We start from the raw sequence: 57,257 nt of genomic DNA on the forward strand, positions 1-57,257 counted from the left end.
ATATTTTACTACATTACGCTGTGATAATATTATTTTAGCAGACATACAGTAGTACATATGTTTTATCATGACGAGGACAGGATGATTTTTCAGTTCACTGATCTATAAAGCTAAGGGCTGGTCCTTGTGGAATGCTGGTGACATGAGAAATGGGAGTACCAGGGCAAAGCTGGCAGCATACCAAGCAGGTCTGGGACTCTTCATTTCCTAATGGCAATATACTAAGGAATTTACCGTGTGGGAAGATCTCTAACAATTCACCATTGACATTGCAAAGACAACTCCATTTCTACCAGTTTTCATGAAACCAATTCGAACCAATCATTCTGCTCTTTAAAGCCCAGCATCAAAACTTGGTCTCTTTTTATTTGTCTTTAACTCAGAGTATATTCCCTTCACGTTGTCTTATGTCTGCCAAACCTCCCAGGAATGTTCCAACATTTCAAAGGGAACACCCAGAAACTAATGCAGAGTCCAGAATATAGAAAACCTGAATAGCCGGACTGGGCACACCTGCTCTTGCCATCTATTCCTCTTCTACTCCAAACATTCTTTTTGGATTACTTACACATCTCATGGAACGCCCTGTTTATTTTTTCCTACAGTGACAACGCAGTGCTATACACATATCTTTAATAATACTGGTTCTTTGGCAGGGTAGAGGTATAGAAAAGCCAGAGAGCAAAAAAGCTGTCAGCCAGTAATTCATTGTTATATTGTATACAAAGCCAGGCTAGGGCGGCCAGGCGCCCTAGGCAACCAGGCTGGTCCCTGTACCGGCTAGGCGTGCACATGCGTGAAATGTCGCTTGTGTCGCGCATGTGCCAATCTGCGCTCACACATGCATGCGCAAATACACGGGCATATAGAGCAGACCATCTGAGAGAAAGAGGGGACCGGACATGGGGTAGGCGACAGAGGAGGTACGTGCCTGGTGCCCCCCCAGCTTTTGAGCCCTAAGCACGTGCCTACTCTGCCTACACCGATTGTATAGAAAAATATTGTTCTGAAAAAGTCCTCTAACTGTACAGCTAAACAGTCTACATCATGTAGCAGTCAATGGCAGATGGTCCCTTTTAACAACTGGAACATGTTTTTTACCTTCAGGCTTCTCAATAGTTAGGGGCTGTTTGCGCTGGTTTTCGTTCGATAATTGAATGAATGAAGTTTTTTGCTAACTAAAAAAAAAGTCACGTTTTCGGCGCGTCAATTCGAAAAAAGTTGCACAATTTGATTGACACTCGATTTTGCACCGATTTTTTTTCGGGTTTGGGAGTTTGGTCACTTTTTTTGAAAACAGAGAAAAAGTTGAAATTTTAGTGAATAACCCCCTTAATGTTTATGGGGTAATATTAACAATAAACAGACCATAAACGCTTAAGGTGATTAAACCCTTACTTTGTCAGAAATTGCCACCAAACAGCCTGTGCATTACAAGGCAAATGTAACTCATTAAATAACATTTCTCAATGAAGTCTATTTAATCCCCCACCAGCCACTGATCAAAATGTCAATGTAAAATAACTGCCTGAGATCCTGCTCCACTGAAATGTGGATGTGGTTCCTATCTAGGAAAGAGCAGCACCACAGGATGTTAATCTAACTCGGGTATGCCGGGGAATACCTGATAATTGAACATAATTGATATAAATTGTATTCTTTCTTGTATAATTGTATATTGATATAATGAACAAACATAAAAATGCCACATCTTTATCTCTGAATTATGGATATTAATGGCATAATGACATCCATAAAGCCCAGTTCCTGAAAACCTCTTGAACTATAAGTAATCACAAGAGCCAACTAATCACCTAAAGATTTCAAATATATCTTAACTTGCTTGTGTGTTTTTCACTGATTTTTAAAATATTGCTCAGGAACCCACATACATAGTTCCATAGTTACATAGTTAAATTGGGTTGAAAAAAGACAAAGTCCATCAAGTTCAACCCCTCCAAAGGAAAACCCAGCATCCATACATACACCCCTCCCTACTTTCACATAAATTATATATACCCATACCTATACTAACTATAGAGTTTAGTATCACAATAGCCTTTGATATTATGTCTGTCCAAAAAATCATCCAAGTCATTCTTAAAGGCATTAACTGAATCAGCCATCACAACATCACCCAGTAGTGCATTCCACAACCTCACTGTCCTCACTGTGAAGAACCCCCTATGTTGCTTCAAATGAAAGTTCTTTTCTTCTAGTCTAAAGGGGTGGCCTCTGGTACGGTGGTCCACTTTATGGGTAAAAAGGTCCCCTGCTATTTGTCTATATTTGTCTATAATGTCCTCTAATGTACTTGTAAAGTGTAATCATGTCCCCCTCCAACAACCCCAACCTTGACAGTCTACCCTCATAATTTAAGTCTTCCATCCCTCTAACCAATTTAGTTGCACTTAGTCTCTGCACTCTCTCCAGCTCATTTATATTCCTCTTAAGGACTGGAGTCCAAAACTGCACTGCATATTCCAGATGAGGCCTCACCACGGACATATAAAGAAGCATAATTATGTTTTCATCCCTTGAGTTAATGCCCTGCAAGGAAAGTAACCAAAGTCAACAGAGAAAGCCCAAGAGCTATCCTCCTCCGTAACATAACCCACAGACTTCATTCACAAAGATAGAAATATTGGATTACTAAACCTTTTTTGTGCATTTCTTTATATTTTTTTCATTAATCCTTTAAATGCAGTCACATTATAGGGCCCATTGCAACCTGCCCCACTACTGGCACAGGCAACTGTTATGCCTTCATATCTTTATAGTCAGTATCGTTTATTATATTATTGCTTTAACGTCGGTTTAGAATTGGTCTAAAATTAGTTCACCTTTTGATAAACAAGAAATTTATTGTTGAACTGTTTTGCCCACTTTCCACTAAATCATAGCAGCGTTGTCGGACAGGGACAACAGGGGCCCACCCAAAAAACCTTAAGCTGGCCATAGACGTGCAGATATAATCATAAGAAACCTCGATTCTTACGATATTTGGACCGTGTGTGAAGTGTTACATTGTCACATTGATATATTTACAGTATTCCCACTGATTATGAGTGCTGTTTAAATCCTGCTGTTAATGTATGTAAATATGTGTCTAGAATGCTCGAGACCTGGAACTTTCTGGATGAGGGATCTTACAGTAATTTCAATAGCCATACCTTAAAGGAACAGTAACATCAAAAATGAAATTGTTTTAAAGTAATAAAAATATAATGAAGTGTTGCCCTGCACTAGTAAAACTGCTGTGTTTGCTTCAGAAACACTACTATTGTTTAAATAAATAAGCTGCCAATGGGGGCAAAGGAGAAAAGGCTCAAGTTACACAACAGATAAGCTCTGTAGAACATAATGTTATCTGTTATCCACTATTTAACCTGTGCCATATAGCCTTTTTTCAAATTCCGCCATTGCTACACAGCATTATAAATTATAATTATAAATTTTAACAATCTTGTTGATACTGTTATCTAATTTCTATAAATTTGATTGCCATACCCTAGAAACAAGACCAGAAGACGTGTAATCCAAGACCAGAAGGCGTTAAATTCCAAGATTTGCCAGACTGAAAAAAGCCTCTGTTCTTTCAGAAACATACTGTATTTGCCTTTCCTTTATACACTGGATGCTTAAAAAATCTATACTGCATAGGCCTTATTGCAGCATCCACCCAATTTATAGAATACATATTTTTCCTAGCAGGTGATTCCTTCCTAAAAACATGGCTAAAACTTCTGTATGGCATAACTTCATCTGACTAATGACAAATAACAAATTCTAATTACACTTTATTACCTAAGAGGACATGATAATGCAACACTTTCAAAGCCTTTAAAGGAGAATTCAACCCTTAACTAAAAAAAACCCTACTCCCCCACCTTTCATAGGCCCCCCTCCCTCTTTCCCCCCCCCCCAGCCTAACTGCTACCTCGGGGAAATGCCCCTAACTTTTTACTTACACCTTGGTGCAGATTCCCGGGGCTCCAGTAATCTGAGACTGAGACCAGCGAAGTGGCGCATGCGCAGTTGGAACAATTTCCCGGTTTGGAACAACTGTTAATGTGCCGAAATAGACGGAAATTGCTGAGGCGCCGGAAGAGGAATGAAGACCTGGAAAATGGATGCCATGAACTGTGAACCCTGAATCTGCACTGAGGGGTAAGTAAAGAGTTAGGGGCATTTCCCTGGCGTAGCAGCTAGGCTGGGGGGGGAGGAGGGGGGGTCTGCATAGGGTAGGGTGGTTAGGGTTTTTTTTACTTAAGGGTTGAATTCTCTTTTAAATTTTAGGTAGAAGAATTTCCATATTGAAAAACCACTCACCTTAATGAATTTCCTGATATTTTTCTCTTACCGGTTTAACAAGTCAAGACTCACAAGATAACCAATTGAAAACTTCCTTAAAATACATGTTAGAAATTATTGTTATGTCACAGCACCTATAACACATAATACCAACAATAAATGTTATATAACAAGGATATAGCTTATACATTTTCTAAAGTCAAACAAAGCAGATGCAGTATTTGATGTCTAATAATGAAGGAAAATATACAAGAAGACCAATTGGCAGGGACAGTGTTGGAACTAGGGGAAGGCAGAAGGGGCAGCTGCCTATGGTATAACTGTTCGGAAAAAACATAAAAAAACAGCATCATATTCTCCGCTCTGAAAGGCAAGCATGAGCTGGCAAGCAGGCATGTTGATTTTATTTGGCTGAATCACTGATTGGTTGCTCTGGGTTAAGTGAAAATTTGTCCCCAAGGGCACTGTTGCCATGAGGTAAGTTGAGAAAAAGTCACTCCTGGTAACTTTAGGAGCCAAAATTCCAATTTTTAAATCAGAATTTCAGCTCTCGCAGCTGCCTTTTCTGCCAACCCCTAGTTCCAAGTTAAGATCAGGTTCCATCATCCTCCTAGCTTCTGTACATTATGACTACATTATATTGAACATATTGAACCAGCCTAAAGGTTCAGCATCTCTGTAGTTGTAATGATCTAGGACAGTGTTGTCCAACTTCTATGGTACAGAGGGCCGGAATTTTTCTAATCTACATTGTGAAGGGCCGATAACGGAAGCCAGTGTTAGACACTCCCTGTTTTTAGACCACACCCACTTTAAACCACACCCATGTTACCACAAGACCATGTCCATATTAATAGCACACCAAAAAACCAAATGGTTGGTGCTCACTGTAGGGATCAGGGCTGGAACTAGGGGTAGGCAGAGTAGGCGGCTGTCTAGGGCGCCATCATTGAGGGGCGCACTTTTAAATTTTTTTGTTTATTTAATAATTTGTTTCAGTAATCATGGTCACCCAGTTTGGTGGAATCCATCTCCTTCACCTTCTCCATCTTACCGGCAAGTAATAGCTCCTTCTGTGCGGTGCAGCGTGACGTGCATACACGCATCAATGACATCACTGACGTGTTGGGTGACAGAGAGAGGCAGAGAGCTGGGGGGGGCTGCTTGGTGTGGCTCTCGCTGCTCTCAGCCTTGCACAGTTGCACTGAACTGAAGACATTCTTTCTATTACAGTAAAGTGTGAAGCTTCCTGCTGGCACAGCCAGGTACAGATTTGGGGCCCATATATTTGCTGTTGCTGCTGGGCTGGGCGCTGGCACAGGTACATAAATATTTGGGGGCAATATGATGTGATCAGATTTATTTTTGGCTGCTGGGTGCACAGGTAAAGATTGGGGGCAATATGATGGCTGCTGGAGGGCTGTATGATAATTGCCTGCTGAGCTTGCTGGTACAGGTACAGGCGGGGTGTATTATGCTGGGCTTGCTGGTACAGGTATGGGGAGCAGTAATATCAATGAAAAAATGTTGTACACTTTCTTGCTCTCTTTATTTAAAAACCATCATGGTAAGGAGGGAAATTGTAATGCAGGACAGGGGGCACTGATTGAAGCTCTTGCCTAGGGTGCCAAACTAGCTTGTGTCTGCCTTGGCAAGGATGTCACTCATATGTGAAAAAAGCTAAGTCATATTAAGACATTCCCATAAATCCATATGCCTCCTCCTCCCCTGTGTATAATACAGTACCCCAGCATATGATTAAACACCTTAGGGGCCACTAACAATAATTTTCAAATGCTAACAAACCCCCAGAACAAATACCAAAGTATGACACACAGGGAGCATATGGAAGGCAGAACAGAGCAGGAGACAGGAATCAGGACCAGCCTAATATGTACTACATACAGTGACACAGTGCTGGTGCCCATTAGCATTTTGAATAAGGTGTGAAATTTTACATATGGTAAACAGACACAGCAGGCAGACTTTGATGTGGAGGGCTATATAAGGGGGGGGGGTCGCGGGCCGCCAGTTCGACAGCCCTGATCTAGGACTTCAAAGTTGTCACAGGAGTTTACCATCTTGGATTTTGTTAGGAGTGACTGTGACACTCACATGCTCAGTGTACTTTGAGCATCTGTTGAGACGCTAAGCTTAGGGGTTGTCACTAATCAAGTAGAAAATGAGGTTGGCCTGTCATATAAGATGATGCTTCAGGACTTAAATTCTGATGCTAATTGTGCTACTTTCTGAGATGCCTTGTGCCAATAATTATTTACTGATCAGCCTCAGTCTTACAGTATATTGTGACATTTCTATTCTATGTGTACTGTATATTGCTAGTGGGTCCCTAAGCTCAGTAAGTGACAGCAGCACAGAGCATGTGCAGTGAATCAGCAGAAAAGAAGATGGGGAGCTACTGGGGCATCTTTGGAGACACAGATCTTTACTGCAAAAGGGCTGTGGTCCAAAACATAATGCACAACACTTTTCATTTTTAGTTAAGCTTGTTCTCCTTTAAGGGCATATGAATGGGTACAGACAATGAGGTCAAATAAGCACAACAAATGTATATAACTTTATTAGTTATATACATAGCTCCAACCCTGTGGGAGCCCAATACATGTTGTAAGTGAAGTCTACTTTAAATCTGCAGAAAAAAATCCCCTACACTTATACTGCCACATTGTAATCTAATCAAGTGGCCAAAGAAGTGGTGGAGGTGTTGTACACCATAGCAACTGAACTGGAAATTGTTCATGAATCCAGCATTTAGGAATGGTGTTCTGCTCCAATGCCACTGAAACCCTTTAGGTAAGTAGGAGCATCACATGGGAAGTCATATGTCTATAGCAGTTCCTCTTTAGTCTAGGTTTTGATACTAATGCTTAGCTTTATATTTATACAGGTAAGCCATTCTGTTTATTTCAGTGGAAGCTCTGTAAATTAAATTCAGTGTTCTTTATTTGCTCTTCACTTCAAAGCCTAGCAGCAGTAGGTGTGTATGTTAATCTCCTTGCCAAAGTGTGGCATTTCTGGCACAGTCCTTTAACTAAATGGCAATCAGCCTTCTAACTGGCCAAATGTTTAACTTGCTGCCCAGGACACAGATAGACGCTGTGGTGACATTTCTACAGATAACACAATATTCTCCTCTTACCCCAGAAAGTTCACTGTGAATTCCAAAACATTTGCATTTTTTAGCTCTGCGTATAAGAGCACACCTCTGTTTTACCTGAGTATGGAACTTGCTATTTATTGGCTCTATTCAGACTTGTAATCTGCCCATACTACGCATGAAAAGCATCAGCTGATGTTGTAAAAATACATAAAATTGTTGCATTCCTGATGTTTCTGACCATTTAGCTTATCTCCTATCAATCATTTAACATTCTGTATCCTATGTGATTTACCCTCCTAGGAGTTTGCTGTGCCTGCATTCATAATCATCTTCATCATTACTGTGACTGATACACCACAAATCACCTGCCCCTTTGTATCCAGAGGTGCCAGTCAAAGGAACAGGTTTTTTCAGTCTACGTCCCTGTAGGTGTGTCTATATGAACCCATACTTTAAACTGAACTGATTGCTACGTTTTGCACACAGACAGCCTAGAATACTGCTGAGGATTAATCTGCACCAGCTCTACAGGGAGCAAACTGCCCTAAGGAAAAATGGCCTCTCAGGAGATCCAGATGCCATCCAGCTGTGAAGTTCCAGATATTCCCTGTGGGACGAGAGTCTTCAGTACATTGCCATATGCCTTTATCTTGATAGAATTGGTAAGTGACACCTTCTGGACCTGTAGAATGTCTGAATACGAATTTGCCTTTTTTTTTTGGTTATTGTTCTTATTAATGCAGATAACATCAGTCAGATTTGCCATTATGAAAAATATATAGAGTTATTTTATGCAGCACAGACTATGGGAAAAAATATACAAAGAAAAGGAACAAATGCTTTATCCTGTATATAAATACTGTCTATTTGTATGTATAGTTTAACAATAATAGCAGAGCCATAGCAGGTTTATTTCTGCTATTTAAAGTGATAATTTCATCGTCAACATTCCCTTTCTACAATATTACATTATTCAGTTTCCATAAAATATTTTAAAACTGCAGTGGAGACGTTTACTTTGCCTTGCTACACGTCCGATCTCCTGTGGTATCCAACCAATTAGCCTGTGGGCTAAAAAGACAGATGCTGCATGAGTGGCCATACACATGTGTTCTGTTTGTTTGGGCTTCGCTTTGTTATACATCAGGTACCCACCAACAAGGTCCATCAGCAGGTGAAAACTTCAAACATGACACAACAACATTTGTTATCCAACAGGACTGCAGGATGGTCTGCTGAAAATGATACTGGACCTGGAATTCATTTCCAGAAGGTCACCCGAAATCTGGGCATGAATAACCAGTTTAACCGTTCTTATCAATCAATCAACCTGCTCATTAATCCACTTATTAACAGCGGTAGCTGCTTTTTATTGATCTCTTTAAAAATAAACTGGCTACATATCAGGCAAAGGCTATTGCAGATAGATGTGTCATTAGGATTTATTTCGAATTGCTTAGTGGAAATAGTCAGATATATTGGACTAGGAAAGCACAATTTTAGAGGGGATGGTAATATTTTAGACCCCACCAATAGCTACATTTGTTTACCTGAGGGAGGTGCTTTTTTAGTAGCTTACTTACCCTTCACAGTCATCCCTAGTGCAGACTAGTGCAGTAGAGCAACATACAAAAGTCTGCCAAAGAATGACTTTAACAGATAAGAAACATGGTGGCATGGTGCTAAACCTAAAACATAGCTGGGGGGGGCTAACAGATTGGCATTGGCATTGGTGTTTCCTTGTCCATTAATACATAATTAGCTAAACACATATGTAGTTATATGCAAAGGCAGTGTTGGACTGGCCCACTGGGATACCAGAAAAACTCCCGGTGGGCCCAGGTTTCAGTGGGCAATCCTTGCTTCTAAACATTTGGCCTATCTCATGGTCATTCCCTATTTCTTTATGGGAAAAAAATACTTAATAATGGAAAAATATAGTAAGTAAATATAAAAGACTAGGAGAATAAAGAGGTTGAGTTGAGGAGAGTAGGAATAATAGTTGGCCCACGCTCTGAAGCTGGCCATAGACGCAAAGATCTGATCGTACGAATTGAGGATTCAAAAGATTTTCGGACCGCATGTGGAGATCGGACATTTGGTGGATCGGACAGGTTAAAAGATTTCTGTCGGCTGCCGATAATATCTCTGCGTGTATTGCCGATCGTACGATTTTCAGTGGGAGACTGTCACTAGATTTTGTCAGACATAACTTTCGTACGATTGCTGTCAGGGGCAGAACATCGTCTGATCTGTTATTTTACTACTTTATTTGATCTGAATGGTTAGTGGCAGGTCGGGAGATGGGGAAATCTAGCATCCCAGTCCGACACTGTGCAAAGGCAAAGCAACAGAAATTAGATCATTTTACCCAGTCTTACATGACTGATTTCAAAAGTAGGCGTCCCCTTAAAGGGGCTGTTCACCTTTGAGTTAACTTTTAGTATGATGTAGAGAGTGATATTCTGAGACAATTGGCAATTGGTTTACATTTTTTATTATTTGCGTTTTAAGTACATTTTTATTCAGCAGATGTCTAGTTTGCAATGTCAGCAAACTGATTGCTAGGGTCCAAATTACCCTAGCAACCATGCATTGATTTGAATGAGAATATGGAATATTAATAGGGGAGGATCTGAATAGAAATATGAGTAATTAAAAGTAGCAATAACAATAAATTGGTAGCCTTACAGAACATTATTGGTAGCCTTACAGAGCATTTGTTTTTAGACCCCCATTTGAAAGCTGGAAAGAGTCAGAAGAAGAAGGCAAATAATTCAAAAACTAATAAATAATGAAGACCAAAGGAAAAGTTGATTAGAATTGACCATTCTATAACATACTAAAAGTTAACCACCCTTTTAAGGTGTATGCCTCACATGAGATTAGACTGTGATACTTATACCTGTTTAAAAACAGGCTTCATTGTTTTCTATGTTTTGAGTGTACTTGAAGTCCACTTGAAGAAGGGCTTGGTCCCTGAAATTCAGACACTCAGCAACAAGTGTATTAGGACTCTGTGTCTGCCTTCTATCCAAGTACTGTGTGCTTCAGCCTTCTATTATTTGCTTTATGATGGATTTGTGCATGGAGAGGCCCTAAGTTTTGGTGAACACTGGTTGTTTTCCTAGAAGTGAGTGTACAAGGAGACATAGTATAATTTTAAGTCAATACAAAGCTGTTCATAGTCAAAGAGCTTTGTGATAGGCTACTATGTCTATGGGGGTAAATTTATCAAAGAGTGAAGTTCCGCCACTAGAGTGAAATTCCGCAGCTCTTAATTCATTTCTATGGGATGGGATTTTGAAAGGCCTATTTATCAATGGGTGAAAGTGAAAGTTCACCCTTTGATAAATACGCCTATAAAAATCCGATAGAAATGAATGGAGAGTGGCGGAATTTCACTCTAGTGGCAGAACTTCACTATTAACTTCACTCTTTGATAAATAAACCCCTATGTGTCATGGGGAACTATTATACTATTATTATACTATTATTATTTCAGACAAGCCCTTGAGGGTAGGACTCCACAAGCAATTTTGGGTGAAGTGGCCGTCACTAGCAAAAAATTCACCAGAAATCCAATCAGCAGGGAGATCGTCGGAGATCGTCAATTTACTAAGAGGCGTAGAGGACAATTCATTAGCAAAAGAGCACATCACTAACGAAGTTTCAAACCCTTTTCACCAGTGCAAATTTTTCACAATTTCCTTCGCCGGCTTAGACCTGGCAAACTGATCAGATGAAGCTACATCCGTCTCAATCTTATGTCAGTGACATCATATCCTGTATGCCTAAAAGTTATAAAAAATATAAAAAAAAAAGATATTTTAAAGTGGGATTGTATTTAAATTTTGTAACTTCAAATTTTTTATTATAATATTTTTTTTAACCATTTGAGAGGCATCCCACATTTGTTTTAGGGCGGGCTCATGTCTAGAACAATAGAAGATCTCTTTATTTTGCTTCCTTGAACATTTGTAATAATAAGTGGCCACTTCAAGCAATTTTCCCAACATCCCTAATAAAGACATATATAGGACCTATATGTACCAGACCTATTCAAATTGACCTAAGCGTAAGTGTTCTAACAAAGTTTCACTAGGCAGAAAAGAACGCTGTTGAAAGTTCGATATTAAATGCTTGTGCTGACGAATTAACGTTAACGAAACATCATCCAACATTCAGCTGCCGTGACGCAACTTTGCATTTTAGTGAATTAGCACAGTGGTAGCAATTAACGGCTGCCAAAGTGGCGCAAAGTTTGGGGAAGCCCTTGTAGGCGAAAATTCGCCCTTTAGTGAATTTGCCCCTATCTGTGTTTTAGGAGAGGTGATTCTCAGTATTGTAGAGTAGCTGGTACGACTAGCTCTGTGTGTCTTCGATTTTTAGTATTAGCCTACCCAACTTACTGGCACTATAGAACAGTAAATTGTTCATTGCATAATCATGGAGCACTTGCAAAGTACCATGCATTGGTCACATGAGACAGTGTCGGACTGGCCCGCGGGAAACCGGGAAATAACCCGGTGGGCCCGACCCTCGTGGGCCAGACCCCCTCTGCAGTTTTTAAAAAAAATGTTTTTGCCTGTTTTCGGCAACACGCAGCCCCGCTGCTTGCGCATGCGCGCAGAGCGGCGCATTCAAACAGTCATGCTCGGCGCGTTGCAGTAGGGGCCGGGGGGCCATAGGGGGGCCCTGGAGCAGCAGTCCTGGTGGGCCCCGAGCCCCCCAGTCCGACCCTGACATGAGCCAATTAATGAACAAAGTTATGTTTTTTATTCCTGCACTTTTTCCTGTTACAGTTACAGCTGCAATATTTCTGGTCAGGTGATCTCTGAGGCAGCACAGAGAATATAATATAATGAGGGCTCAAGGGAAAAGATGTAAAAGGGCAATATTTGCTTAAATATATATTCCACTTTGGTATGATTAATAAGCCACATAATATGATCTGTTGTTTAAGTATTCAATTTGAGGCTATAGTTCTCTTTTAATTTGTCTATGCATTCCCTGATTTGGTCAGGCAGTTTGGCTGATATCTATCATACATAATAATACTATCTGAGCTATCTGACCATGCCTGTCACGTATGGCTCCCTAAATTCAGAAGCTCCCTGGTCACGGCTCAATCTTCTGCCTGTAGCAGCCACCTTTGGCCTTGGGAGGAGCCCTAAGCTACTCAGACAGCGTCAGGTCTTAACTTAAGAAGAGCAAAGCAGATGTTCTGAAAGCTGCATGTGCGTTTCCAAGGTTTTGGACGGGAGGCAACAGGTAAGGGAATAGACGAAAAGCATAGTCAGGCAGGCAGGTCGGGTTCGGAACAGGCGGAGTTCAAGCACGAACAATCAGGCCAGGGGCAATACCGGCAGTGTTCAAAGAGTAGTCATGCAGGCATGGGTCAATACTGGTAGAGTTCAGAATCGTCAGGGTCAGAATTAGCAGAGTTCAGAATAGTCAGGCAGGCAGGGATCAAAACAGGAATCAAACAGATTCTTTCGAAATCAAGGATGGGAAAGTCCAAATATTAATAACATCTCAAACACTTTTTGAGGTATTACATAATTGAGCTTTTGTTCCATGCTTAGCTATATTCTATATGTGCAAAACTGTATTGCTGCCACACAGGTATACATTAAGTCACCATGTGGCTTTAGTTACTTCAGAAACTTGGTTTAATATCGTTTTTGTTAAGCACATGGTCTGGCGTGCTTCCCAGGGCACAGTTACCAGCACACTGCTCCAGTCCGGAGCAAGTTACACCCACAGCCACCTACCTCTGTGCCTTGATGTGTGGGCATCCATGCTGTATAAATTCTTGGTGAATTCTCATCTTGCTTTTCTGGCTTCTTAAGAAGGGTTGGTTCCCTTGCAGGTGCCTCCATAGAAAGTAACAAACTTAAAGAACTGTATAGAAACAGAGAAAATCCAGTAATGAAGGCTTCCACAGAAGTAATGGTAATCAAAACTAGACACACGTTATTATAACTTTATAATAACATCAGCATAGAGTTAAAAATTGCACATCTTTTTTATGTACTTAATGCTTCAACTGTATTCCAAAAAAATAAAAGAGATCCTCATCCCCCATGGTTAGTAATATTAGGCAAAAAAAAAAAACAGTTTATTCTGAAATGAAGGTAATAATCTAGCCAAAAAGGATAAACTAACACTGTGCTGGCCAGGTACAATATTTAAGCCTGGAGATTTTTGCGCCAAAAGTATTAAAGTAACCAATTAGAGCAATGAAAAAAACCAAACATTCTTATCAACCATCTTTCCGGCATTATGTCAGATTTGCTGCATTTACCCATTGACCTCTTCACGTTCAGGCACATCGGAACTTTTGCAAAACAGTTAAAGCAAAAACTGCACCATATTGGTATTCCCATTTTGATGCTGAATTGATATTCTATGTCCATAGGCCAGCTCCTTATTCGTACACCCAAATACACTCTGTGTCATAGATACCTAACTAAGCATGCACAAATCAGAAACCCACTTCAAACACAAACCATCTCCAACAATAGGAAAGATGGCAAAGTACAGAGAAATGTTACAGTAATATTGTTAATCAATAATCAAATATCAATAACAATAAGTAAATTGACCATATATGTTTAATGTATCAAATATTACCTGCATTACATAAATATATCAATGAAAATTATCATTTCATTATACATGATTATTATTATTATTATTATAATACATATCAAAATGTATAATAATAATATTAAATGCAAGAAGTAGTCCCCTTTCTGGTGGAAGCATGATCTATTTTACTGGACCATTCCAAAAGAATCCATAGTCACTATTGCCTCCAAAGCACTTATTCCATATTAACAATCCTGTCCAGGTAACAGACTTGATCCATTATTGTTACAAATACAAATATGAGATACAACAAACAGACCTACATGGCCAGCCATGTTGTACTTCAGTCCTGTAGATAGAAAAAACTTGACCTTTTGTCATCCAGTTGTTCCATAGTAGGCATATATATATGGGGTCTTCAAGGGTGTTGCTGAGCAAATAAAATATTTTCCACAGAGGGCTGCATGTATAATATCATCTCCACAGATAATTGTTGAATAGGAGAGCATTGGAATCAGGCCCTGCTCCACTTTTGGTCATCCATAAAGTCCGCAATAACAAATGCATCAATTCTCCATTTCCCAAGGGGCTGGAATGATAAAAGACCATGGAAGAGGTCAGCATCTCTAAGAAACAGTCAAACAGAGACAATTAGTCACAACAACTTCCAAATGACCATGGAAAACATCAACATCTTTTGGGCCTCACTCTTCATTCAGGTCCTGGGGTACTCTACTTTGTAACTTGAATATCCATCTGCTTTCTGTATACAATAACTTCAATCTCAATCATTATTATTAAGATTATGAACTCTTCAATGAACTCTTCACAAGAATCCCTAGGTCCTCACCAAGCAAACAAAATATCATCAATACATCTACCGCTGGTTAGCTTCCTGAAATACACATACTGTCCCCATAGAAAGCTCAGAACCTCTAAAGGGCCTGCGGGGTCTGCCATCTTGCTGAAGGTTTCAGTTGTCAGTCCCCTGTCTGTCTTCTCAGACTCCATTTGTAGTGATGGACGAATAAATTTGTCAGGCGCAATTCGCCTCAAAATTTTTTGGATGTGCGTCAGAATAGTCGCGCGCATAAAATTGTTGTGTGTCAAAATTATTTGGATGCCCATTGACTTTAATGCATTTGGACAAAATAGGCGCGTATAAAAATTGTCACGTGTGTTGAAATTGATGTGCGTCAAAATATTTTTGACGCCAATTGACTTCAATTCGTTTTGCAAATTCTTTGCCGTTTCGCGAATATCGTGGGAAATTCACAAATTTTTTCGGTGAGTCAAAACGGGACAAATTCACCCATCACTATCCATTTGTGCTTTAAAAGACAGAAGACAGTGATATTGCATGACTTACTTTTAACATTTAGGAAACCTATTCATGTATATAACATGCTGGAATCTTGTGGCTCAAAAACCTTTGTTCTGTTCTGATAATATATAAAGATCAGCAGCGGCAGAAAGGCACTGATATTATATGCTGTCAGATGCAAAAGAACAGATGGAATGTGCTGAATTCACCCTTCTTAGTTAACACCCACTAATTATTTTGCCAGTCTGAACCTGGGGTTGGCCAATTAATTGAGAAATGCTGCACACACCCATTTAAATTATGGTGGGTTGTAAAATCATTATTGCCCCATGCCCAAGGCAGCTTTAGTGAAAAGGGTTTTGCTACTATCATGTATTGTTTTTTCCATGTTCTACTTCAACTTCAACAAGAAAGGATGATGGAGAAACAGATGTAAAATGGCAAGATTTAGAAAGAAATACACTGAGCAAAAAATAGTAAGATTGAATTCATGGGAAGTGGAAACAATTACAAAAATAACACCCTTCTGCCTTTACGTATGTAGAATCCCTGGAAACCCCCCAGGTCCCAAACATTCTGAATAATATATTCTATACCTGGATAATGGTTTTGCTATATATAGCAAAAGGTAGAAACTGGTATACTCTGGGTTTGTATAATATGCAAAAATGAGATTTTATTATTGTATAAATATAAGTATATTTATTATATTCAGTAAAATCAAATTTTTTCATATTATACAAAGCCAGAGTCTCCCAGTTTTTAAAATTTTGCCTTACATTTTCATCTAAATATATATATATAAATATATATATATATATATATATATATAATATATATATATATATATATATATATATATATATATATATATATATATATATATAGTGATCTCTTCCAGAATATTCTGGCACAGCATATATTGGTAATGTGACTATTAAAAAATTAAGACCAATTGAAAAGTTTGTTAGAAGTGGCCAATCTATAACATACTTGACTTTAACTTAAAGCTGAACCGTCCTTTTAAATTTTGATGCATGTGCTACATCAGTGATTTTGACAGCTCCGCCTGCAGTCCCAGATTTTTACTAAAAAGTCCCAAGTTTCTCTTTGATTTCCTGCACTGATAAAGATACAAAGTTTCTGAAACTTAATTAAAATAGAAGGCTTTTTGGCTGAAAGCCCAGAACACGGAGCTGCTGCCCTTCGATACATTTGCAACAATTTAAGATAAGCAAATATACAAATGTAACTAATAAGATAAGCAAATATACAAATGTAACTAATAAGATAAGCAAATCTCTTGGGATATCTAAGACTCACATCTTAAAGGACAATTTCACCTTCATTTTCAAAACTGCTATAACACATAATACATTGACCTAAAACTTCTAGAAATGTGTTCAAAATTTCATAACCTGCCAAATTTTGTAAAATGGACATGGAAATAAGGTGGTGCGTCCATAAAATGGATGTGGATGAAACATTTGCAGCGCTACGCGCACGTGTGTTTTCTTGGAAAAATCCTGTTGTTTCCCTATATTACCTCTGCCGGTGAAACAATTTTTTAAATGATAGGTGCCCTTAAAATAATCCTTTTATGTAACTGGTAACTGAACCTTCCACGTGTCCTGTGAGAAACTTTCTTTCATCATGAATGTGTATCTAGAATTCTTGACATAAAGGAAGACTGTGTTACTGTTTAACTAGGAATACCAGAAAATAGACTTTTCTGTTCTAGCATAAAAGTGACTCTTTAATAAAAATGCAATTTACTCATGACTCAGCTTACAACTGGTGTAACATGCAAAGGGAACCTTTTAATTACTACCTAAGTCAGATGTAAAGCACAATAGTACCAGACGTATGCTTCATCTTGTACCTTACATATCAAAGCTGGTACAACTGATAAACTGGCACATAGTACAAATAAAAGAACATTAGTGATGGGTGAATGTGCGCAGAATTCGCAAAACGGCGAAAAATTTTTTAAAACGGCCCTGAAGTCTCGTTTTCGCCATCGAATTTTCAAGAATTTATTCGCCGATGGGGAATCGCGCAAGTTCATCCCATCACTAACGAAGATTCCACATACCAGTTACATGCCTATTTTAGTGCCTTGCCGTAGTGAGTTCTTATATTTTGAAAAATAACAGTTTTAATCTAATATTACATTGCACTGTGTGCACTGCGATTCTTGCTTCCAATATGACCACCAGAAAAAATGTTTACTCTTTTTTTTTTTTTTACACAGATATTGGGATGCTGGGTCTGGATTTTGGTCGCTGCTACTGGAGTCGTTATTTCTATCAACAATGGCTGGGTCATGTATGTGTCTGTGTCTTGTTTCTTGTTTTCGCTGATACTGCTCATGGTCTATGTGTGTGGATTGCACAAAAAGAACTGTGGAACCTGGAGAATAGTGGTAAGATTTCTTTTTAATTCTAATACATTTGAAAGAAGGGGTAGTCGGGTGCTTTAGCCATGAATTGAGAAACTTGACTCAAACAGCACCCCTCAGGTAACAAGGGGCAGCAAAAAAGCTAGGGATGCACCGAATCCAGGATTCGGTTCGGGATTCGGCCAAGATTCACCTTTTTCAGCAGGATTCGGATTCAGCCGAATCCTTGTGCCTGGCCTAACCGAATCCGAATCCTAATTTGCATATGCAAATTGTGGGGAGGGCGAGATTTCAGGTGACTTTTTGTTACAAAACAAGGAATTAAACCAATTTTTTTCCACTTTTTCCTTTCCCACCCTTAATTTGCATATGCAAATTCGGATTCGGTTTGGTATTCGGCCGAATCTTCCAAGATGGATTCAGGGATTCGGCCAAATCCAAAATAGTGGATTTGGTGCATCCCTAAAAGAAGCCACCTCAAATTTTTAAATTTGTCTCTTCTTGTACAGAGAGCAAAATGATGCTCTTTGCACTAATGATGCCCCCCCCCATGTCACCCTAATGCTGTAAATATAAGGTGAGGGGTAGTGGTATCAATTTGGCTAAAGATGTGATTTATTAATAATATTTAGTGATAATATTTTTACAAGCTTTTTTTGAATTCTGTGTATTTAAGTTTTACATATGTTATCTGAATTCCCCGATTCCGGTCATATATGTAAACAGTTGCTGGTTGGGCCGTGTTGCCAAATTAACATATTTAGTAGGTATGTACCCAATACAGAATTTAGTTCAGGATTTGGTCTGCATTTGGCCTTTTTTGCCCCTAGTAACTAGATTGCTGAAATTATAAATTGCAGAATAAAAAGCTAAATAATTCAAAAACCACAGATAATGAAAAATGAAAACCAGTTGCAAATTGTCTCAGAATATTATTCTCTACATCAGTGGTCTCCAACCTTTTTTACCGATGAGCCACATTCAAATATAAAAAGAGCTGGGGAGCAATACAGGTACAAGCATGAAAAATGTTCCTGGGTGGTGCAAAATAAGGGTTGTGATTGGCTATTTGGTAGCCCCTTTATGGACTGACAGCCTACAGGAGACTCTGTTTGGCAGGACACCTGTTTTTTATGCAAAACAAGGTCTGGACTGAGAATCAAAATAGGCCCTGGGATTTCAGGTACACAGAGGCCCAATCAGCCCACACAGAGGCCAAAACAGCCGCCACCAGCCCACTAAATACTGACTTTCTATGGCACCTTATAGCAGCCCCTCTGGCATTTGCCATAACCCACAGATTGTCAGTCCGGGCCTGCCTCCGAACCATGAAATCTAAAATAAGCACCTGCTTTGAGGCCACTAGGAGCAACATGTTGCTCATGAGCCACTGGCTGGGGATCATTGCTCTACATCATACTACAAGTTAATTTAAAGGTAAACAACCCCTTTATTGAGTTTAACCCTGACATGCACAGGTTGGGTTGTCTCCTTTTCAATTGGGGGGAAACGGGCTGGGGGGTGGATGACTTGGGGGACAGATCAGTGATGTGGGTGGCGTGCCAATGATGTTGGGGTTGGGGTGGATGATGTCAGGGGCAGGGTTGGATGACATTAACTTCAATGCCCTTATTTGGAGATCCGGAAAGGCACTTTTCACCTGGACAGCTCTTCGAAAAACTGGGCTGTTCGGATGAAATCCGGACAAGTGGCAACTAGGGATGTAGTGAACGTCGGAAAAAAAGTTCGCGAACATATTCGCGAACTTGCGCAAAAACGCGAGCGGTTCGCGAACGGTTCGCGAACCCCATAGACTTCAATGGGAAGGCGAACTTTAACATCTAGAAAAGACATTTCTGGCTAGAAAAATGATTTTAAAGTTGTTTAAAGGGTGCAACGACCTGGACAGTGGCATGCCAGAGGGGGATCAAGGGCAAAAATGTATCTGAAAAATCTGCCTGTGTGTGCTTGGAAGAGATAGTGTAGGGGGAGAGCTGTTAGTGATTTCAGGGACAGATGATAGTAAGTTTGCTGGCTAGTAATCTGCTTGATACTGCTCTGTATTGGAGGGACAGAAGTCTGCAGGGATTTGAGGGACATTTTAGCTTAGGTAGCTTTGCTGGCTAGTAATCTACTGTTCTCTTTAAACAACTGCCATACGTTGACCTTGTAGGCATTGTTTGCCCAGTTTTTTTGGACGCAGCCACTGAAGCACAGTTGCCAGAAAAAATATGCCATATAAATGCTGAAAATAGTCATTTTTCGCCATACGTTGACCTTGTAGACATTGTTTGCCCAGTTTTTTTGGACGCAGCCACTGAAGCACAGTTGCCAGAAAAATTATGCCATATAAATGCTGAAAATATAAATTTTTTTGGTTGCAGCCACTGAAGCACAGAGGCCAGAAAAATTATGCCATATAAATGCAGAAAATATGCATTTTTTTTGGTCGCAGCCACTGAAGCACAGTTGACAGAAAAATTATGCCATATAAATGCTGAAAATATAAACTTTTTTGGTTGCAGCCACTGAAGCACAGAGGCCAGAAAAATTATGCCATATAAATGCAGAAAACATGCATTTTTTTGGTCGCAGCCACTGAAGCACAGTTGACAGAAAAATTATGCCATATAAATGCTGAAAATATAAATTTTTTTGGTTGCAGCCACTGAAGCACAGAGGCCAGAAAAATTATGCCATATAAATGCAGAAAATATGCATTTTTTTTGGTCGCAGCCACTGAAGCACAGTTGCCAGAAAAAATATGCCATATAAATGCTGAAAATAGTCATTTTTTGCCATATACGTTGAGTCAACGTATGGCAAAAAATGACTATTTTCAGCATTTATATGGCATATTTTTTCTGGCCTCTGTGCTTCAGTGGCTGCGGCCAAAAAAACTGGGCAAACAATGCCTACAAGGTCAACGTCGTTGACCTTGTAGGCATTGTTTGCCCAGTTTTTTTGGCCGCAGCCACTGAAGCACAGAGGCCAGAAAAAATATGCCATATAAATGCTGAAAATAGTCATTTTTTTGGTCGCAGCCACTGAAGCACAGTTGCCAGAAAAATTATGCCATATAAATGCTGAAAATATAAATTTTTTTGGTTGCAGCCACTGAAGCACAGAGGCCAGAAAAATTATGCCATATAAATGCAGAAAATATGCATTTTTTTGGTTGCAGCCACTGAAGCACAGAGGCCAGAAAAATTATGCCATATAAATGCAGAAAATATGCATTTTTTTGGATGCAGCCACTGAAGCACAGTTGCCAGAAAAAATATGCCATATAAATGCTGAAAATAGTCATTTTTTGCCATACGTTGACCTTGTAGACATTGTTTGCCCAGTTTTTTTGGTTGCAGCCACTGAAGCACAGAGGCCAGAAAAAATTAAACCAGTAGGGTTTGCACCCTAGTTTGTAACGGTGGCGGAGGGAGGAGGAGGACGCTAAAGGACAGCTGTGTGTGGAGTCATGAGGCTTGAAGAGAAGGACAGCTGCATAGAAGTCAGAACAAGTCTTCCGGCGTGCAGTAACCCTCCGAGATCCACCCCTCATTCATTTTAATAAAGGTCAGGTAATCGACACTTTTGTGACCTAGGCGAGTTCTCTTCTCAGTTACAATCCCTCCTGCTGCACTGAAGGTCCTTTCTGAGAGCACACTTGAGGCTGGGCAAGACAAGAGGTTCATGGCAAATTGTGACAGCTCTGGCCACAGATCAAGCCTGCGCACCCAGTAGTCCAGGGGTTCATCGCTCCTCAGAGTGTCGATATCTGCAGTTAATGCCAGGTAGTCCGCTACCTGCCGGTCGAGGCGTTCTTTGAGGGTGGATCCAGAAGGGTTGTGGCGCTGCCTTGGACAGAAAAACATTTGCATGTCTGACGTTACAGACTGGCCAAAGGGCTTTGTCCTTGCAGGTGTGCTCGTGGCAGGATTACTGGCACCTCTGCCCCTGGAATGTTGATGAGTTCCTGAAGTGACATCACCCTTAAAAGCATTGTACAACATGTTTTGCAGGCTGGTTTGTAAATGCCGCATCTTTTCGGACTTGTGGTATGTTGGTAACATTTCTGACACTTTATGCTTGTACCGAGGGTCTAGTAGCGTTGCGACCCAGTACAGGTCCTTCTCCTTAAGCCTCTTGATACGGGGGTCCTTCAACAGGCATGACAGCATGAAAGACCCCATTCTCACAAGGTTGGATGCAGAGCTATCCATCTCCGCTTCCTCATTATCAAGGACTGCATCATCCATGGTCTCCTCCCCCCAGCCACGTACAAGACCAGGGGTCCCCAAAAGGTCACCACTAGCCCCCTGGGAAGCCTGCTCCTGTTGGTCCTCCTCCTCCTCCTCCACAAAGCCACCTTCCTCCTCTGACTCCACTTCTGGCACCTCTCCCTGCGTTGCAGCAGGTGCCTGGGTTCGTTCTGGTGATTCCGACCAGAAATCGTGCGCTTCCAGCTCCTCGTCACGCTGGTCTACAGCCTCATCTGTCACTCGTCGCACGGCACGCTCCAGGAAGAAAGCGAAGGGTATTAGGTCGCTGATGGTGCCTTCGGTGCGACTGACCATATTTGTCACCTCTTCAAAAGGTCGCATGAGCCTGCAGGCATCGCGCATAAGCACCCAGTAACGGGGGAAAAAAATCCCCAGCTGTGCAGATCCAGTCCTACCACCCAGTTCAAAAAGGTACTCGTTGACGGCCCTTTGTTGTTGCAGCAGACGTTCCAACATAAGGAGCGTTGAATTCCAGCGAGTCTGGCTGTCAGAAATCAAACGCCTGACTGGCATGTTGTAGCGCTGCTGAATGTCAGCAAGGCGTGCCATGGCTGTGTAGGAACGTCTGAAATGGGCCGACACCTTTCTGGACTGGGTGAGAACGTCCTGGAATCCTGGGTACTTGGAGACAAAACGTTGGACTATTAAATTTAACACATGTGCCATGCAGGGCACATGTGTTAAATTGCCTAGTCTCAACGCTGCCAACAGATTGCTTCCATTGTCACACACCACTTTTCCGATCTGCAGTTGGTGTGGGGTCAGCCACCGATCGGCCTGTGACTGCAGAGATGACAGGAGTACAGATCCGGTATGGTTTTTGCTTTCCAGGCACGTCATCCCCAAGACAGCGTGACAACGGCGTACCTGGCACGTCGAATAGCCTAGGGGAGCTGGGGGTGCACAGGTGTGGAGGAGGAGAAGGAGGACCCAGCAGCAGAGTAAGAAGAAGAAGAAGACGAGGTAGAGAGCGATGGAGGAGTAGAGGTGGTGGCAGAACCGCGTGCAATCCGTGGCGGTGACACCAACTCCACTGTTGTTGTTGAGCTACCCATTCCCTGCTTCCCAGCCATTACCAAGTTCACCCAGTGGGCAGTGTAGGTGACATACCTGCCCTGACCATGCTTGGAGGACCATGCGTCAGTAGTCATATGGACCTTTGGCCCAACACTAAGTGACAGAGATGCGGTAACTTGGCTCTGCACATGTTGGTACAGGTGTGGTATTCCCTTTTTAGAAAAAAAATTGCGGCTGGGTACCTTCCACTGCGGTGTCCCAATTGCTACAAATTTGCGGAAGGCCTCAGAGTCCACCAGCTGGTATGGTAAAAGCTGGCGGGCTAAGAGTGCAGACAAGCCAGCTGTCAGACGCCGGGCAAGGGGGTGACAGTCAGACATTGGCTTCTTACGCTCAAACATGGCCTTCACAGAAACTTGGCTGGTGGCAGATGACTGGGAATGGGAACAGGTGGTCAAGGTGGAAGGCGGAGTGGAGGGTGGTTCAGACGGGTCAAGGAGAGCAGAGGTAGAGCAGTAAGATGCTGGACCAGAAGGAGTGTGGCTTTTAGTTTGCCTGTTGCCTTTGAGGTGTTGCTCCCAAAGTGCTTTGTGCTTGCCGCTCATGTGCCTTCGCATAGAAGTTGTACCTATGTGGCTGTTGGGCTTACCAAGGCTCAGTTTCTGACTGCACTCATTGCAAATTACAATGCTTTTGTCAGAGGCACACACATTAAAAAAATCCCACACTGCTGACTTTTTGGAAGTGTGCGATCTGGCGGTAACAGTAGAAGTTGGCGGAGTTGGCGGTATTGGCGGCAATGGCGGGTGCGTTGGCCGGCTGAACACAGGTGCCGATACATGTTGTTGCCCTGCTGATCCCTGCGGGCTGTCCTCCCTGCTTCTTCTAAGTCTTATTCTCCTACTGCCTCTCTGACTCTCCGTCTCTCCATCTGAACTACCCTCCTCTTGCTCTCTTCTACTAGGCACCCACAAAACATCAATCTCCTCATCATCATTCTCCTCAGATGCATCAATTTCTTCTGACACATCACAGAAGGAAGCAGCAGCGGGGACCTCCTCCTCATCACTCATTATGTCCATCTCTATCGTGTTCTCTGCCAGAATTAAATCTGGTGTAAGGTCCTCATCTCCTTCATCTTCTTCTGGCAATAATGGTTGCGCATTACTCAGTTCAAGAAACTCATTGGAAAATAACTCCTCTGACCCCAGTGAAGAAGGGGCACCGGTGGTGGAGGAAGTGTTACGTGGGGTGGCCATAGCAGTGGAGGATGAGGAGGATGTTGTGGTAAAGTTAGAAACGGTAGAGGATGGGGTGTGCTGTGTAAGCCAGTCAACTACCTCTTCAGCATTTTGGGAGTTCAGGGTCATTGGCTTTTTAAAACTGGGCAATTTGCTAGGGCCACAGGATTGCATAGCAGCACGGCCCCTAGCACGGCCTCTGCGTGGCGGCCTGCCTTTGCCTGGCATTATTTTTAAAAAAACAACAACAACAACAAAAACTCAGTTGGTTTTTCTGGAAACGATAATACACACAGCTAGATGGCGGGTTGAAGAAAACACTGTGCAAATAATGCCTACAAAGTCAACGTATACACTACTACAGCGGTGGATACGGATTACGTAAAATATATGAATGCTGCTTGAAAAAAAGTAACTCAAGTGGTTTTTCTAGAGACGATAATATTATCAATATTTAGACAAAATGTGAACAAGGTCACACAGCTCGATGGCGGGTTGAAGAAAACAGTGTGCAAATAATGCCTACAAGGTCAACGTATACACTACTACAGCGGTGGATACGGATTACGTAAAATATATGAATGCTGCTTGAAAAAAAGTAACTCAAGTGGTTTTTCTAGAGACGATAATATTATCAATATTTAGACAAAATGTGAACAAGCTCACACAGCTCGATGGCGGGTTGAAGAAAACAGTGTGCAAATAATGCCTACAAGGTCAACGTATACACTACTACAGCGGTGGATACGGATTACGTAAAATATATGAATGCTGCTTGAAAAAAAGTAACTCAAGTGGTTTTTCTAGAGACGATAATATTATCAATATTTAGACAAAATGTGAACAAGGTCACACAGCTCGATGGCGGGTTGAAGAAAACAGTGTGCAAATAATGCCTACAAGGTCAACGTATACACTACTACAGCGGTGGATACGGATTACGTAAAATATATGAATGCTGCTTGAAAAAAAGTAACTCAAGTGGTTTTTCTAGAGACGATAATATTATCAATATTTAGACAAAATGTGAACAAGCTCACACAGCTCGATGGCGGGTTGAAGAAAACAGTGTGCAAATAATGCCTACAAGGTCAACGTATACACTACTACAGCGGTGGATACGGATTACGTAAAATATATGAATGCTGCTTGAAAAAAGTGACTCCGGTGTTTTTTCTGGAGACGGTAATATTATGGATATTTAGACAGAATGGGAACAAGGTCACACAGCTCGATGGCGGGTTGAAGAAAACAGTGTGCAAATAATGCCTACAAGGTCAACGTATACACTACTACAGCGGTGGATACGGATTACGTAAAATATATGAATGCTGCTTGAAAAAAAGTAACTCAAGTGGTTTTTCTAGAGACGATAATATTATCAATATTTAGACAAAATGTGAACAAGCTCACACAGCTCGATGGCGGGTTGAAGAAAACACTGTGCAAATAATGCCTACAAGGCCAACGTATACACTACTACAGCGGTGGATACGGATTACGTAAAATATATGAATGCTGCTTGAAAAAAGTGACTCCGGTGTTTTTTCTGGAGACGGTAATATTATGGATATTTAGACAGAATGGGAACAAGGTCACACAGCTCGATGGCGGGTTGAAGAAAACAGTGTGCAAATAATGCCTACAAGGCCAACGTATACACTACTACAGCGGTGGATACGGATTACGTAAAATATATGAATGCTGCTTGAAAAAGTGACTCCGGTGTTTTTTCTGGAGACGGTAATATTATGGATATTTAGACAGAATGGGAACAAGGTCACACAGCTCGATGGCGGGTTGAAGAAACAGTGTGCAAATAATGCCTACAAGGTCAACGTATACACTACTACAGCGGTGGATACGGATTACGTAAAATATATGAATGCTGCTTGAAAAAAAGTAACTCAAGTGGTTTTTCTAGAGACGATAATATTATCAATATTTAGACAAAATGTGAACAAGGTCACACAGCTCGATGGCGGGTTGAAGAAAACAGTGTGCAAATAATGCCTACAAGGTCAACGTATACACTACTACAGCGGTGGATACGGATTACGTAAAATATATGAATGCTGCTTGAAAAAAAGTGACTCCGGTGTTTTTTCTGGAGACGGTAATATTATGGATATTTAGACAGAATGGGAACAAGGTCACACAGCTCGATGGCGGGTTGAAGAAAACAGTGTGCAAATAATGCCTACAAGGCCAACGTATACACTACTACAGCGGTGGATACGGATTACGTAAAATATATGAATGCTGCTTGAAAAAAGTGACTCCGGTGTTTTTTCTGGAGACGGTAATATTATGGATATTTAGACAGAATGGGAACAAGGTCACACAGCTCGATGGCGGGTTGAAGAAAACAGTGTGCAAATAATGCCTACAAGGCCAACGTATACACTACTACAGCGGTGGATACGGATTACGTAAAATATATGAATGCTGCTTGAAAAAAGTGACTCCGGTGTTTTTTCTGGAGACGGTAATATTATGGATATTTAGACAGAATGGGAACAAGGTCACACAGCTCGATGGCGGGTTGAAGAAAACAGTGTGCAAATAATGCCTACAAGGCCAACGTATACACTACTACAGCGGTGGATACGGATTACGTAAAATATATTATGGCTGCTTGAAAAAGTGACTCCGGTGTTTTTTCTGGAGACGGTAATATTATGGATATTTAGACAGAATGTGAACAAGGTCACACAGCTCGATGGCGGGTTGAAGAAAACAGTGTGCAAATAATGCCTACAGGGCAAATAATGCCTAAAAGGTCAACTTATACACTACTACAGCGGTAGTAAATAAAAAAAAGTAAAATAAAAAAAAATGAATATTAAAAAAAAAAATTAAAGTTGGTGCTGCTGAACTACTAGGAGCAGCAGATTAGCACACCAGTCCCACTCCCCAACACTGCTAGACTAATAGCACTGGGCTCTTATAGTAGTAGTAGTAGTAGTAGTAGTAAAACAACAAAAAATAAATAAAAGCAGTCCTTACAAGGACTACTGTTATTGCAGCAGTCAGCAGATGAGATCAGAAGCAGGACAGCTGCCCACTGCAGCTACATACAGAGCACTGCAGTAGAAGGTAGATTACTAGCCAGCAAAGCTACCTAAGCTTAAATGTCCCTCAAACCCCTGCAGACTTCTGTCCCTCCAATAACAGAGCAGTATCAAAACGATTACTAGCCAGCAAACTTTCAACTGTCCCTGAAATCACTAACAGGCAGCAGCTCTCTCCCTACACTATCTCTTCAGCACACACAGGCAGAGTGAAAAAACGCTGCAGGGCTTCGGTTTTTATAGGGAAGGGGAGTGGTCCAGGGAGAGCTTCCTGATTGGCTGCCATGTACCTGCTGGTCTGGGGTGAGAGGGCAAAAAAAAAGCGCCAACAATGGCGAACCCAAAATGGCGAACGTCGCGCGACGTTCGCGAACTTCCGGCGAGCGCGAACACCCGATGTTCGCGCGAACAAGTTCGCCGGCGAACAGTTCGCGACATCTCTAGTGGCAACCCAATACACAGGCATCAGAACACAAATGTGTCTTATAGGGGGTTTGTCCAGGAGCAGTAACCCATAGCAGCCAATCAGCAGGTACAATTTACTGGACACATGTTTAAAAGAAAACATCTTATTGGTTGCTATTGGTTACTGCTACTGGGCAAACTTAGTGCCTTTTTATTACATATGGGGGATAATGTACAATAATTAACATTATTCCATACTTCCATATATTTCAGAGATTTTACTGAATGTTTTAACTGCACAAATGCACATTTTAAAATACACAGAATTAAATACTAAAGGGACAGGCCTGAGTGAATACATATTTCTAGAAGCATCTGAATTTTAACGTGTCTGGTTATAATGCATTTTTTTTATTTATTCCTTTTATTTCACTAGGATGTCATTTATCACGGAATCGCTGCAATCTTTTACCTCAGTGCTGCTGTTCTAGTGGTGAATGCAGCAATAGTATGTAATAGTACAATAAATTCAAGCTGCACATTGGTTAATTACCGCTTGCTAAGTGCAGCCTCGGTAAGTCTTGCCTTGTATGTAGCCACTGTCATTTGCATTTATAACAAAATATGCACAGCTGCAACTCTTCTTTTATAGATTCCCCAGAGACAAAATGACTATATGTAAATATATAGACAAAGTGCATGTATAAGAATGTGTTAGATGCTGGAAATTAGGAATCGAATGCAGCCATTAGTTTACAAGGACACGGATAACTGTTTGGGTCAGGGCACACAGGCAGATTTGGGGAGATTAGTCTTTGAGACGACTAATCTCCCCGAATTTCCTTCCTCTGCCCTCCCGGCGGCTAAAATGTAAATCGCCGGCGGGATGGTACTCGGAGCCATTCGTTTTCCGAAGTCGCCCGAAGTTTCCTAGTGAGGCAACTTCGGAAAACAAATCACTCCGAGTGCCATCCCGCCGGTGATTTACATTTTAGCCGACAGGGAGGCAGTTCGGGGAGATTAGTCGCTCCGAAGAAGAGGAGATTTGTCGCCAGGCGACTAATCTCCCCAAATCTGCCTGTGTGCCCTGACCCTTATCGACCTGCTGAACATTTTAGTTCATTTATTATGACACAGTTTTTAAGGCTGACATTTTTTTCCTGCTCCAAAGTATACAAAACAGTAATTCCACCCACAACACCACCCAGCAGTCTGTCATGGTCCAATTGCTTGGTATATCAAGAAACAAGTGCTGAGCTTTCTAGGTATAAAGTTATCACCTCTTGTTATTTGTACTGAGGGGCAGTTGGTGTTTGTATGTTTACCTGTGACTTCTTGTTTTTCAGGTCTTTGCTTTTGTTACGTCACTTTTATATATGCTGCACAGCTTCCAGTCCTATGTTCGCTGAAGAGCCAACAGAAAGACAGAGACATGAGAGCCCCCACTGGAATCTAATATAAACCCAACGTGAAACAATATGCATATGGGAAATTTGGAAAACTTCAAATATTTAATATCCGTAACAGAAATATGGGATTATTCTCAATACTATCATTTTACACACATCCAACCAGTAACTCCCCTGTATCATTGAGCTACAGCTCCCAGAATCCCCAAAAAACTAGAGGCTGCAAGTTGGACATCGCTACCATGACTGCATGGCTCACACATGGGGATTCTTGCCTTCTCCTTTACTTACAAATCCTGCTCTGTAGCTCTACACAAATAGCACAGAGTGGGATCTGCAGCCACCCCTGCCTGCTAGCCCTCTAATTATATCTCTGATTTAAAGGGAAACGTTTAAAATACTGTAAAACTAATCACACACATATTGAGCCAGGATGCCTAAAGTCACAGCCTTGGGCTGGGAAGAAATCAGACACAGTATATTATATATATATATATATATATATATATATATATATATATATATATATATATATATATATATATATATATATTATATATATATATATATATATAATGGTATAAAGGGTGCATGAAAAGTGTTATTGAAACCCGCTATATTTTTAATAACATTGAGCACTTTCTTCTCTGTTATGCTCTGTTTGTCAATCATATATATATATTTATTTGTTTGTTTTTTTTTCTCTTACTCTGATTTTCCTAAACTGTTTCTTTTATTTTGGGTTGTATAATAAAATTATTTTGCTCAGGGTTTAAGGAACAATGATTCATGGGACTATTGTCACACTATTGTCGCAATAAGGCCTCCTGCTTGAGGGACTGATTATTTGGTCGGACTATGTATAGGGCTGGGCTATTATTGGCACCCAAACCTTAAAATCAGAAAACCCATCACATAAAGTTTCTACAATTTAATTCCACAACCTTCCTTCTTAGACATATTCCCTGAATCATATCAGCCTTTGATATTGGCTTTTTGCCTAGAGACCCTGGTTTTAAGCCAAGTGGTAAATCATTGATACAGTAAAAAATCAATCTCACAAAGTCTGGGCATATTTAATGCCCACAGGGGAGGACAAAATAAATACTTTGCTCTTCATGATATTTGATTATAGCTATTTAAATTTGTGGTACAAATACATGTAAAAAGAGGATAATGGTCAGTCTAGTGACCTCTTCTATTTTATACCACACAACTTGAACACATCAATGGCTGACTCTGGCTCTGGGAGATGTCTAGAGATTTCTCTTTAATAAATAGATAATGACCAGGCAGAGATAAAGAATGCTAAAACCATTTTATGTTTTATGTTACAACAACCTGTATTGCTTACAATCAGATCTCGTGAAGCGTCTAAACCGCATTGAAACGGAACTGAAATTATGCTTGTAATTTCCAATTTCCTAAAACCACTGCAAAAATATGACTTTTTAAGGGGTTTTTATTTATTACATAGGATACTGTTAGTCTTTGGGGGAAAAAGATTAATTGAGAAGTCAGCCAGTCGTCCAGCTATTTACAGGGGGTGATACATATACAGTAAAGGGCTGTTATGAGTTCTGACTGCTGAGTGACAGTTTGGTTTTGCTCATTTCCTCACTCAGGTGGTGAACAAGTTTGTGTGTCACAAATTTACTTTTTCACTGTGTTGGACGATGCCATCTGAACGGCTGCAAAATACTTGCACAAAGCTACAGTTAGTACCCCAGACTAATGTTTGGTTTTGTTTTACTTTAACCAATGGATGGCATCCTCAGTTCTTTAGCCCAGAATCAATTTAGTAGAGTATAATATAATTAATTTTATAGGACAAGTAAAGTAATAAAACACCAGGGGAAGGTACCAGTTTGTTAAATCCCTTAATGACCAAAGATCCCATTGTGACCAGAGTTATTACCCTTTACCCTGGGTTGGTTCTTTGTTGCAGAATGTCTCAATTACATCTTTTTTGTGCCCCCAGGTGTCCTGTGTTGCTGATTGAGGTGGTCATAGGTATAATACAAGGTTTGGGTAAAAGGTTTCCAAATTTAATCACTGAAGGCTGCTAATATATTGACATCCCCTAGTTTTTTTTTGTTTTGTTTTTTTTCTTTACTTGTCCTTTTTTAGTTGTTCACATGTAATATTTAGAGTGGAACATGAAAACGGTATTATATGACATTTGCAAAGCCATACCATTAAAATGTCCTGTGCGTATCTGAGCTGCCTCATCTGTTTCTGTCTATGTACATGTGTAGTAGTGGAGTACTGTTAAATTCCATTATTTATATCAAAATCAAAAGAGAAAATAATTGATGGCCAAATGTACACTGTGTTATTCATCAATTTGATTATATTCATGGATGGCACCTGCAGATATTTCCATTCCACTCACGCCAGCTTCATTAGTATACTGTATCATTAGTATACTGTATCATTAGTATACTGTATCATTAGTATACTGTTGTGACAATTGTCACTTGGCTGAGGTCCCTTTGTTTCAGGTATAGATGCTATAACCATACACAGATGTCCTAAAATGATTATATTGACATGTATTTGTTTGATTGGATCCAGCCATGCATCAATATAGGTATTGGGAAACACGAACCATGACATATGTTCGTGGTCTGTTTGGAGCTTGACTGGTTTTAACAACAGGGGGCACATTATTCACTATATATTACAGAATAGACAAGACTGTGCCATTTGTGGATGGTAGAAAATGATTCCACAGACCAATGAACAGGCGGCATAAGAGTGCAGGCAGTTAATGAAAGGGGCAGGAGAGTGCAGGTAATTGAGGAGATGGGCATAAGAGTGCATGAGGTTAAGGAGAGGTGCGTGAGTGTACAGTACAAGCAATTGAGTAGAGGGACATGAGAGTGCAGGCAGTTAAGAGAGTGGAATGAGGGTGCAGGTAGTGAAAACAAGGGAAATTAGATTGCAGGCAGTTCAGGAGAGGGACATGAGAGTGCAGGCAGTTAAGGAGAGGTGCATGATTGTGCAAGCAATTGAGTAGAGGGACATGAGAGTGTAGGCAGTTAAAGATAGGGGAATGAGAGTGCATGCAGTTAAAGGGGCGGTTCACCTTCAAATTAACTTTTAGTATACTATAGAATTTAAAGCAACTTTTCACTTGGTATTCATTATTTATTATTCATAGTTTTTGAATTATTTGCCTTCTTCTTCTGACTTTTTGTAGCTTTCCAATGGGGGTCATTGACAAATGCCCTGTAGAGCTACAAATGTATTTTTATTGCTACTTTTTATTAGTCATCTTTTTATTCAGGCCTCTCCTGTTCGTATTCCAGTCTCTTATTCAAATCAGTGCATGGTTGCTAGGGTAATTTAGGCCCTAGCAATCATATTGCTGAAATTGCAAACTGGAGAGCTGCTGAATAAATAACTCAAACCCCACAAATAATAAAAAATGAAAACCAATTGCAAATTGTCTCAGAATATCACTCTCTACATCATACTAACAGTTAACTCAAAGGTGAACAACCCCTTTAAAGAGAACAGAATGAGAGTGCAGGTAGTTAAAGAGAACAGAATGAGAGTGCAGGTAGTTAAATAGAACAGATTGAGAGTGCAGGTAGTTCAGGAGAGGGACATGAGAGTGCAGGCAGTTAAAGAGAGGAGAATGAGAGTGCAGGCAGTTAAAGAGAACATAATGAGAGTGCAGGTAGTTCAGGAGAGGGTCATGAGAGCGCAGGCAGTTAAAGAGAGGAGCATAAGAGTGCAGGCAGTTAAAGAGAGGAGCATAAGAGTGCAGGCAGTTAAGGAGATGAGAATGAGAGCGCAGGCAGTTAAAGAGAGGAGAATGAGAGTGCAGGCAGTTAAAGAGAGGAGAATGAGAGCGCAGGCAGTTAAAGAGAGGAGAATGAGAGCGCAGGCAGTTAAAGAGAGGAGCATACGAGTGCAGGCAGTTAAAGAGAGGAGAATGAGAGCGAAGGCAGTTAAAGAGAGGAGCATAAGAGTGCAGGCAGTTAAAGAGAGGAGCATAAGAGTGCAGGCAGTTATAGAGAGGAGCATACGAGTGCAGGCAGTTATAGAGAGGAGCATACGAGTGCAGGCAGTTAAAGAGAGGAACACGAGAGTGCAGGCAGTTAAGGAGAGGGGAATGATAGTAGAAGCAGTGTATGAATGAATGATTGCATGCTTTAAGTTAAGATTACAATAGAAGAGAATAGATTGTGTAAAGATTCCATAGGGCACCACTTTATTACCTGTATTATATGTAAAAATATTTTACCAACTATTATGAGCCAAGCAAAACATGACCGGACAGGGAATGTGTGTCATCAACTCATCAAACTGACATCAGCAATGGGCAGGGAGTGAACTCTCTACTGATTGTTTGAGAAGTGGCCGCACCTTGGGTTTCAGTTGCAACACCTCTTAATTCCTTGCTCAGCGGCTTTGGGCAGTTTAAAAGTTCATGGTTAAACTCTTAGTACTAATCTATACAGCATTTTGTATTTTGAAATAATTCCAAGGGATGAATTCATCTCCAACATTTAAAAAAAAAAAAAAAAAGGTTGTCTGATGGTTTGAAACATTTAAACCAACAGATCTACTCACTTGCTCGTGTGTCAGAAGGCACTTCAGGACATGCTTTGTACTAACAGTGCAAATTTTTTTTGGGGTACCCTCTTCTCCCCTACATTTGCTAACATAGGGCACCTAAACTATACAGTGGGCACATGTGTAGGGCATTTTAACAACTTTATATCATTTTATTAGGTTTCCCTGGCCTTGTGTAGTGTAATGTAGTTGCTGCAGCATATACGTCCATTGTACTTTAACTGCACGCCGTATGCTAATAAGCCATCGCTAGCGTAACTTCGAACTGCTGAGCGTAATTTCACTGGCGTAATTTCGCCAGCGTTAGTTACCCTGTGCGCAATTTCGGATCTTTGTGAATTAGCGTTGTCCAGGAGAATTTACGCCTGGCGAAGTGTTGCGATGTGCGCAAAGCCAGCGCTGGCGAATTTTCGCCGGTTAGTGAATTTGCCCCATAGAGAGACAGGCTTGCAAGTAGTTTAGATGTGTGTCCTTTATTTACTTATCAGACTTGCACGCACTTTGCAGTATACCAATTTATTTCTCTTTATTGTGGTGCTTTGCCACAACCATAATTGGTAAAGCCTACCCACCACCAAATTGCCCACGTTAGCACACTCTACCAGTCATCATGACTCACTCGCTCACACTCCTTACAGTGTCCCGTGTGTCCTGGGCACAGCCTCACATCAGACTTTCCTGAAAGCATCACAGGGATTGATTGCCTCTTTGTCAAGACTGAGCCACAATGCAGCACACAGACTCACACAGGCTGCTCCACCAACTGTTTATAAGGTTACTGAATCCACCTTAATCCTTAATCCTACTTGCAGTTATCCCTTTCTGACACCAAAGTAATTTACCTCTAATCTCCTTGATGCCCATGCTAACTAGCCTGACTGCCTCTTGGCCCTTATTTATAACTACAAAGTCATATGCAAGGCCAGCCTACACCAGGGTTGCCAGGTATAATTTTCAAAACCAGCCAAAGTCGGCTACAAAACCAGCACAAGACTAGCCAACAGGCACTTCAAAAGTAGCCCAAAAATAGCACAATATGTGCAGTGAAAAAAAGTCTAAAAAGTAAATGGATATATGTGAAAATAAGCCTTTTTCAGAATTTCACTGTAAAATGGGACAGTCACCAGGTGCATAATTACAGAGGGGGGCCCAGGAGGTATAGGGGTCCCATAAGGCCCTAGTACACATACAATTTCAATAAATATTTATAAAACAGGTCAACCTTTAGACATTTTGGTGGCCAGCAGATTTTTGCCCCAAGATTGTCTGAAATTGAGGAAAGTCGCCAGAAAACACGAGAATGATTAAGAGGGACGGGGACTGTGCTACAGAGCCCAAAATCTGGTAACTCCCGACTTCTACACAAGTCAGTCATTGCATTCTGGGTATTGTGTCCTTCTTGGGCCTTCTAGTGCTCCACTTCTTTTCTCAACTGATACGTAATGCATTTGCTTCTCTTTGTAAATGTTATTTCATTGTTACAGTTCCCATAGTATCGCTAACACTATTGGGTTAATGTAATAAAAAAGCACAAAAGTTTTAAGGGGGTTTCTTATTTTGATTGTCTTCTTTGTAAATGTAGTTTGTGTTCTGTTCCCTATATGGACCACAAGATGTCAGTATTGTATTATTATTTGTATCATCGTTTCATAGGGGAATGTGCAAAATACAAAATATACTGTAGGTGCAAATTCCCCCGTGTTTTGTACTTCACTACTGGTCTTTGCTTCTTATGCCCAAGGAGCATTTCTTTACATTCAACGATAGAGAGCTTTTGAATTAATTGTTGCCTGTATTCAGCATCTGGACGGGAACGTGCAAGTTATTTTTATTGTATATAGTTATACAATACACAAAAGCTATGAATATCCTTATAAACGGTGAGTTCTGATGTCATCAGTTATAAACGGTGAGTTCTGATGTCATTTCTGTCACATGACTCACTGAAACTTGTGTATTATAATAAATAAAGTACCCCCAGTTGCAAAATATGAGGATATTAGAAGTTACCTCAGAGTTCCATGATCAGTATAAAAATGGTCATGGTAACTTATAATATCCATATATTTTACAAGAGGGGATACTTTATTATTCACTATATAATATATATCTATTGGTTTATTCCCAGACAAGTTAGAACTACAGATTCAAGAGAAATCCCTACATCAGAAATTCTATTGTATCCCTGTAAGGAGGAAAAAGTATGAAAGGGATTAAAATGAAAGAGTAGGAAGTGAATGATAAGAACAGAAGAAAAAAAGAGAAAAGGGTGATAAACGGGGGTTCGTGAGAGAAGTATAAATCATAACACAAAATAGTAATAGAGTAAAGAATCAGGGAACAGTAAGAAAATGGGAAGGGAAAAGTAAGGGAGATGGAAGAATAAAAGAGGCGACATAAAGAGAAAGAAAAAAGCAGAGGAAGTTATAGAGGCTGAGTAACTAAAATTTAAATTTCTAGTTTTTTCACTAAACATATTTTTTTGTGAACAATTTGGGGCATATTTATCAAGGGTCGAATTTCGAATAGAAAAAAAATTGAATTCAAAAAGACCAACTGAAATTAAGGCAAAGTTTTTTTTGGTCGAATAGGTGAGTTTTCGATCAAATAGATCCGTATTCGGGTGAATTCGAATAGTATGAATCGAAGGAATTTGCCTTTGTATGGCCACCTTAACATACATAAAAACAATGGGAAACTGTGTAATAGGAGTGGCTTCAGATGTTTGCTGCTGCATACTTGTGGCCTATCCTAAAAAGGTGGTCCCTGGCTATAAAATTGTATGGTGCCCCAAGATTTCAAGTCATGATATTCTGAGACACTTTTCTGTGACAATTGCAATTGGTTTTAATTTTTTTATCATTGAAGGTTTTTGAGTTATTTAGCTTTTAATTCAGCAGCTCTTCAATTTGCATCTTAAAGGAGAAGGAAAGGTAAAACATAAGTAAAGCTCTATGGCAATTCTGGTAGAGTTATTACTTACATAGCGTAGTAATTCCTATCTCCCTGGTGTCTAGCTGTAGTAAACGTGCTGTAATGATAATGCGTCTGCAGGACTCCAGTGACGTGACTGAATTTTACTCTAGCTTCCTCTAGACTGCCCGAGTCAGCCTTGAGTCGCATTGAGCCTAATTCGCTTCTATTGCGCAGCTTTCCTCTCATCTAGGACACGCACCTGGGGTAAGGGGGAGTGTTTGTTTGGCGCAACGGCATTAGCGAACAAGAGGAAAAAGGAAGCCTGTTATACTTTACCAAGATGGCGGCTGCGTTTTACTGAATGAAAGCTGAACATGATGCACGTTTACTAGTTTTATATACACATAGGTAAGCTAAAACTAATGCGATTTAAGACATCTAGATGATAACTTTTAAGTGAGGTAGTTCATAGCTTTTGCCTTTCCTTCTCCTTTAAGCAATCTGGTAACCAGGGCCCAAATTATCTTAGCAACCATGCATTGATTTGAATAAGAGACTAGAATATGAATAGGAGAGGACCTGAATAGAAAGATCAGTAATAAAAAGTAGCAATAACAATACATTTGTAGCCTTACAGAGCATTTGTTTTTTAAGAAGGGAGTCAACGATGCCCATTCGAAAGCTGCAAAGAGTCAGAAGAAAAAGGGAAATAACTATAAATAATGAAAACCAATTGAAAAGTTGTTAGAATTGGCCGTTCTATAACATAATAACAGTTCCCTAAAAGGTGAACCACCCATTTAATGGAATTTCTACTGAAGAGATTGGATTTTTGAAACAAACGACTTTGACGTTCTTTTAAGATCAATGTCTGACGTTAGTCTTACGTGCCCAAATTCCACTTTCCTCCTCCCTAGTCACGCTCTACCTCTGAACTGTGACTTTCTACCTCCACCATTATGAATGCAACAGGTTTTATAGAAATGCATATAATATGACCAATAAAAACCCACTGACAGATGAAAAAGCTGTGTTAGCAAATTACGCTTTTCAATTTACTTTGCAAGAACTTCGGTCTACTTTTTGGCAAAAAAAAAAGAAGCAAAATGAGACAAGACATCATATTATAATCAATGAAAATGCTAATACGATTACTTGCAAGGAAGATGAGATAATGAATTATGTACAGGCCAGACATGATGATCCGACAGACAGTTTGGGTAATTAAGACTTGGCAGAAAGATGAATATGAAAATAGTATTTTTTTAAGTTGGCAGGAATCCTTATAATTTGTCATGTTAGAAGAGATCCAAGTTTGTAGGAGCCAATAAACTTGTAATATGAATTCTTGTCCCTGAATGAGGGAAGGGTTTTGAATTGATTCACACACTGACGTGGGCAGATCTGATATAACAGAGATGAAGGCTTCCGCTTTGTAGAGAAAGCTTCAGAAACGATTGCATGTACCTTAATAGGTACAATATTTTTTTACCTACCTCTACTATGTAATGGTGTCAGGGCTTGGCCTTGCTATTAGGTATTAAAACTGTATGTGTGATAGCATCACTTCAGTCCCTAATTATATAGCTGCCCAGTAAGTGAGAAGTGGGAGTTGCAGTTTTGCAAACAGCTGCTGGGGTGCACATTAAACATCTTGGATTTGAAAAGAAATAAATAAATAAATGTAATGAAAATTAATAAGGCATCAGCTTTGCCCTAATTTTAGCTGAACTTGTTTAACATCAACCTGGGTGTGTAACTTTCCACCGCCTCTCAGAATGTTACACCTATTGCACGTGAAGTTTAACTGCATAGGGAAACTTACAGCCTTCCAGAATTTCCAGTCCTGGTTGATCTCCCTATTTCTCCTTTGGTGCCGCTGGATGAATGATGATCTCTCATTGGCAAAGAGGAAAAGAACACATAAAAACAATTTTTGAAAATATTTTTAAGAAAAGAAGGCCCCAGAATATAGTCTCCGTGCCAATGTCATGTCAATTGTCTCCATGTGATAACATAACTCGCCCAAAGGAATCTTTCCCTAGTCTGTCAGGTCCAGTCATAGGAGAATGACTGGCAGGTTGGAGCCTTTGTGATGTGTAACCCAGGTAATACATGTGTAGGGACCCGTAGGGTTAATTCCCTATGGTCTAAACCACATGGTGTGGAAATCCCCTGTTTGGACTTGAGCTATGGGGTCTCCTAGGGTTCTGGCAGGGGCAGGAGCCCTTGTGTCTGTGCAGCATGGCCTATACCAAAGGATGTCACTAGGTGTCGCTGCTGCACCACTTGACTATAAATAGGAGAGCTGATTAATGATCTTACTGTCTTACTGCTGGATATTACTTCACTGAGGAGAGAGTAATTTCAGCAGCCAAGATGTAGAGGGAGGAGGCAGCCCCATGCCTGGGAGCTACACCAGGAGGGTCTGAGATCCCTAATTCAAATCTGGATTTGGAGTGCTCGTGCTATAGACAGTGCTGGAAGCTACAGTTCAGCTATGGATTAAGCAACTGTGTACCAGCAACTGTGTACCTGCTGGGGGCCTTTGTCATATGGATCAAGCAAGTTGTTGTCTTGGCTAGGAGAGCCTGGAGCCTTTGTTGATGCCTGTTCCAGCTCTGTGTGACCCCCTCGGGTGAGTGACCTGTGGGAGGGTAGAAAAGGAAAGGATCCAGTGGAACCCATGTTTGAGATACAGATTGTGTGTGCCTGCCACGTGGGAGCAAATCTGCCCAGCGGAGAGGTATTTGGGCAATAGCGCTACCTGGGACCCATTGTGCTCATTGGGATAATGGACTGAGATCAGCCAATAGAGTATTGCGGGACTTTGCCTGGTAGGGAAGTACCAGGACTGGGCTGTCACAGGATCCCCAGGGTAGTGGGTCATGCTATTTGAAATGCTTATGTGTACTATGATAGTTTTACTTATCCTTTAAACTGCACAGGGGGGTCGCCAAAAGGGTGTTACACATGTATTTTATGTGATGAAAGGCTAGGAACATGTTGTAATGGAAAAAGGTGATTTAATAATGAAGAATAAAAAATAGCACAACAGATACTGTGCAAAGTGAAGTAGATACTTATACCAGGCCAGTGTTTGGGGCCAGGAGGCAAGCAATAACAAGTCTGTGAGACTTACAGAAGGTCTGGGCAGGCAGCTCACAAGCACAAGTCCAACAGACAGGCCAAAGTCTATACCAAGAGATCAAAGTTTTTTTTTGGAAGAATAAGTTGTGAAATATTTATTTTTTTCTAACCATGTGCGACAAGAAGAGGCAAGGAAGGGGGCATTTGCTAACGAAGGTGAAATGGCCCTTTATGCTTTGAATCTCAGTTGCCAGAAAATACCTGCTTATCTTAAAAAGTTACAATTGTATCTAAGTGCAGGTGCAGCTGAAATTAAGTTTTAGAAACTTTGTATCTTTTTTTGGCATCAGTGCAGGTTCTAATTAAAGGTTTCACATTTTGGTACTGTATATTCATACTGATTATGCAGTCACTGTACCAGCATATTTACTATGCGACCACCAAATGTTGGTTGTGGCCACTGTATTAGATAATTCATGTATGGGAATTCATACATGAATTGGGCTTATTTAATGTTTTTAAGTACACTTAAGACATGAAGATTCAAATTCCGGAAAGACCTCTTATCCGGTAACCCCCAGGTCCCGAGCATTCTGGATAACAGATCTCATACCTGTATTAAGTATGAAACCTAGAATTGTAAGTGTCTTTGTGGAACATGTGGTCCCACTAATGCAAATAAAGAAGAACAAAGTGCAGTTTCTGAACAATACTGAATATATGTGAGATAAAGTAGTGTCGATAAATGTTTTACAGGTTTTGAACAATACACTAATAGTTAAATTGATGGAAACAGTTACTCCCCAATGTACCTATTGGCACAATCATATTTCTGCTTCCAAATCTTAAAAAACCCACAAAGCATTAGTGTAGGGGAAAGTTCCATAGCAGTTAAAGCTGTACCAAGCAGCACTTATCCGTGTTATCATCCTTAGGTTCATGCAGCTGTGTTTCTTTAAGGAAATAGCTATTACAGCCACTAGTAAAGTAAATAGTTGTATCTTATCTATGCAAGTTCGAATATGTCATTTGAGTTTACTGTTGATATGTCGCAACAACATACCAAAACTTAAGTTGCTACACATGGCCAATTGATTAGATTGTGTAGCACACATATACACTGACCCTCATTAAAGGGGACATAAACTCCCATTAATGAATATAGCCTTAAATAAAATGATTTTACTTTTTCTTTGGAAAAAGCTAGAGTCATATTCTTGTTTGTATGGAGCAATCTATTTCCTGGTACTGTACTTGTGTGATTATTTGTATTCCATTTATGCTAGAACTGCCTATATTATTCTCCTCCGCTCACCTGCTATCAAGTCAGAAAGCTTTCTTGCATCCAGAGGGAGGAATAGTTTTGGAAAATGCACATTTAGTTTGCTAGAGCCTTCTTTATTACATCACTGAAAAGAACACAGCGGTGGCATCAGGTCTGGATTTGTGGAAAGGCCACCAAGGCCCGGGCCTAGGGCAGCAGGATTTTAGGGGGGCGGCATGCTGCCCAACCACACCCACATTTGTTTAAAAACACTGGGGATACGCAGAAGATACAATAATTTAGTAAATTTCCCATGCCCAATCCACATTGCTCAGGTGCCGATTATGAAAATTTGCATGAATAAAGGGGGGGGGGCACGTGTGACAAACGGCAGTGGGCCTAGGGGCGCCCGCTATGTAAATCTATCCCTGGGTGGCACTATGGGAAACAGGAGCTTTTTAGCTAAATTATTTCAGTGATCAATTAGACACAGGGGCATTATATTATAATATATACATATATTAAATGTATATTTATAAAATGCCAACATATTCTGCAGCATTGTACACTAAATGGGTGTATACATTAAACATATAGGAAACCCCCCCCCAAACCCCCATTAACCAATACAAGAGGTAAAGAGCACCCGCTCAATCAAAGTATAGGCACTGGGATCATATACACAGAGAGCAGAGACATTGCAGAGACAAACAAAGTGGAAAGGAAATTTCTCTGATACACTTTATTCTGGGGTGAAGAAATGTTAAATATGCTTATAGCTAGTGACTACCCATTTGCTGATATTGGGGAGGACTAAAAATTTGCACTTTAGTTAATATGCCCTAGTATTTTATAGGTTATTCAGATTTGATTACAGTTCTCTCCTATTCTGTTTAAAACAAATCACATTATTCTCCATTTCCACCTGGTGGCAGTATAGTGTTTGACAATGCCGCACCTGTGGCTTACCACTACCATCTCTTTCTGGACTACATGTTTATCAACAGTGGGATATAATATAATACAAGTCACAAAATGTGCATTGGGTCAAGTAACCCATAGCAGCTATAATTTAACCCTTTAAGTGCCACAGAACGTAGAATCTACGTTCTGTGGAAAAGTAACTTGAAATGCCACAGAACGTAGATTCTACGTTCTGCAGCACTTCCGGGTTCTGGAGCGGAGGAGCGGCTGTTAGAGCCGCTCGCTCCGTTCCGCATCGATCCCCTGCCCCTAGGCAACGAGCAGAGCAGGGGATCGAGTGGCCCCTGGGGCGCGATCGCCCAGGGGCCCAAAAACAGCAGCAGGCACGTGTAACTTACGTGTCCTGCTGCTGCAGCCTACACCGCGCTGGATATCTCCGCCCCCACAGCACAGGCACACAGAGGACGTCGCAGATCTCTTCCTGAGGCCCTTCCAGATCGCCTGCAACAGTCTCCAGCGATTTTTTCAGGTTAGTGCAACAATTACACACACAAACACACCAACACACACTTATTACAGTAATACACACTTAGATTCACACTTACACACACTTACACATACATTTTTGGGGATTGGGGGGGTCACTTACACTCACTGCACTTACACACATGTGCACACGCACACACGCGCACATAACATGTAATTTACCATTTGTACACACGCACACGCACATACATGGCATTGTGGCTTTTTTTTTTTTTTTCTTATCGCATCGTTTCTTTTTTTGGCTGAAAAAAATGTTTTATTGCCATTACGAATAGCGTATTCGCTAACCGTACTGTGCAATATCTTTTTTATGTTATTTCGGTGATTATATTGCAATTTTGGGTATTTTGGTGCATTATTAGCCATTTTATTGCATTTTTAGCCATTTTATTGCATTTTCAGCTCTGCGTATGTTGTGTTCACTTGTTTCTAGCCGTATAACCTGTTTGGCCCAGCTAAAATATTCAAACTGTGATTCTGACGGCCGATAACACGAGTCTGGAAAAAAACATTGATTTTTGTGGTTTTATTGGATTTTTTTGCATTTCACTCTTTACTGCCTTATTTTGTTTTGCCTTGTAAATTTTATTTACTATATATCCATTTGGGGGTCTCTGTGTGCCACATAGTTTGGTATATCTATGCATATTGGGCATCAAAGTGTTCAGTAGACCCCTGGCGTTCATATTTAGGATGTTTTATGCTGATACGTTACGAAATGTGGGGCATATAATGGGGTAAAATTCAAGCTTTGTGACGATTTTCAGAAATTTGATAAAAACCGTTATGTTCAGCATTGCTTTGCAGTTTGGCAGTTTACAGTAGAAACATTTATTTACCCATATTGTATTCGTCAGAATGTGTACTTTCTGAAAATATATGGTTTTCTGGGGTCTCTGTACTGTTAGGGGGGTCTAATGTCGCATAATACACACACCAGGTGCTCAAATTGAAGCAGCCAGCGCGTCAGCCGTGAAAATGTATATACACTATTGTCATTTGGGGGTCTCTGTGCGCCACATAGTTTGGTATATCTATGCATATTGGGCATCAAAGTGTTCAGTAGACCCCTGGCGTTCATATTTAGGATGTTTTATGCTGATAAGTTACGAAATGTGGGGCATATAATGGGGTAGAATTCAAGCTTTGTGACGATTTTCAGAAATTTGATAAAAACCGTTATGTTCAGCATTGCTTTGCAGTTTGGCAGTTTGCAGTAGAAACACTTATTTACCCATATTGGATTCGTCAGAATGTGTACTTTCTGAAAATATATGGTTTTCTGGGGTCTCTGTACTGTTAGGGGGTCTAATGTTGCATAATACACACACCAGGTGCTTATATTGCAGCAGCCAGCGCGTCAGCCGTGAAAATGTATATACACTATTGTCATTTGGGGGTCTCTGTACGCCACATAGTTTGCTATATCTATGCATACTGGGCATCAAAGTGTTCAGTAGACCCTTGGCGTTCATATTTAGGATGTTTTATGCTGATACGTTACGAAATGTGTGGCATATAATGGGGTAGAATTCAAGCTTTGTGACGATTTTCAGAAATTTGATAAAAACCGTTACGTTCAGCATTGCTTTGCAGTTTGGCAGTTTGCAGTAGAAACACTTATTTACCCATATTGGATTCGTCAGAATGTGTACTTTCTGAAAATATATGGTTTTCTGGGGTCTCTGTACTGTTAGGGGGTCTAATGTCGCATAATACACACTCCAGGTGCTCATATTGCAGCAGCCAGAGCGTCAGCCGTGAAAATGTATATACACTATTGTCATTTGGGGGTCTCTGTGCGCCACATAGTTTGGTATATCTATGCATATTGGGCATCAAAGTGTTCAGTAGACCCCTGGCGTTCATATTTAGGATGTTTTATGCTGATAAGTTACGAAATGTGGGGCATATAATGGGGTAAAATTCAAGCTTTGTGACGATTTTCAGAAATTTGATAAAAACCGTTATGTTCAGCATTGCTTTGCAGTTTGGCAGTTTGCAGTAGAAACACTTATTTACCCATATTGGATTCGTCAGAATGTGTACTTTCTGAAAATATATGGTTTTCTGGGGTCTCTGTACTGTTAGGGGGTCTAATGTTGCATAATACACACACCAGGTGCTTATATTGCAGCAGCCAGCGCGTCAGCCGTGAAAATGTATATACACTATTGTCATTTGGGGGTCTCTGTACGCCACATAGTTTGGTATATCTATGCATACTGGGCATCAAAGTGTTCAGAAGACCCCTGGCGTTCATATTTAGGATGTTTTATGCTGATACGTTACGAAATGTGTGGCATATAATGGGGTAGAATTCAAGCTTTGTGACGATTTTCAGAAATTTGATAAAAACCGTTATGTTCAGCATTGCTTTGCAGTTTGGCAGTTTGCAGTAGAAACACTTATTTACCCATATCGGATTCGTCAGAATGTGTACTTTCTGAAAATATATGGTTTTCTGGGGTCTCTGTACTGTTAGGGGGGTCTAATGTTGCATAATACACACACCAGGTGCTTATATTGCAGCAGCCAGCGCGTCAGCCGTGAAAATGTATATACACTATTGTCATTTGGGGGTCTCTGTACGCCACATAGTTTGGTATATCTATGCATACTGGGCATCAAAGTGTTCAGTAGACCCCTGGCGTTCATATTTAGGAAGTTTTATGCTGATACGTTACGAAATGTGTGGCATGTAATGGGGTAGAATTCAAGCTTTGTGACGATTTTCAGAAATTTCATAAAAACCGTTATGTTCAGCATTGCTTTGCAGTTTGGCAGTTTGCAGTAGAAACACTTATTTACCCATATTGGATTCGTCAGAATGTGTACTTTCTGAAAATATATGGTTTTCTGGGGTCTCTGTACTGTTAGGGGGGTCTAATGTCGCATAATACACACTCCAGGTGCTCATATTGCAGCAGCCAGAGCGTCAGCCGTGAAAATGTATATACACTATTGTCATTTGGGGGGTCTCTGTGCGCCACATAGTTTGGTATATCTATGCATATTGGGCATCAAAGTGTTCAGTAGACCCCTGGCGTTCATATTTAGGATGTTTTATGCTGATACGTTACGAAATGTGTGGCATATAATGGGGTAAAATTCAAGCTTTGTGACGATTTTCCGAAATTTGATAAAAACCGTTATGTTCAGCATTGCTTTGCAGTTTGGCAGTTTGCAGTAGAAACACTTATTTACCCATATTGGATTCGTCAGAATGTGTACTTTCTGAAAATATATGGTTTTCTGGGGTCTCTGTACTGTTAGGTGGGCTAATGTCGCATAATACACACACCGGGTGGTTATATTGCAGCAGCCAGCGCGTCAGCCGTGAAAATGTCTATACATATTGTCATTTGGGGGTCTCTGTGCGCCACATAGTTTGGTATATCTATGCACATTGGGTATCAAACTGTTTAGTAGACCCATATGTTTATATTTAGGATGCTTTATGCTGGTAATGATACATGGACAATACGGTGCTGGAAAGTTGAAGCTTTGAGGCAATTTTCAGATATTTCACCAAAACCGACAACTTTGGGAAAGCCTTGCGACTCAGTAGTTTGGAGCAATAAGGCATGGGTACCATTTTAGATTCTGTAGAATGTGTACTTTCCAAAAATGTATGGGTTGGGGGTAAACATATATTTCTGTGTTTTTACCCCCACAAAAATGCAGTCAATGTGTTGATTTTTCATTAGCTGAAGTTACCACGGGACTGTTTGTATGCGCTAACTTCATTTTGGGGCTCTAAATGCCAGATACTTTGGTAAACCTATGAACAATGGCACCAAACTGTTCGGAGGAACCCTGGCAATCATATTTAGGGTGCTTTTTCTTGGTGCATAACGATACATGGGTGATATGGTGCTGAGAAGTTGAAGCTTTGAGGAATTTTCAGATATTTCACCAAAACCGACAATTGTGGGAAAGCCTTGCGACTCAGTAGTTTGGAGCAGAAAGGCATGGGTACCCATTTTAGATTCGGTAAATGTGTACTTTCCAAAAATATATGGGTTTTGGGGGGTAAACATATATTTCTGTTTTTTACCCCACAAAAATGCAGTCAATTGTTGATTTTTCATTAGCTGAAGTTACCCACGGGACTGTTTGTATGCGCTAACATCATTTTGGGGCCTCTAAATGCCAGATACTTTGGTAAACTTATGAACAATGGCCACCAAAATGTTCAGAGGAACCCTGGCAATCATATTTAGGGTGCTTTTCTTAGTACGTAATGACACATGGGTGATATGGTGCTGGAAGTTGAAGCTTTGAGGCAATTTTCAGATATTTCACCAAAACCGACAATTTGGGAAAGCCTTGCGACTCAGTAGTTTGGAGCAGAAAGGCATGGGTACCCATTTTAGATTCGTAGAATGTGTACTTTCCAAAAATATATGGGTTTGGGGGGTAAACATATATTTCTGTTTTTTACCCACAAAAATGCAGTCAATGTGTTGATTTTTCATTAGTGAAGTTACCCACGGGACTTTTGTATGCGCTAACTTCATTTTGGGGCCTCTAAATGCCAGAATACTTTGGTAAACTTATGAACAATGGCCACCAAACTGTTTGGAGGAACCCTGGCAATCATATTTAGGGTGCTTTTTCTTGTGCGTAACGAACATGGGCGATATGGTGCTGGGAAGTTGAAGCTTTGAGGAAATTTTCAGATATTTCACCAAAACCGACAATTGTGGAAAGCCTTGCGACTCAGTAGTTTGGAGCAGAAAGGCATGGGTACCCATTTTAGATCAGTAGAATGTGTACTTTCCAAAAATATATGGGTTTGGGGGTAAACATATATTTCTGTGTTTTTACCCCACAAAAAATGCAGTCAATGTGTTGATTTCTCAGTAGCTGAAGTAAAGTCCTGAACAATTTGGATGTGCTAACTTCATATTGGTGTCTCTAAATGCCAGATACTTTGGTAAACCTATGCATAATGGGTATCAAATTGTCAGTGGGACCCTGGCAATCATATTTCAGGTGCTTTTTCTTGGTAACCTAATATAGTTGGGATATGCGGAGCAGCAAATAAACCTTTGAATGATTTTCAGAATTTGAATTTTTTGTTGAAAAACCGCTATGTTCAGACAAGCTTTTATGTTTGGTAGTTGGGAGTAGAGAGACATAGTTACCCATTTTGTAATCGGCAGAATGTGTACTTTTCAAAAATGTATGGTTTTTCTGGGGTAAACCTACGGTTTCAGGATTTTTGCCTTGGAATCTAAAGCATGCCGTTTTCTGCCTTAGTGCTTTCAAAATTCGGTAATATACTGCCGGGAGTTTTTGCTGTACAGAAATCCTAAATCTCCCTAAAACTATTCATATCTGGTATTGGCACGTTCGAGAGACATAAGGCTTTCCAAATCAGTTGGATTTTCATCCGTAAAATGAAATATTTTTCTGGTATAAATTGATATACGATGAAAAATGGTAATTTTTCATTTTTTTTTGGTATTTAGCACTATAAATTTTTTTGCACAGGTGGAAATACATGAAAACTCAGGCAGATTTAGAAAGCTCAGTTTCTACCGAAAAAAACAATGTATAGTTTTCCTAGGTAAACTATAGGTTTCCCCCTCAGAAAATGCCCCTAAAGTGAGAGAGCACAAAATGTTTCAAAAACGGCTGGCATTTCGCGTAACCAAAATGTGAAATTCTGCTGGCACTTAAAGGGTTAAAGCTAAACTGTTTGTTTGTTTTTTTGGGTTACTAGAAATGATGATTACAATGATTATGTACAGGTGAAAGAGCCGATTAAACAGTGGAGAAGAACAGGTAATGCCAAAAAATACAGTTATTAAATGTACTGACAAGCCTAGAGCCTTCCCTAATTGTAAGACAGTGAAGGACATATGATGCCCTCCCTGAACTGTGAGCAGGAGAGACGTAGGGAAATAAAAATAACTGTCTTTCTCTGGTGGTAGCAATGAATTTTGGTCCCGGACCTCAACGCGCCCCCCCCCCCCCCGTTCAGGAACTTCTAGCGCTGAAGTGCTCTCCTACCCGAGGGGCCCATTACAGACAACAATTAACAGCTATACTACTAACAGCTTTTTGCTGCCCCTGGTGAATTGTGGGGAGCTGCCCCCTGAAGCTTCTAAAATTATGGCATTTGTTATCCAGAGTTCTTGGGACCCGGGTTCTAGATACAGGTTCTTTTTGTAATTTGGGTCTCCATCTCTTAATTGTGCTTCAAATTGCGAATGTTAATAGTGTAGGACTCGCGTACAAATGAGGGGCCTTGACGTGGCATGTGAGCTTACTTATTTTGGCAAAGTATGAGCTTTCTTCTTCCTTAAAGGGGAACTATCACGGAAATGAAAATTTAATATAAGCTTCAGCATAGTGAAATAAGAAACTTTGTAAATACAATGAATTAAAAATTCTGTACTGTTTCTGAAATAATCAAATTCGTCTTCACTATTCCTCTCTCTCAGCATCTGTTTCTCTTCATTCTGTCTTCATGCAGCAGTTGGGTGTCAGATAGTCAATAACAGTTAGATCCAATATATCTTATAGGGGGGCTCCTTTCCTAGCAGATGAATTAGAGCTCACTCAAATACTGATTCCAGTACAAACAAAATCTAACAAAGTAACTGCCTTTTGCACAAATACTGCACTTAGAGAAACATGTCTTTTTTATCACTAAATTCCATCCCTTCCTTCTGTTTCATATACACACCATCCACTTTATAAGCATGAAGAGTCGAAACAGACTGGAACATAGGCAGTACTTTTCTCTGCAATCACCCTTTTCAAGTGTTATCACTTGAAAAAGGGATTTCTTCCCGAAACATGTCGTGATTAAACACCAATAAAGGGTGATTGCAGAGAAAAGTACTGCCTATGTTCCAGTCTGCCTGGACTGAGTCCAGTAAGGGCCAATGAAAGTGAGATGTATGCCATTTGCGTCTCCGTGCCACTATAGGACAATGATGCTGTTAGTCATGTCTATTGCTATAGCGAAGGGCAGGGCGCGAGTGGAATTTGTCTCTGGCATTTCTAGGTAGTTTGGCTGCAGCGGGATACAGAAAGGCGGGACCGATCAAATTAGAACACGCACAGCCTGCAGCCTACTTTGTGCCCGGCTTCGCATGGGGCCTCTTTCCCCTTTAAGCTTGCCGCAGTATCATTGTGCTGGGAAAAATGACGATGATAGTGGATTTCGAGGAGTGCATGAAGGATTCGCCCCGCTTCAGGTAAAACTGAATCAGCATGCTTCCCATTTAAGGCGGGGATATGCGAGCTGACGATTCCCAGCTGTCGCCCAAAACTCCAGTACCAGCATCCCTAGTCGACGATAAACGATACGTTTTAAGGTCCCCATAGACGCGACGATTCTTCTTGCCGAACGACCGATTTTAGGGAAGCCCGACCAATCCTTCGAAATTATCGTGCGGTTAGTGGTATTCGAACGATCGTACATCTTACGATTTTTCGGCCGACATCTGTTGGGAAATTGATCGGCCAGGTCAAAAAATCTTTGTCGGTCCCAGTGCAATCTCTCTATGTTTGCAGGGCCAAGCAGGCAGCTCCCCTTTGTTTTCCTGGTAAATTGGTCTTTTTAGTTGATGGTAGATTCGTACGATCGTACGATCGTTCTGAGAAGATCGTGGTCTCACGATCAGGATCTGATCTTTTAAAAATCTCAACATCTATGGCCAGCTTTAGTGTCTGGGATTAGTGTCAGCATCTGGGAGGTCACGGGTTTGACTTTGCCACTGTCCAGCTACTGACAGGCATGTGGCCTCCCGCGGCCCTCCAGCTCTTTTTCAATTGCATCGCACATAGCTGCATGAAAGAGTATCCGCCTTACTCACACCCAACAACACCTATCATCCCATTGTGCTGGGAGGGGATTATGGGAGTTGTGGTTCAGCAACAGCTAAATGCCAGTGGTTGCTATTGTGCTATGAATTCTGGGGGTATTTATACATGAAATTGCAATTGTGCTAATTAATTAATTTCATCCAAACCAGAATATATTCTCATTTAGCCAATGCAATATGCTAACTCTTTATGAAAGGCAAAGTTCACCTGAATCACATTATTAATGTTTTTATATACGTAAAAACAAAAATATGGTTCCTCTTCATTTTTCATTTTTCCACTCAACTCAAATCGGCAGCTGACTGCTGACAGTTGCACATGGAAATTGCAGTTGAGCCATTTTGCTATGAATTCTGGGATAGTTCTACATGAAATTGAAGTTGTCCCATTTTGCTATGAATTCTGGGGGTAGTTCTACATGAAATTGCAGTTGTGCCATGTTAGTGCCATTGTGCCAGGTTAGTGTTAATGTGACCTGTTGATTGCTGTTAAACTAAGTTGTTGTGCTGTTAATAAACATGGAAATAGCGAAATGATTTTAAATGAAAGTTGCCGTAACTAGAAAGTATTGGTAGACGAGGCTTATAATAATGGTAGGCGTGGCTTATATTTCTGGATTTAAATCCCAATTCAAGCACTGCTTGCACCCATAAGCACAGTTCAGTTGGTAAACACACATATTTCTATCAGATTCTTGCCTGGGCTGATTAGCAACAACTGTTCAACTGAAAAGCTTATTATTAAATAAAATACAAACAATAATCTGATCAAGTAATGAAGTGGAAGTTCAACGCTCCCTGATAATCAAGACTTCAGATAAGGGTTGAATGGTTAGATGTTGGAGAAAAATCCAAGCAAAGATTAAAAATACAATTTGTGTATGGTGTGTGGCCATCTTAGAAAGATAGAGAGTAACTAACTACTGAGCACTGTACTCCGTGATGCTTTAATTAAAAATATCCAAGCTGTTTAATTACTCAAATCCTATCCACTACGGAGTATCAAGTGTCCAGTGTTGTTTGTTTAACAAATGAAAGGCTTGGCAGTATATAATCTCTGGCTGATGGGTTGACTCTTTTATCAGTTATGGTCAGATATAAAACATTACCAAGAACAAGAATGGAAAATGACCAAATAAAACCATTGAAATAAAGAAGACTGTGCTGAAGTTGTGGAATGTGTGAAATCAAGAAGACAAGGCAGCAGGGCAAATAAATGCATTGCTCCATGTTTGGTACAAGTATATTGTAGCACTCTTTTCCCAAAAATCTTGTAATCAGGCTCAATGTAAAGTATCTGCTCCTGTTAGTTTATCTAATCTTGTGCATCTTTCTAGTTTAAATATCACATATACATTTGGGAGCTGATTTATTGTTGATGAAACAGGGGAATACAGAATATCAAGATATAGCAAAACTTTCTTGAACTTTTCAGAAAAGTTTTAATAAATTGTCATCATCTTTTACAAGTGGCATACATTGCTGCTGCTTTGCAAAAATATATTGCTACTACGGCATCGGATTCCTTATCTTCACACCAGAAATTCCAAGTTAAGGAAAGGCCATTTCCCATAAGAGTCTGTTTTAATCATACAATTAAACCATTTTTTAATGAATGCCTTTTTCTCTGTAATAACAAAACTTATAATAATTTCTTATTGGAGCCAAAACAATCCTATTGGGTACACAAAAGATGGTGAACTCACTTGTATTTATAACTTATTACTCTACACTCAGGGGCAAATTTACTTATGGTCGAATATCGAGGGTTAATTAACCATCGATATTCGACTGTCAAAGTTAAATCCTTCATCTTCGAATTAGGATTTTAATCCATCAATCGAACGATTTTCCTTCGTCCAAAAAAAGATCCCCATAGGCTAACATTGTAGACAGTACTTCGCTAGGTTTTAGGTGGCGAACTAGGGGGTCGAAGTTTTTTTTTAAAGAGACAGTACTTCGACTACCGAATGGTCGAATAGTTGAACGATTTTTGGTTTGAATCGTTCGATTCAAAGTCGTAGTCGAAGGTCGAAGTAGCCCATTGGATGGTCGAAGTAGCCAAAAAAAACATTCGAAATTCGACGTTTTTTTTATTCTATTCCTTCACTCGAGCTAAGTAAATGGGACCCTTAAATATAGGCTGGTAAAGATACATATATATAGATAACCACTTTTATTAAGTACCTCATAAATCTGCACTCCGGTAATGGGTATTTGAGAAAATGTTTTTACTTCATTAATCAATGTCTCCAAAACAATAAATCGCAAAAATGAAAAACATCAATGGATAAACTATATTGCACAATGCTCATCTTAATGGATTCATTTCATATTTATGCATTTAGTTCATCCTTAAGAAAACTAATTAGTTCCAATCATATATGCAAATTCATTAATTAACCAATTTAAAACAGATTAAAAAGATGCCCAAGGGGTCCATAAACGGCCATGTCCATATGGAGAGATTCAAGCAGATTTGTGGATACTCTTTCCCTGGAGCCCACACTAGTTTCACATTCTCAGTCAACAGAGCTCCCGTGTGGGGAGAACTGTAGCTGTAGAACTGTAACAGTCACAGCATATATATTGCTTTAGTCCACACCCAATCAGCCACTCAAAGTTTCACCATAGTTTACCGTTCCTGGTCGCTCTGATCTGTGCACAGAGCTCAGCTGCAATCTGCCATTATTAGCATTCGCCACACTTTTCTAGGCACATCACACAAGATTTCTCCTGCCTTTGAGCTAATTAATGTTTATATGATGTTCTATTTATTAAAGTATGGCGATCCAAATTACCAAAAGATATCTTATCTGGAAACCCCAGGTCCCAAGCATTCTGGATAACAGATCCCATACCTGTGTATAAATCAACCCACATCTTTCAGTATAGAAGACTGAAGACAGTTGAGCTGAGTTACAGTAAAGTAACTCAGCTCAACTGTCTTCAGAGTCCTCATCAAAAGTGTACAAGAGGTACTCCAGGAGGGGGGGCAGTCAAATTTAGGCCCAGCTATTTACAGTAGGTTTAAAGATGGAAGTGGGTTAGAGGGACAGCAGGGCTACACTAGTAGGAGCTTTCTTTGGGTGTCAGCACATCCAATTTCCTTTCGGTAGCATCAAAGGGTGATAAATAAGTAAGAATGGAGATAGGTGTGAAGGGCAAAAGCAGAATAGAATAAAAAAGCATTGATGGGAATAAAATGGGAGTGCATTGGTGTCAGAGTTTTGGAAGGGGAACCCTGATTATGGAGTCCAGTAGAGCCCCAAGATTTCTGATGGTAGAACTTGCAATCGTACCCAGATGTATCTATGCAAATATTTTACATTTAGGGCCTTTACACACAGGCTTTTTGAGCTGCTCTCCCCTGCATTCCGGTTTCATGCATTCAGCGCAGGAGTAAACGCATGCCATTACAGTCAAGGGGGCTGTACTCACACAGATGCATGTACACAGCATGTCGCATTTTACCTGCATTCTGAGCTTACATGCGTCTGTGTGAGTACAGCCACCTTGACAGTAATGGTCAGTGCCGGATTTACATAGTGGGCGCCCCTAGGCCCACTGCCGTTTGTCGCCCCTGTCCCCTCCCCTTTATTCGTGCAAATTTTCATAATCTGGACCGGAGCAATAGGCATTGGTGCATGGGAAATTTAAAAAATTATTGTTTTTGAACCAATGTGTGTGTGGTTGAGCAGCTTGCCGCCCCCTAAAATCCTGCCACCCTAGGCCCAGGCCTAGGTGGCCTTTCCACAAATCCGGGCCTGGTAATGGTGTGCGTTTACTCCTGCGCTCCTCTGTGGCTGAACGCATGAAACCGGAAAGCAGGGGAGCGCAGCTCAAATCGCCTGTGTGTAAGGGCCCTTATACAGTTTGTTTAATGGCTTTTAATTCTTAAAGACACGTGTTTGAGAATGCACAGTAGAAGCTCTACATTTATAAATATCCTGTAATAATATTGTCAGGTCTTTGGCCTCTGTTTTGGAGTGCATGCCCAAGGGCGCATCCCACTGAACAGTGTGCAAATTGCATAAAACATGTGTACATTTTTTTGCCTTTTTTATGCCATTAGCCACAATATGAAAGAGGTGTAAGGGCACTTATCCACATTTTATTACTAATTATGACATATAAAAAAGTTAAAGGCATTACATTTTTGAATTTATTGGCAAACCCAAACCATGTTTTTAGTTTACAAGAAGAGCATGCACCTTTGGAATCACTAGAATATTTAGAACAATGAGTAAGTAAAATCTAGTATATAAGGGATATAATTAAACTGGGGATTGTGTGACATAGTTCCTGGTTAATACTTTCTGAACTTGTCTACCTGCTACCAGTGTATTATACTGTATCCACACAAGCCACAGCTAAACTGATCAATGCCATGTGTTAGCTTTGTTGAATATCAGTCGCCTGGAATTCAAGAAAATTGAAAAAAGGGAAAAGTTATCCAAGCCAAATAGTTATTCTGATAAGAACTTGTACGCGTCTTAATTTTCACAACTTTGTGTTTTCCAGGCACCAGAATCAGTTCTTCTCTCTCAGACTTGTACCGCACTACTGAGCTGGTTCTGCCATCTTGTTCTTATGTTGAGTGTAATATCAACCAGTATTGCTCCACCCAAATATTACTGGCCTACAGCTCCATGCTTATTCAACAAATTATCAAAGAGCACATATACGTACCTACCTACCTACCTACCTGAAAACTGTCTCTTTTTATTTCCAAAATAGGCATTTCAAGCTTACTAAGAAGCATTTTCTAGTTGGAATCATTCCTTCCAGTGATACAACATCTTATTGTTTTCTGAGATACTGAAACTACAGCGCATTTATTTGTGTACTGCTACTGTATTTAGAGCAGGGGGTTCCCAACCTTTTTTACACATGAGACACATTTAAATATAAAAAATCTGGGGAGCAACACAAGCATGAAAAAAGTTCCTAAGGGGTGTCCAACAAGGGCTGTAATTGGTTATTTAGTAGCCCATATGTGGGCTGGGAGACTACACAAGGTTCTTCTGTATGGCAATACACATGATGGTCTTTATGCCTCTTAAGTCAGAAATAAGCACCTGTTTTGAGGCCACTGGGAGGAACATTCCTCATTGGTGAATCCATCAGCTGGGATGCTGGTCCTGAAGCTTTGTTTTGCAGTATTGTTTAAAGGATCTTCCAGTAGACCTATAATTGGTGATCAGTAGAGCTCAAGACACACAGCTTGATTAAATCACCCTCCTCTTTCATTCTTTTCATTCAGATATTTATTCTGTTAAAGGACAAGGAAAGTTAAACTAAAGAAGTAGCTAGAAATGTTGTACATTATATTTTGGGCTTCTGTACTAGCCCCAGGCAACCAAAACCCTTTAGCAGTAAAGATCTGTGCATCCAAAGATGCCCCAATAGTTTCCCATCTATTTTTCTACTGATTCACTGCACCATGCTCTCTCATGGTGATGGTACATGGGTGAATTAGTCAACCATGTCAATTTAAAAATATTTGCACTTTGCACCCTGCCTTGCATGTCATGAATGACCTGATATTTTTAACAAACAAAAACAGTTTTTTGTGTTGCAATGGAATGTTTTATACCATAAAACTGCACCATAAAAATCAGAATGCCTTAATAAAATAAATACATTTTTCTTGTGTGTGTAAGCATTGTAACCTTACAAAATTACAGTTGTGCTTGTCTATGTCCAGTACTCAGCCTCTACATATAAAAGGTGGTAAATTCCATATCCGGATAGTATTTTTTCCAATTCTTCATTTTATGTTTTTCTGTGTTTTTGGTTCTCTTGTGTGAGTTGGCTGTAGAAGTGTGAGGAACGACCATAACTACCGTAAGTGTTTACCAAAATCTATATTGCACAACCTGATTTATATTCTGTGGCAAAGATCACTTTTTTTAACCACAACCTTCTATAAGGCTTTTCTGTGCCTCCCAATTTGTCATATTTGGAAAGGAACACATACCTTTCCTAAAACTAACCATTTTCTCCTTCTAGATCTTTAAAGTAGTCCCCCCCCAGCTTAATTAAAGATGTGAGAAGATTTCATATGGAGAATCATACATCAGGACTGGGGGGGTCTAGGGCCCAACAGGCTTCTACGTAAGGGCCCCCCTACACTGCCCCAGGCCCCCCACCCGAGCCGTAACCCCCCTCCTGCACCTTCCCCTGTGTTTCATGCAGTCCTTTTCTCCTTGCAACTGAAATTGCGGCCGGGAGGGAGGTCAGGAAACAGGCAGGTAGTGGGTCTGGATCAGTTTCTCAACTTGGTTTCACCTCATGGCAGAAACCATACTGTATGCATCCTTTCCCCCACGCTCACCTTTTTGTTTGCAGAGGGGGTCCCGGGGGGGGGATGAGGTGGCCCTGGTGTTAGGCCAGAGAAGCGCAATTGCACTCTCTGTGCTAGAAGAGCTGATTTTCCAGTTTGAAAACCATAATTTTCACCTCATTGGTGCAGCACCTCTGACAAAGCCTAACCTCTAGTGATGGTTATTTTAAGAAGCGTATTCTGTATAAACTCACTTCCCTTGTTCCAGGGACAATGCTTTTGGGTGTAAATAAGAAATGTACCATAGGATGTGCTAGTTCTTCTTTCAGACAGTATCGATAAAGGACAATGGGGCAAATTCACTAAAGGGCGAATTTTCGCCAGCAAAGGCACCGCCACACTTCGCACCACTTCATTACCACTTAAGGTTGCCACCTGGCTGGTATTTTAGCGGATTATTATGATAAGTGTGATTTTATCTCATACTTAAATATAAAATATAGATTTACATGTACATATACTCGTGGAGAATTTAGAAAAAGGCCATGGCTGTGCGAATTGTTAAAGAGAAAAAAACCTTTTGATTCTATAGAAATAGAGACTAA

At 40.4% G+C, this 57,257-nt stretch overlaps 1 protein-coding gene across 1 annotated transcript; it reads left to right on the forward strand.

Moving 5' to 3' along the window:
- The first annotated feature begins 7,880 nt into the window (after positions 1-7,880).
- Positions 7,881-31,400, forward strand: LOC108717792 (MAL-like protein). Its single transcript, XM_018265141.2, has 4 exons — positions 7,881-8,097; positions 17,611-17,781; positions 28,211-28,348; positions 29,121-31,400. The coding sequence occupies exons 1-4, from the start codon at positions 7,990-7,992 to the stop codon at positions 29,181-29,183; spliced, it is 480 nt and encodes a 159-aa protein (XP_018120630.1). The 5' UTR covers positions 7,881-7,989; the 3' UTR covers positions 29,184-31,400.
- The last annotated feature ends 25,857 nt before the right edge of the window (positions 31,401-57,257 follow it).

This window comes from Xenopus laevis, chromosome 5S (assembly GCF_017654675.1).
Source record: "Xenopus laevis strain J_2021 chromosome 5S, Xenopus_laevis_v10.1, whole genome shotgun sequence".
NCBI classification, from domain to species: Eukaryota; Metazoa; Chordata; class Amphibia; order Anura; family Pipidae; genus Xenopus; species Xenopus laevis.

What these genes read in the sequence shown, in the direction of transcription:
- LOC108717792 (XM_018265141.2), top strand. Translation starts at nt 7,990, where the DNA reads ATGGCCTCTCAGGAGATCCAGATGCCATCCAGCTGTGAAGTTCCAGAT. An exon ending in CCTTTATCTTGATAGAATTG is followed by an intron (nt 8,098 to 17,610) that starts GTAAGTGACACC and finishes TTTTTTACACAG; the next exon opens with ATATTGGGATGCTGGGTCTG. An exon ending in GCTTGCTAAGTGCAGCCTCG is followed by an intron (nt 28,349 to 29,120) that starts GTAAGTCTTGCC and finishes CTTGTTTTTCAG; the next exon opens with GTCTTTGCTTTTGTTACGTC.